The 72089-nt window shown below is 40.0% G+C and overlaps 2 protein-coding genes across 4 annotated transcripts; both read left to right on the top strand.

Annotated features, from left to right (window-relative positions):
* The first annotated feature begins 46043 nt into the window (after positions 1–46043).
* On the top strand, positions 46044–49591 carry LOC119629291 (uncharacterized). 3 transcript variants are annotated; one of them, XM_038014607.2, is made up of 2 exons: positions 46044–46186; positions 46684–49591. In XM_038014607.2, the coding sequence occupies exon 2, from the start codon at positions 46693–46695 to the stop codon at positions 47863–47865; it is 1173 nt and encodes a 390-aa protein (XP_037870535.1). In that variant the 5' UTR covers positions 46044–46186; positions 46684–46692; the 3' UTR covers positions 47866–49591. The 3 variants fall into 3 exon arrangements, with proteins under 3 accessions (XP_037870535.1, XP_062527314.1, XP_037870536.1); XM_062671330.1 differs by having other exon boundaries at positions 46048–46186; positions 46737–49591; XM_038014608.2 differs by having other exon boundaries at positions 46053–46186; positions 46690–49591.
* An 18612-nt stretch (positions 49592–68203) lies between these two features.
* Foxg1 (forkfead transcription factor G1) lies at positions 68204–69159 on the top strand. Its single transcript, NM_001177409.2, is given in 1 exon segment — positions 68204–69159. A coding segment is annotated over 1 exon segment (891 nt). The 5' UTR covers positions 68204–68268.
* The last annotated feature ends 2930 nt before the right edge of the window (positions 69160–72089 follow it).

Genomic DNA, 72089 nt, shown 5'->3' with positions numbered 1-72089 from the left:
ATGGTATTATTAGTAGCTGGTATTCGGGAGCTGGTTTCTAGGCTTCTGGATTCAGTTACGTCCTCCTTTATCTTTGTGGTAATACAGCGGAAATGGTTATGACCATCCTTGTTGACTATTTTTTTCTTTTTTTTCCGGCTGGAGTCTGAATCTCCTACGGGGTCCTTACGCCTAGGGGCTCGATGGGATGTCCGGGGTCAGAACTCGGTTAGAGTAGGGGGTTCCCGCGGTCAACACTACAACTAGACTTGCGGGGTCGTAGCAGCAGTAGTCCACGACCAACGACGCTGGTCTCCGCGGTACGGCGGCCTTACCAGGCTGCCCGGGCAATGCCGCTAGTGTTCCAGGATACCCCTTTGGTCAGAACCAGCCTGCCGAGTCGGAACGCGATACACTGCCGACCGGGTTGCTCTTCCACAGTATGTTCGGCGACGACAGTGACGACGACGACAATGCGGGCCGCATCGCAGGCCGCAACCGCCGACGCGTCGTCCCGTGCCAGCGCGTTAGAGTGACGGTAGCGTGCGACGCAGCCTCAACCCTCTCAGGTCGCCCCGTGACCATCGCCGGGAGACTGCCTCCTCACAGGGGCCAGAGCTGGATGAACGCCCTCCTCCGACCCCCAGCTCGGTGGCGGCGGCACGGCGCCGAAAGGGAAGAAGAGTTCTGTCTCTCCCGTTCCGCCGCCTCCTTCTGCGAGATGGTGGACTCGCAGAAGTCGAGCATCGCCTGCCAGGTCTCATCGCTGCCGAGCATCGTAGCCACGACGTTCGAAAGCTACGAAAGTAATACCTCATTTTCAGACTTCACCTCATTTTCAGACTTTCAGCAACTTCACCTCATTTTCAGACTTTAAAAAATACATATGTACAAGTTGTGCGACAGTCAAGCTCTTTACCACAGCTAAGAAGGAGTTTCAAACTATAATTTATGTTTCGCAAAGCTTGGGGAACATGACATGATTTGATTGGCGGTAGCCGAGATGATAAATCAGAAATATACATCTCTAGAAACGTTCTGTAAGCACGCAGAATCTATCAGCTACTGGGTAGGAAATAGATCCAAGCGGACAAGTTCGGTCCTATTTTTGCAACGAGGACGCGGCGCTGCTTTCCGAAAGCAAGGGAAAGTATACGAGCGCGTGCTCCGTCGTGTCCTCGTTGCAGCCACTGCAGTGGTGGCACTTCGGCGTCGGCTCCCTCCGGGCTACGAGGTGGAGGTAGCGACCGAAACATCCGTGTCCCGTGAGCACCTGCGTCGCGTCGCTCAGAAGGTGAGACGTCCTCGGACGAATCCTTGTTGACCATGTCTCAAGGTGGGTGGCGGCACTCAAGTCGTGATGTCTATAAGCCTCCGTATAAAACCAGGTGGGCCGTGAGCTCGTCTGATCATAATACCCATATATTTTTCTAAATTTAGAAGAAAAAGATAATTTACTAGAATCCCTAAACTACGTGTTAAATATGTTGAAAATGTCAAAACTAATATACACCACGTGTGGACACCGACGTAGACACCCAAACTATAGACCATATTTTAATCGTCCTTGACCACGAAAATTGTAATATATTATTTGAGGAATTATTCTTATATTAAATAATTAATACAACTTTGTATATTTATCTTATTTTAAGTCGCTCAAAGGATCATAATAAAAAATTTGTACTTAGTTTTTATTCCCAAAATATTTATTTGCTCTCCGAGCGGTTGCCTTTCCTCTGCTATCGTCTGTCTGCTGTAGCAGCATCCTCGTATGACTTTTCCACCTAACTCCTTATCTTATGTACCGCGTATTGAATACTTAAGCATGAAGAATACATTGATCCGACTTATTTCGCCAATCACGGTTCTAGTTTGAAGCTTAGATCAGTCGTTTTACGAAAACAATTGAGACTTTAATCTTATGTTTCAAAGTGGGCGGCGATTATTACAGGTGATGATGATGTTTATAGGCTCCGAGAAACACCAAATAGCAGGCGCTCGATTAATAAACATGATTACAATTTTTTTTATTGCCTATATGGGTGGACGATCTCACAGCCCACCTGATGTTAAGTGGTTACTGGAGCCCATGGACATCTACAACGTAAATGCACCACCCACCTTGAGACATAAGTTCTAAGGCCTCAGTATAGATACAACGGCTGCCTCACCCTTTAAAACGAAACGCATTACTGCAGAAATTGTTGCTTCACGGCAGAAATAAGCAGGGTGGTGGTACCTACCTGCGCGGACTCTCAAGAGGTCCTACCACCAGTAAATTAATTTATACGATAAATTTCTAATTCGAAACCTAAACTACACATTCGACTCCTGACGGATTCTCAAATCTCATGTGTTAACACTTGACGTTCGCTGAAGCGGAACAGTTTCAGTATAAAATATGGAAAATATTTGCTTTCCTAATTGACCTTCCTGATGTAAACGTAGCATAGAATGTGTCGATCCCAAGTCTTGTAAGGATATGTGATGCGAGCACGATCATGAATGTATTTTTACATGTCCTTCTTTAAAAGAGGCTTGTGGAGAGTATTAAGCGGTAGGCAGCGGCTTGGCTCTGCCCCTGGCATTGCTGAGGTCCATGGACGACGATAACCACTCACCACCCGGTGGGCAGTATGCTCGTCTGCCTACAAGGGCAATAAAAAAATACTCATAATCAGTAAAATAAGTGTGTGATGTCTTTATAATAACACTGACTGATTTCGTCCTGTAGGTGTCGTAATAGGCGAATAAAAGATTCGCCGGAGAATAGGCAGCAATGAACCACGAGTAAGTATGTAGCCATCCTTTTTGTTAACCCTGGAGATTCCTTTTGCGTATACACGGTCGAGGGGGGTAAATGTGTTAGTATCCTGCCTATCTCTACCGCGAAACAGTTATATCTTCCGCTTTGAAATGTAAAAAATTAAGAGCAAAGGAACAGTGCTTAGACATAGCAATTGAGATTACGACCTCATGTCTCAAAATGAGCTTAGCTTTCCGTTTATATTTTCTATGAGCTACAGTAACCACATAGCATCGGACGGGCCATGAGCGTTTCCACGGATCGACGTCTTAAGTAAACAAAAAGATATAAGAAAAAGCCAAAAAGATCCACACAAATATCTTTCCCTTGATTTTATAAGGTGTTTTTGCAGCACAGGACTGTATGTAGCCTTTTTAATAATATAATGACTTTGATGGGCGTCATCGATTTTGCAATAGCAGATTGCAGGCACAGATATTTCTTTAAGTATTATATTAATAGCAATTTAATCAAAAGGTATTAATAGCGATATAATAAAAAAATGTTAAATCCTTTTAAAAACTTATTAATCATGATAATCAATAATGATATGACATAAATCCGCTGACATAATATGTAAAATTATTCTACGTATGTATTCGTATATGCCTCTGTATGACGGACACCCATTTCCAAGCTTCTACTTCTTAATTCTATCGGGTAAAATGCGCGAATAAATCATTTACACATTTATGTAATTATTTAACCGTATTAATTAAGTTGCCTCGACACTCGTGCGTGAATTGTCTCTCGTAAGTCGTTATTAACCATGGGACGAGGCGCGACCTTTTCTTGTTCGAAATTGTAAATTTTCAAGATTAAGTTCGTTGATAGATTATTTTTTTTTACTTTTACCAACACATTTTTGTTTAAAAAGGCCGCTAAACTGAAGGCCCAATAAAATTTTTAGGTATCAATAACAATTTTCTTTATGCATATTTTAAAATTTTGTTAGCTAGGTTCTAAATTTTTGCAAAATTGTGTTATTCGTATTTTCGTGATTTTTGCTTGAATATGACTATATCAGAGGGAGTGTGAAAGTAGCCCTAGCAATCAACAAATTAAAGAGCGGTTAAGGAGGACGGTTAGCGTGGTGACAAGTGATGCGTAGAGAGAAGATGCATGTGACTAGAAGATGTATGGAAATGGTAGTGAAAGGTAGAGGGGGAAGCGGTCGACCAAAGAAGACATGGATGGAGTGTGTGAATGACGATATGAGAGAGAGAGAGGAATGAGTGTTGAGATGACCGCTGATGGAAGACAATGGAAGAAAAAAAATTGCTGTGCTGACCCCACCTAGTGGAATAAGGTGGAGAAAAAGAACCTTAGCGTCATTTTGTTTTTTTTTTTTATAAAATATAATATAATTGGGAGCTGCGAATAACGTCTATAAGAACCGTAAGAAAACGCAAATTATAAAGATACTAACTTTAGCGCCGCTTCTTCATTAACCTAGACTTTTGTTTGAGACTCTATTTGTTCCAGTGTGTGTCTATTTGTTCCAGTGTCGACCCTACTGTGCTCTTCCTCTTCCCGACTAAGTCTCGAATCGATCAGCGTGAGCGTTACGATAACAAGATTGCGACCACATATTCGATTTCTCGTCTACTGTTACCAAAAAATCCTTTGTTGGACGCGAAGTCGTCGTGATCTAAAGGATAAGACGTTCGGTGCATTCGTGTCGAGCGATGCACCGGTGTTCGAATCTCAGGCGGGTATCAATTTTTCTAATGAAATACGCACTCAACAAATGTTCACGATTAACTTCCACGGTGAAGGAATGACATCGTGTAATAAAAATGAAACCCGCAAAATTATAATTTGCGTAATTACTGGTGGTAGGACCTCTTGTGAGTCCGCGCGGGTGGGTACCACCGCCCTGCCTATTTCTGCCGTGAAACAGTAATGCGTTTCGTTTTAAAGGATGAGGCAGCCGTTGTAACTATACTGAGACCTTGGAACTTATATCTCAAGGTGAGTGGCGCATTTACGTTGTAGATACCCCTTAGCACCTGTGACCTGTGACCACGGTGGGCTGTGAGCTCGTCCACCCGTCTAAGCAATTAAAAAAAAAAAGCTCACAGGTGTGTTGTAACTGCTCTCCCGACTCGCTGACCGCAGCGGCGCTTGTGAAACTAAACCAACCTGTAATTATATTCAGCTATTACCCAATTATTTGCACCCGGGCTTATTACTACGGATGACGGTGTTACTTGCCATAGAATCGACGCAGAACAGATGGATTGCCTTCATTTACTGCGACCACGAAAATTGTTGAACATTAAACAGAAGAAAACGATAAACAGAATGAAAGCATTAGATAATCGTTTTAAAGCGTTGCGTTTAAATTCTAATTGTTCTTTGAAGTTTTTCTTGTTGTGAGTAATTGCTCTGAAGATCGACAATTAGATATAAATGCCATAGTTTGGCTGCGACGAATAAAACCATCAGGAAAATTATATCTAAACCAAAGAATCAATTTGACATTAGAGTTCAGTGATCAATGCCTAAGAATGAAAATTGTATGCTGATCTATAGCATTAATATTACCGTACACCGTACATTGAAGAATCTTAAAATGATTTTGAATCATGAACGGCGTTGACATTGACAATTGCAAAGGTACCTATCCGTAGGCCTGCGCAAATAGTGACGTAACTGATCCAATAATTTCAAAATCAATTTGGGTAAGCTTCTACATATACCTAAGCAATGCTCTTTTAATTTGTTCTAATTCCAATATAAATCAGTTACATTAGCTTCTAAGAAGTAACTACGCTTAGGCGTTAAGTAACACGATTCCAACTAAAATTGATTAAAACGGTACAACTTCGGAAGCCTACAATTATTCTTCGGAGCCGTAACCCGCCCCCGTTGGATGTTAAAACATATCAACTTCACACGAAACCAACAATAGAATCGAAAACAATGTAAAATACATAATGATATTGTAATAAATATGTTGCATTCATCTTTTACGATGACTTGTTGAATGTGTTTTGTAGTGTTCGTCTGCTTTTATTATTAACCGTAAACACTTGATGTAGATTAATTTGGGTCTCGAGAAAGTAATACGGAACAAATTCACCTCATTTTCAGGCTTTAAAAAATACATATGTACCTACAAGTTTTGCGACAGTCAAGCACTTTTCCGCAGCTAAGAAGGAGTTTCAAACTATAATTTATATTTCGCAAAGTTTGGGAAACATGACATGATTTGATTTGCGGTAGCCGAGATGATAGATCAAAAATATACATCTCTAGAAACGTTCTGTAGACACACAGAATCTATCAGCTACTAGGTAGGAAATAGATCCAAGCGTGGCATCTTTCCAATGGATTGATATCCAAAACTAATATTTAGTACTATTAGAGACATTAGTAGTGTTGTATCTTTAGACGATGAAATTATCTTGAGTTAGCTTGCTGCAGTTCTATGTTTGGCGAAATATGGGAGACGTAGTGAAATTATTAAAAATTTAAGCTCCTTTAAAAAGTTTTGATAGATCCTCTCAGATTATATACCTTCCTAGTAAAATATTGACATAAAACCCTCAAAAAACAACTTTAAAAAATCAAAAAAACACTCTAAATTCTTTCCGTTGTGATTCCTAATTTAAGCCTCTTACGAAAACAATAAATGAAAACCCGTTCTCTGTTTACGCACGCGCAAAGGATTACTTGCAGAAAGTGAAAATAGTGTTGACAATAGAACAATGGCCCTTATTATTGTTGTTAATAGAGAAATGTCGCAAGACCACAGGGAAGGGCCACCCGCGCGACTCATTATCACGAAGACACATGTTGCAAACTGAAATGTTTCAAGAAACAAAAAAAAAACGTCTCGAGAACATCAAAAATACACCGCCGACGGATTAAATGAGACGTATTAACTTTTAGGACCGCGTGACAAACTAATTTGAAGCTTACAACAAAATTCTTTAAAGTCGTTCTTACTTTAATAGTTGAAACAAGTCTTAATTTCTATTGAAATACGAAATTCAGCTATAACTCGCCGTAATAAGGTTGACAACGTGAAAAACGATGACAATAATATATTTGCCGCAGATATTGCCAAAAGACTGTCAATAGCACAATACGTCAAAGATGACAAAGCAGCTGATCTGCGTTATTTATTCATAGCGGATTATCCATGGAGATTATTTATTTTATTTAGTATGAAAGACGTCGGCAAACATCGGGCCTTCGGTTCGTAATCACTTTATTTTGGGTCCTTCAAGGACAGTTGGATGATCTGGTTTTGTGAATGTGCATTGTCGGAGAGCAAATTGCTTACGCTGCTTTCGTTCCAATGGTGCTTTCTGTTTTGTGTTCAAGACTTAGGACCACACAGTATCTGCCTTTTATCTGATTCTCTATTTAACGTTTGCTGTTATAGTATAAGATAAAATATAATATAATTTATAATATGAGTTAGAAAAGCTCGTAATTGCAGGTCGCATAGAAGGTAAGCACGCCGTGGGTAAAGCACCAACCAGATGGTCAGATCTAGGTAAGGTAAGCACTAGGTGGTAGTCTGTACCATACAATCCATGCCACCCATTACCGAACACTGTGGAAGAACGTCATATGCGGTCGCGATCCACAGCAGTGAGGGAACGATATAGATAGATAGTTACAGTCGAAAAATACATAATATATATATCACTATTAACTTACTCTCTTCATTTTAATAAACAAATACATCAGTAATTATATGGGCTCCAGGTAAGATACGAAATGTATCTCTCGAACCTGATATGGTAACAGTAAGTGTAGCGGCAATAGATATACCGCACTTGAAATTGTTATTAATATTTCTGGTCTTGAGATTTGAATGAAATTAAAAGTTGTTTATATTTGAAAAAAAGTTGTTTTTTTTTTTTGTTTTTTTCCTACCTAAGCTGAAAGCCCTGAGAGGCTATATCAGCGTAACCCTAACTTTTGTAGGTGAGCTCACGGGGCTCAAACCTGATGACGTTGCTAACACGAACCCTAGCAAGAGCCGTGCTTCGCAGAATCTACCACCGTATCGGACCCACTGAGAAGATCCGGCGAGAAACTCAGTGGGCTGTGCCTGAGAGTTAATTTACTCGTCGAGCCCTTCGTCGCAAGCGACGGGTTCGACGAGAACGGTGACCGGTGCTTGAAGTACCTAGAAGCACCGTTAGTGGATCGGGAGGATCCGAGATGACGTGTTTTGGGCGACGTCGACTGCTTTCCATTCTGTCCGCAGGATCGGGAATGTAGTTACCGGCGGCCACGATGAGAGGGTTCTCGTGTCGTGCCGCTTTATCGAAAGTTGGCGCGTGTATTCTTAATTAGTAATCGTACAGTTTTATAGGATAGTGGGGTCAGGGAACAATATTACTAACCAATCGCAACCGCACAAGTTTCTTGCGTCACACGCAGCTCGATTGTAATTGGTGGCGAAATTTTACACAGTAATACCAATATAATAATACCAATAACAACATACAGATACAATGATTTCAAGCATCGACATCCTCAGCATGGCAGATGTGTGAACAGTAAGCTGTTACAAGGGAAATCAAAAAGCATTATGGTTTCGCTGACCTTTTTTGACCCCGATCCCATAGCTCAAGATTGATAGCGGCATTCATTTTGTTATATCCTTGGAGTCTAATAACCACTGAACATCAGACGAGCCCGTCTACTGCAATAAAAATCACTAATTTAATTTTGGTCAGTCACAATTTTATAGAAGTGTGACAGCCCTAATTGAATATCCACCTTATCATATCACGAATGTTTACGATAAAATCATGTAGGTAAGGTAAAACATTTATTTTGATGCAACCAAAATTCGCACCGTCAGCGTTAGTCGACAATGCTGTTTTTTGCACGTCATAAACCGATATAACCCATTAAAGTATCACACACACTATCCATGCTTATTTAAAACGCAACCTAATGCTGTTTCCACTGATTACTGTGACAAGATAACGATTAACGATGTTTCCACAATGTCATACTGATAAAATTAATATTGTTGTTGTGTTTGTTTATAACAATATTTAATTATTAAAAAACAACACCCATTTACTAAAAGACAAATAAACGAACGATTTTGATTTTTAGATTCGATTTTCCTCCACCTCCTCGCATCGCTTTCATTACCAAGGGTCGTGACTTTTTATGTATTCATTGCTTAGATGGGTGGACGAGCTCACAGCCCACCTAGTGTTAAGTGGTTACTGGAGCCCATAGATATCTACAAAGTAAATGTGCCACCCACCTTGAGATATAAGTTCTAAGGTCTTAGTGTAGTTACAACGGCTGCCCCACCCTTCACACCGAAATGCATTACTGCTGCACAGTAGAAATAGGCAGGGTGGTGGTACCTACCGTACGGACTCGCAAGACGTCCTACCACCAGTAAAATCGATCGATCCTTGGCTTCGTAAAGGACATCGTGGAACTTGATGTTCAAAGAAAATCAAATTTGGTCCGTCCAATAATAGATATAGTAAACGTACTGTTATCAAATTTACTTCTTCTATAACTTACTCAAGTTTTTCGGTGGTTTCTCCCACTGTGAATCCTCGGTTTATACCTCGTTAGAACGAGAGTAGAGTCTCTACGCATTCAATACGTATGTTAAAAGCGCCTATGTGGTGTCAAGCGTGATGGGGATGGTTCTTTGAGCCGGCTGCTCCCGAATATTGTGGGGCGGGATCAGGTTGTGCGCTGCCTCTACGCGGGGGTGGTGCGATCGATGGCCCTGTACGGTGCGCCTGTATGGGCTGAGCCACGCAGCCGGGCCGATATGGCTCGATTCTCGCGCCGACCGCAACGCACCGTCGCCATCAGGGTCATCCGTGGATATCGCACCGTCACCTTTGAGGCGGCGTATGCGTTGGTGGGGACGTCACTATAGGAGCTCCACTGGAGGCGGAGTCGCTTGCTGCCGATTACAGTAGCGCAGTGAGCTTCGTGCTCAGGGCGTAGGGTGTCACCTCAAAAGTGAGCTGCGGGCGCGGAAGGCATATTCTCGGCGGTCCGTGCTCGAATCATGGTAGAGGCGATTGGCGAACCCTACGGGGGTCTACGGGCCATCGAAGCGGTTTGCCCAATCTTTGACGACTCATGGTGGAGGATGCCTCACCTTTCGTCTGGTGGAGGTGCTGACCGGGCACAGATGCTTCGAGTACCTGCACCAGATAGGAGCTGAGCCGACAACGAGGTGCCACCATTGTGGACACGACCTGGACACGGCCGCGGGACGGCGGGATGGATGTAATATACTCTGCGTCAACCCCTTCCCGCCGTTTCAACAGCCTCGACTGGGCTCCGGCTCGCACCGGCTGTGAACGGTAGGAGTTTTTAGTGAGGTTCAACTCTCACATAACAGATCTGGCTATTTACTGCCGCGGTAAAAAAAATTTGGGGTTAAAACATTCGGATGTTTTAAGACAAATTAAAGCAGTGGACGTTCACGACATATGAACTCAAACGAAAACTAAGAATGAGAGTGACAATAATCTGCGTTTCTCATCTCTTGCATAGTTCTGCCGCGAAGTAGTCTTGCGTTTCGGATCGAGTGGTGGAGCAGCTGTCGTATTCAGATTTCAAAGTAGTGTCTAGGAGGCTGATGGTAACCATGCTACCAGAGTTATTAGTAAGGACTTCATATGAAGCAACAAGATATGCCAAAAAACAAATACAGGTTTTCGTTTATTTTTCCACAAACAAAACTATCAATTCTGTTGCCCAATAATACTTATTCAGTTATAAACTTTCTCCGATGAGAATGATGTTATTGACATAGCTCCTACACTCCTCGGCTGCATATTGAGTTGAATTACAACCTGTTCTCGCCGGTTCCAGGTTAGTCAGTGTGTCGGACGTCGGACGGCCGCCGGTATCAGAATAATGGTCTATTAGCGAGGTCGGTGCATTAGCGACAATGGTTTTTTAAATTTTATATAAAACCTTTCGACTTAAACACGATCAGATGCGGTACGAGAAATATTCAAATACCTGTACCCGCAAACTGGGCATTTAAAATTAACATTATTTCACACCCCCACAAAGATTCTCATCATGAACGCCCCCGCATTTGGTGTAGGGAGTCCAACACTTATATAAATATTAGCCTATCCAATAAGAACGTGTATTTTCTAGATGGATACCAAGTTTCAAGTCAATCGGATGTATGGTTCAGTAGTTATAACGGAACATCCTTTAAAAACCACTGTAGTTTTATATATTAGTATACATTACATAATCATCCTTTTTTTCTACCTAAGCTGGTAGCCTTTAGCGGCTATGCCAGCGTAATCGGACAAGTAGGTGAGCTCACGAGGCTCTGACTTGAAGAACTTTTCGGTTTTCGGGAGTCCTACAGATATTTGAAAACACTGTTAGGGTTGCGTCAACAATTTCTATAAGGATTTTTAAATAATGCATACTGTACACCTGTTAGTTCTGTCTGGAAAATAAATGTCTATTTACATTTATCTATGAAATAAATGGAAAAATAGACAGTAGTTAGAACAATATTCCGATATTGATGAAACCAAACAAAACTAGTAAAAAGTGAGATTAAAGCCTTAAAATAGTTTTAATCATCTTGAAACTGTTAATTGTTTTTTTCTTATCCCTGGCAGGCGACACTTCAATTATAATAAATTGCTAAGAGACTGCTAAAATTGGTTAACACAATTAACACTCTTCTCGTGAATGTTTTTTGATAAGGACAATGGACCTTCTAAAACAATATGCCTGAAGTCGTCGTGGCCTAAAGGATAAGACACCCGGTGCAATCGTATCAAACGATGTATCAGTGTTAGAATCCCGCAGGCGGGTACCAATTTTTGTAATGAAATACTTACTTAACAAATATTCATGATTGACTTCTACGGTGAAGGAATAACATCGTGTAATACAAATCAAACCCGAAAAATTATAGTTTGCGTAATTACTGGTGGTAGGACGTCGTGTGAGTCCGCACGGGTAGCTCCCACCGCCCTGTCTATTTCAGCCGTGAAGCAGTAATTCGTTTCGGTTTGAAGGGTGGTGCTGTTAAAACTTGAGACCTTAGAACTCATATCTCAATGTGGTGGGTGGAATTTACGTTGTAGATGTCTAGGGGCTCCGGTAACCACTCAACACCAGGTGGGCCGTGAACTCGTCTAACCAACTAAGCAATATAAAAAAAAGAGTAGGGCATCCGTTGTACTGTTAAAACTTGAGACCTTAAACACATTTCTCTGAGTGCATGGCGGTATTTACGTTGTAGATGCCTATGGGCTCCGGCAACCACTTAACACCGGGTGGGCCGCGAGCTCGTCTACCCATGCAATAAAAAATGTATCATGCTACGGGACAGCAGTAGGCATTTTGTGTACACTAAAATAGTAACAAAAAAATGTAATTTAAAAAAAGGAAAATTAAAAACAATAAGTTGACCAACACGAGTATATTAGTATAGAAAGAATAAGAAAAAATCACGTTTTCATGTCATGATCATGGAAACATACGATATTTAGTGATAAAATCGAAATGGCTTGGAATCGTAACGATGATCGTGAACGTCTTCAAGATATTGAAAAGAAGGTATATGTATATGCTTTGGGGCAGAGCATTGAGTATGCTGATGACATAATTATAGCTACCGTTGAGAAGAACAGTCGATAGTGTCACGTGATATATCTGGCATTGTTAATAAGGGTCTGGTCTTTTATCCGATATTCTAATCATAACACAAAATAGTACTTAGAATTTTACCTCTTTGAAATGGATTGTCTAGAATTTGGGAATATATTTAGGGCACATATTGTGAGTTTGCATAGCTATCGCCATTCTACACGAGATCCTGGGTGCCTATAGGCATGTTTTGCTACTGGGTGCAGTCGTGAGGTCGCCTCAGCTTCCGTTGGGTTCCGGGTACAGGAGCGCCTGGTACTCGACCTCACGACCCGGTGGTGAGGCAACGATGGCAACGATGTGCCGTCCACAAAGATGAAGTGGAGTTGAAGGGAGAATTGTTCTGTTGTCCTGTTCGACAGTGACAGGTGATAGTCAAAGTGAAAGGTTAGGCACACATTTCATGGGATACCGTGTATTTCGCTCAGCCGGAACAGGAGGGGCTCGTTGGGGATTAGTCGGTAGACGTGTCACTGGGTGCCTTTCTTAGAGCGTGACCTCTTCGTACACGGCAGAGTCCGACATAACCCGGCTTGATCTCTCATCGGACGTAGCACCGTAGATTGATACTTCAATCTCATTTCCCAACGGTTGGCGGAATTAGCGTTGGGATATTGAAAGGCTCCAGCAACTGTGAGTTGTCAGTTCTTCTGGCCATCTAGATCTAATGAATGATCTATCCTGAATTACCATGAGCTGCTGACGTCAGGTAGAAAGGCCATGGTAAAGTATGTACAAACAAGAGTCCTTGTAATGAAATTAGAACAAAGAAATGGAATTGTTTTATTACATTGAGGCTTGTTTTTTATTAAAGTTTTGAACAAACGACCTCATGGGTAGTCCGGACCACAGGAACCACAACGTCAGCTTGGTGCTGGTTACCAATGTGGATAGGTTTGTCCAATAACGGTGAGATGTGAGTTGAAATCCCAAATTATATTGAACAACGGCTGCCTTCAAAACGGAATACTATTGCATAAACAGTGAAGCGCGCGCGTCTTTCCGCGATCCAATGGCTACCGTATTCTATAGAGAATGTCAATATTGAAGCCTCACTGTACTTTAGCTTGGAACTAAGGCTGTCTTATGCCCCAAGTCGTAATGCGTAATTAGCTCGCGGCAGAAACAGGCTGGGTGGTGGCAATCATATGTGCAAGCTTACGTGATACCTTACTTCTAGTATCTGAGCATTTTGTCCCAAGCTTTGGACCAACTGTTTAAGAGGAATCTACGCTATAGTGTACCAATACAGGTTGAATTGCTCAACAGCTGTTCGTTTTTCATTAAAAGACCGGTAATATAAGATTAATGCAAATGCATACACGTTTTGTTTCCAAATAGAAATGCGGAGATAAACAGCGTTGCTTGTGGCGCATGTTCGAAGTTTAAGAGTTTTAACTCTAGAAAATTCAGATATTTTCTAAATTTATCGACAAGGACGGACAAAATATAAAACTGTAGTCACAAATATTGTTTCTTTAAAACCACGTTACCCGCAGAGGTGTAGACAACTTGGAACGTCTGATGGTCACTGGAAAAGTAGAAGGAAAACGTCCTAGAGGCTGGAGCCCCAAACGTTGGTCCGACCAGATCTCCGAGCAAACCAGCGGACCACTTAGCGCTGCACTACACCAGGCAACTGACCGGAACCGATGGAGGCTGGCAGTCGACAAGCGGAAACGGAGTCACGATTCTCAGCAATGAGGGAGCGATGGAGAAAAAGAAGAAGAAGAAAAACATTTTAACATTAATAATCTTTGATCCGACTATTTGGACATTTGTTATTTGATGATAATGTTTCATACAATGATGTCGGAATGTATGTAGTCGTCGATATGAGTTTTGTTTGGAAGAGACTAGAATAAATGCAAATCGATTTTAAATTTTTAACACTTGGTTGTATACAATATGATATCCATAAAAATATAATAAAAAGTACAAACAACGGCTTTTTCTCTAACATCGGCCTCTAAAAGACCACTAACAAAGACAACGAGAAAAATAGAGAACGTATTGAGTATACAATCTTTAATAAAATTTATGAAGCATAGGTGTATATTACCGACATATTATGGAAATTTTGATTATAAACAATGCACTAATCCCTTCGACTTTTTACCACCATTGTTATTAAATCTAATATTTTTTACTCTTTCGATTCATGTTGAACTCCCACGATGCCCTCCATGAAGCCAAGGATCGAAGGAGATGGAGGGAACTCGTACGATAAGAAAGTCGCGACCCTGAGTAAAGAAGAAAGCGACACGAGGAGGACTGTTTCGATCTGAGAAGCTATCTTAATAAATATCTAAATGCTAAATACTCTACTTAAAGTACTGTTATGGAACTTACACCAATTGCGTTCTTCTTCCTTTTAATTGTTACACTCTTGACAGAGTATCCTTGGAGGGGGCAGATTGGACACGTCTTACGATGCCTGCTACTTCTGCTTGCTCGAGGCCAATCTGTTGTGCTCATTTAAGGGGTCTCCAATTATTGTCCTGATTTACCTCCACCCTCTTGCGTCATCATCATCAGCCTTTATCTGCCCACTGCTGGACATAGGCCTTCCCCAATGCCTTCCACATAATGCGGTCCTCCGCCTTCCGCATCCAACGACTTCCCGCCGTGCGCACTAAGTCGTCAGTCCTCTTGCGTCAACACCAATTAATTTGAAATTATACACCTACCACGTTTAGCACCAGCAAGTAAAATACATTAAATATAAATAAAACGGCGCATGTCTGCAAATGAGTTTGGTGAAAATTGGAAAAATTATAAATGAACAAATAATGAAAATTTTGTATACAAATATTATGTGTAGCTCTCTGATTAGGAGTTTCTTTTCCAATTATCTCGTCAGTAAGCTGCGTCCGGCAGTGCGAGTTCGGAAAATAAGACTAATACAACTATAGACATTCGCTTATGACTTTGCACTCGACTTTTTCAAATGAACGAACATTGTTAGAATATCATATCGATAATTAGCGTCGATTAAGATATCGAGAAAGAAACTAGTGATGTTTCTACACCAACGTTTGTATTTTGAAACGGAATACAGCCGCTTATCGGGTTCAGTGATAGCTGTACAGGGCCGTCGTGAGGCGCCGGGACTCATTTTGGGATATATTATTTTCTACTTGTTCATGTGTACCTTTTTTTATTTTACAATTACAATGATATAACTTGGAAATTATTCGTTTTTTAAAAGAGAACTTATTCTGCATAGTTGTAATTGAATTGTTCTAACAAAAAAGACATTCCAAAGAGCCAAACATATGCATGCGTTCACCACGTGCTCTTCTACTTTTAATACTATTAGAAGGCTAGTTTTAGTATTTTGAAGAAAAGCGTTAATTGCCCCGATACTTCGGATATATCAAATTAAATTTTTTATCGTACAGATTTATGTTCTCCGCAAACATATGACGTATGCATTGCATGCTGAGCAATACGGAGACTATTTTGAAATAGCAGCACAACACAATAATCCTTTGATTGTGGCCGCCGCTAATTATATATTTGAACCAAGCGACGGGGCAACACAAAGCCGCCGTCGCCCTAAGCATGTCTTGCCGGGTCTCCCGGACCCACTCGCGGTGCTTTCAAGTTCTTCAAGCACCGCTCACCGGTCTCGTCGAACTCGTTGACTTTGACGAGCGAACTAACCCATAGACAGCCCACTGAGTTTCCCTCCGGATTTTCTGAGTTGGTCACGATTCCGATCCGGTAGTAGATTCTGCGAAGCATTGCTCTTACTAGGGCTAGTGTTAGTAAATTTTCTCAGGTTGAGCCCAGTTACCCATCTGCGCGAAGCTGGAATAGCCCCTTAGGCCAGAATAGTTAGAAATAATAATAATAATAACATGTTGTTTTACGCATCAAGAAAGTAATTTAATTCACTGGTATATCTTTACAGTGAAGTCTACGTTAGAGGTAAGCCTTTTACACGACAACGAACAAGCATTAGAGGCTTCCGTGGGGGTTTAAGTTTTAGACCAAACGCCTTATTCTCTAGAACGGTTGCTAAAATATGCTTTCCATATTTTAGGTAGGGTTTCTGTTTCATCGGACTTACCTACTACTGGTGAGTGTCACCATCCTATCGATCCTTAACAGGAAGCAGTCATCCGTACAGACTGGAAGGGTTAGACAGATGTCATGCAAAAATCTGCTTTATGGCCCTAGTTGGGCGTCTGCATTCACGCCATTACGTCTATGGGTTCCAGTAAACACATAACCTCGCCTGTTCTTCCGAAACTGACATTTTTTTAGATTTTCAGAGAACCAAAGACGTCCCTGTCTTTATTATAATTACATCAAGTCGAGAGCCACTACGAGCCACCATACCGATAAAACATGATTTTTTTTTTTTTTTTTTTGGTCAGGAGGAAATCGCCGGACTTCCGCCCTCCCCTGGGGATGGAAGGCGGGGCATGTCGGAGTCGAACTGACTAAAACCTCCTGTCGCTCAACAACCCGCGTCCGAACCTCGCATGGGACAGAACCCATGCAAAGGCAAAGGGGGGAAAGTGAAGCGCTTAGTGCGGAGCACATCTCTCCCATCACCCTCCCCCTCGGGACGCCGGACCGGCGGTCGTCGGCGCCACGACCACCAGCCCTCTCGGTCGGCAGGCTATCCGGAGCCCGCCTAGATGGCGCCGGTTAGAATGGTCTATCCTACGGAATACCCCGCTGGGTCAGAACCAGCGTGGGTCGAGGATAGCCGGCCTTCCATCACCCGGATGCTCTTGCGTAAAACGCGTGCAGAGCAGCTTGCACGTCGTCTTCTTAGGCCCCCTTCGCCTGTCCCCAGACCGACATATGAAGGGGACCCGAAACACTTAGAGGGCCAGGGCTTGGGCGAGATCCGCCTCCCTGGCCCCCGCTCGACGGCGGCGGGCTTGCGTGTCTCTCACGCGCCCCGCCGCCTCCTTCTGCGAGATGGTGCACTCGCAGAAGTCGAGCATCGCCTTCCACGACTCGTCGTCGCCGAGCATCGATGCCACAACACTCGGCAACGACAAGTCGTTTCCTATTTTTGCGACGAGGACACGGCGCCACCCCTCCCATGCGGGGCAGGCGACAAGCGTGTGCTCCGCCGTGTCCAAGCCGCAACCACAATGGTGGCACTCTGCCGTCGGCTCGGCTCCGATCCGGTGCAGGAACTCACCGAAGCAACCATGCCCAGTGAGCACCTGCGTGAGCCGGAAAGTGAGGCGTCCTCTGTCACGATTCACCCAATTCACAAGAACCGGGCGAATCGCCTCGACGGTCCTACGACCAGCCGAAGGATCGGCCAGCCGTCTGGACCATGCCTCCAGCACGGGCCGCCGAGATTGGGCCCTCCGCGCTCTGACCACACTGGGGCTGGGACGTGCCACGCCCCGGATACGAAGGTCAGCCCGCCACTGATAGTCAGCAGCGAGCGCCTCCGCCTCCAGGACCCAAGGCGGCGTCCCAGCCAGTACACACGCCGCCTCGAAAGAGATGGTGCGATAACCACGGAGATAAAACATGATACCGATAAAATTAGTGGCGGAATTCGGTAACTCGATTTAAAAAAAAACCAACGTTACCGCATCGAATGTTAATAGACACTCGGTTATATCCGTTTCATTTTAATGATAATTATTTTATAGTTGAACCTTCTGTTAGGGCTTGAGTTGTGTTTGGTATTTTATTACGTTTATTCCGGCCGCGGTGGAGAAGGAGCAATTATAAATGGCCACTAAGATGAGAGACGGTATTTACGTTCTGTGGTCCATAGGCTCTGGTAACCATTTATTATTAGGTGCGCCGTGGGATAATTTATGGTGACGTAATGAATTAGGGCTATCAGCCCGACACCTACTCAGCCAAGAGTTGTGTCTCCAAAAGAATATACACACCAACATTGACGTGAGGTCTTTTTTTAAATTTCATTGGAATTGCTGCTATTAGCCTTTATCGTATGGAATGATATATTTAGTCAAAATCTTCTATTTGACTTTTTCTGTAATCAAATTCAATACAATGAAACTTAGACCTGAGATCTCAAGATGGGTAGAGGTTTTCTCCTTTTATTGATTAAAAGCTTCGGCTACAGGTTTATGATGAGCCCGTCTGCCTAACTACGCCATTAAAAGTAAAGAACCACCTAAATATCACTAGCAGTGACTTCGAGATATGAGCTCTTACATTGGCAGCTTTTAGTATAAGTTCAAGCGCACACGCCCCGCCATAAGTCATCAGAATTTTGGTTGGAATTCTGAAACTAAACATAACAAAAGAGAAAAACCGAGCAAGAAACATGAAATATTCAAGACAACTCAACCAATTTTTTTTGTCTGTCTGCTAGTACACTCGATGGGTTATTCTGGGTTCAGCCTGAATTGTGGGCGAGTTCATGAGGCTCAGCCTGAGAGAATTTTCCAAGATCTACATTAGCAAGAATACAGCTTCGCTGAATCTACCACCGGATCGGAATCACGACCTCCTGAGAAGAGCCAGCGAGAAACTCACTAAAAATGCATGGTCAAATTTCAATAATTTACTAAAAAAAAAATTATGTAACACAATTAAAAATGAACTGACAACGATGTCGAAGGAATGCGGAGGCGGCTACCTTCGCGTCTCTCAAGCGAGTGAAAAGACATTTATTAGTTTAGTTCAACAAACGATTATTGTTTTCCGTTTATTTTAGGCCAGTGGTTTAATCTTCCCGTTTCGGTTTCACCAACATTATTTTTACACCCTGTATTTGATAGTAAATAATCAAAGCCGAGGGTAAATTTTTGGTGTGATTTATTTAATAGTCTGTACACATTGTCTACAGACAATACGGCTAAATTGAAACGTCACATTCGCCACGCATCCCGCCGAAATCACCCGCCATTACTGTCGCTGTGGGACCGACAAAAACTATCACAATACATAAATAAAGACTAAAATCACTTCGAGCTCGCTTTCAATTAATTTTCGACCCTATGAAGAAGCATTTAAAAAGATTGTTTGAATTCATTTGGTATTTTAATAAATAAACAATACTTTCAACATTAAATATTTTATGTATGTATATACTACATTTTTGCGTGAATTTTTTTAACAGATTATAAATCACGTTTACCTACTTATTTATGGTCTCTGTAGGCAGAAGAGCATACAGCCACATGACAATGAGTGGTTACCGTTGCTTATGGACGTCAGTAATGCCAATGGCACAGCCAAGCCGCTATCCATCGTTGAGTAATCTTTACTACCTAGATAGCTAGGTAGTAAAGGCAGGTACCATTACAATCAGTAAAAATATACAAACGATTCAACATGATTATTTCATTGAACATTTCCTTTGTGCTATTTTCGATTGAGTAACAATGATGGTAGGAACAAACCGCTTCCTTAAAGAAGATCAGGAAAATTATTTATCAAAAAAGTTTTGACAATTAACTGTGGATTAACACCTAAATCTCAACAGTAATCTTGGCCTACCTACGTTTGCTTGTTTAACTTTGATATGTCCTCGAATATACCTATACAAACAAGCATTTCTTTTAGACGAACCTAATTGCTTCTAAAAATAGTTCAGTGTTGTTCCTTACGTCATTTTAAGGACCACTTCGAATCGTCTTCACAGTTCGAGTTCTGATTTTTGGTCAACACGACGATCCAATTAGTTAGGTTTTTTAATTAAACAACTGTCGACAGATAGAAGACATATCTAAAGTGTAAAACTTTTATTGGCGTTAGAGTGTATTGGAAGATCGCACTGATACCACTACCGTACTATTTCTACTGCAAAGCATACCTGTGTGAAAGATAGGCTAGTCATATCATAAAACTATTTCGATTTCTGTTCAGATATTTTTTTTAAGGGATTTTATGACCTGGTAACTGAGACCTTTAAGTTATGTCTTATTTTAATTTATATTCATATTTTTATGAAAAATGATATTATCATTTATTATGAAGTGAAATCATATGAAGATGATTAATTTGAGACATTAATCAACTGGGATGAAATTAAATGAAATGAAATGGGATGAAATATAATCTCAGTAAAATGGTGGTCATTTACTAAGATTTTTTGAGTGGACTTTTTGGAGGATCCCGAGAAGTTACGTCCAGCGGCTTTGTTTCATTTTCCCACATTTGTGCACTTTCACAGATATTAAACAGTTAATAAACCACCATTATTACGTATTTAAAGCCGAAGAAACACTAAATAGACAAAATAAAACAAATCACACAACTTCACTCCTCGCGTTCCCGCCAAAAAGTCCTGTTCAGGTCTGTAGGTGAGTGATAGCCTAAATTGTTGTACATGTTCTGCCTTTCTATCTTGTTCAAGACCGCGTGATGCACAATAACTAGTACATATTTCAATTGAAATTTTGATTTATTTCAAATTGAATAGAAAACGTAGCGACTATTCGACACTGAATCGAAAATTAAAATCCAAAAATAATAATTTTCATTTGTTTTATGGTAATTCTCGTTCGCAGAAAGTTTCTTTCGCATGCTAATTTTATAATTAAACTCGTTCTAAATGTGTAATGTGGATTATCTGAAACTATTGTTCGCTCGGGTAAATTTGCACAGGTTGGCACTACTGTCTTGCTTGAATTTGTGCTGCGATTCAAACATGTGCTTCTGTTTAAAGGATACACCGTCGGTTATTCGAATTCCAAGCTCCGAACACGCAAGCGGGACATATTTCAGTGTCTATGGTTCCACTATTTTTTTTATTTTTTTTATTGCCTTAGTAGGCAGACGAGCTTACGGCCCAACTAGCCAAGCCGCTGCCTACGTATACCTAGGCGGGTAATGGGCACATCTCTATTTGTTAACAAAGTTTTGCTATAATGTTCTTTTGATTAAAACGTACTTTAATACAACAAAATTAAGTACGCTTATGCGTAGATAAGGACTGATTTATATTATCTGATATTCATTTTTGTCAATTGGTAAAATAATTTGTTTTTGTTTTGAATCACAAAGTATGAGGCTAAGCCGTAAAAGTACCCAAATATCGGTTTAGCATGTACGTAATAATTTTAGTTCAGTTTATAACGACACGAAACTTGAGGACATAAATTCCGAATATTATTATTTATTAAATAAAGATGTAATAATAAGCTAGCTAACCCAACATTTAGTCACGCTGGTAATGTTATAAAACATGGCCACATTCCGCACAATAAAATATAAAATTAAAGGGTACAGTCACCCCATCAAGCTCCGGTTATATTATAAATTATATTCCTTTCATCTACAACAATACATTCGATACAGAAATATAAAAATTTTGGCCGCCATATTTTTTTCACACACATGTGCCCACGCTTTGTTACGCACACAAAGACAGTAATGTGCTACAGTACCGCAATACAGCCGTATCGAATTTAAAAAAAAACAACATCGCTTTTTTTAATTCGTTCGAAAAAAACATTGTAAGCGTAAATAATTATAAAGCTGGTTTCGCGTTTGTTTCTTTCGTCGTGTGACTTTGTTTGGACGTTTTTTATTTAGACATACGTTTTGTAGAGCTCTAAATAATTGTTTTCTTATTTATTGCTTTGTATTTTATTAGTTTATAACATTGATATTCCTATGCGTTCAATCTTATTGACGTCCCATATAAGTGCGTCCGTCGTGCATATTTGTCCGTCATCTTTCAGAGTAACTAAACTTTACTAAACTATTTTATAAATATATCGTTTTTTTGTAACATGTATACCTACAATCGTGAAAAGAAACAGTGGTAGGAAAATGTCATTTTGTATTAATAAACATATTTTTACAATGTTTGATAGTGTAATTTGCATATCTTTGATAAAGCCAATAAGATATTTAATTAAATATTAATTAAATTTACATTTCACGAACGAACGAAGAGATTGTTAAAGACTCTTTTTCACGATGTTTTCACAGTGCAAATTATGGAAATTGGTAGTATAATGCAAGCACTCGTGACACGGCAATGAGGTAACGAATAAATTTTCATATTTAAGACAAGATGTTGCTGGTATTAAATTTATTTTATTATTTTAATGAAGTTCCGGTTTAGGTGACCAGAAATCGATGTTTTAAAGGGATAAGATGTTAAGTTACGGTACGATTTTGTTAGAATAAAAAGTTCACCTTTTTTGTATTTACATTATAAATTTAAAACATTTAACATACAAACGATGCTCATGAACAAAAAATCAAATCCGAATGTTTGCCAAAGCGGCTTTTGCAGGTTTGTGTGCTTAAGCGCTACATGCAAAATTCAGAACATTCTCGACGGTTAGTTGGTCCATAAAACGTTAACAAAACGCTATATGAATGCAACACTAGAGGTGGAATGAAATAAATTTAGACATTGTAGTTGGATTCATTGTGCGCGCACGCATCCAGCCCTATGTTAAACTCGCTAACTGAGATGTTAAGTCGCACCCCTGCTACGAGCAACCCCGACAAATATTTATAAATGTTTTATTTGCTAAGCGAGGGATCGTTTGATGTGGTTCAGTCTAAAATATAAGCGATGGCGATTGTAGCCCTAGTGTTCGGGTACTAGTGATAAATATCCTTATTGAAGGGTGGGTTAGTTGTTATAAAATTGAGAGTACGTCTACATGTCTCAAGCCCAATGGACCCTAGTGAGGACTTAAGCAAGCCCACCGGGCAAGATCTCGCCCGACCTTTAAGTGCAATAGACAAAAAATACAGCACATCTTTATAATAATACTAATAAAGTTATTGAAACCGCGATTCTACGAAAATTATTGACGCAATCGTGTATCATTGTTTACGAATATCAACAGATGCATTGATACAGATAACGATAAACTGTGGGCCTTCAGTAGTACGCTTTAAATATTTTGCAGTTTCAATTATTGGAAAGTTTTGGACAGAGATTTCAAAGGAAATGTAGGACTGAGAAGCATTGGTATGATTTGAATTTAAGTATGTATGTAAGATTTGTGTGTACGGAAGACAATATTCTATGGAAAAGGGCATAACAGCGATGTGTTACTCTAAGTTGCTGGTACGAAACCAAGTTTAATGAAAGAAAGAAAGAAATCATTTATTCGCTAAGCATAGTAAAAATGAGTTATTACCTACGAATAAAAAAGTTATTACATAAGTTAAAAGCAGCGTGTATGTATGCTTTGTCATTATTTGACATGCGAATTTTAGCGCAGTGCAAGATATTATATAATTATATATAGGTAATTTTTATTCATCCATAATTCAACAAATAATTTAAAAAATCTATTTATTTTGAATGTTGTCCCTACGAAAATCATTTATGTGATAAAAAATTTCACTAATAATCTTTTAGTTTTTTCTTAAAATGAAAATCGTATAAGTCTCTTAATTTCTCTAAAGCAGCCATATTTGACGTGCCGTAGTTTATCACATATTGAAACTACGGTTGAATTATAAATTGTTTCTGTTCCATATATATGTCAGATCGCTAATCTAAATTGAAATCTCTCACTCGCTGGGCCCTGTGACTTGTGCCTGTACAATTAGTCGTATTGTGTCCCACAGCCGTTTCAATGCGAATGTAGATCGAATTATGTTTATACACATGTTTACGAATTATCACAACTCCGAGCGAAATATGGGAAAGTTGACCGATTTCAGATTAAGTTGGTTGCGGATACGAATTTAAACTGAATATTGTAGTAAATAGATATAAAATTTGCTTATATAGTTGCTTCATGTGACTTTTCAAAAACGAAGATTGTCTTTCACCAGCCAGCTACCGGCTCGGTGATGCCGAACTGTAAAAATCCATCGGTATTGTCGTAGTTCGATTATCCAATCAGAATTATCCACAGACACAGCCGACTGCATTTCTCGCCGGATCTTCTCAGTGGGTCGTGTCTCCGATCCGGTGGCAGATTCTGCAAAGCACTGCTCTTGTTAAGGCCAGTGTTAGCAACACTCCGGTTTGAGTCCCGTGAGCTCACCTACATGTTAGGGCTAAGCTGATATAGCCTCTCGAGGCTATCAGCTTAAGTAGGAATAAAAACTGCGGTGGCTTTCGTAGTGCTTGTGATGAGGTCAATCCAGTGTCAATCCAGACCTCGAGGTCTTTTGCATTCTACACGGCCCTGGACGACAAGTCTCTCCATTGAATCTTCCTTTCTGGAGATGATACAATAAAATATATTACCTATTTAGAATCCTTAAAAAATCTCATGACTTCATAATAGTGACAAAACAAACTATCGCTCCACATTTCCATGGCCCTCCATTTACACGTCACTTTGACGTTGACACACGCACTGACAGTCGCCCGACTGACAATAGGAAGACGTCAATGCAAGCTAATTTCTTACGGTCCTACGCTTTTATTGAATAACACGTAAAAAATCAAAATGACACCCCATAAATAAAATATGTAAGCAATAATGGTCATTGAATCTTCATGGCTTAGAGTTAAAATGGCTTGATTAAATTCTAAAGTACGGTGACAACAGATTTTGACTTCCGCACGGACTGATTTACCCGCACATTAGCGGTCTGAGTTCTCATCCAAAAATGATGTTATTATGTGAATAGTGCGAGAAGGGTGCACAAAAACATTTATAACATTTAAATTAATGTGGCAATATTTTATGTTACTTTTTATTTGCTACTTACATTTAAAATAAATCATAGGTTTTAAAAGCTGGCGGTCGTGGACGACGGAGGAAACGGACATATGTTACACAGATGTCCAAGGACATCAGCAAAGCTAGAGTCAAAACCAGAAACTTAGTTCGAAGCATAATAGTTCAACGAGTAGGTGACTTTGTGAATAAGTCGGTTTTGTAGAAGTGATATATATTATGTATATTTTTAGTCCGACAATAATAATTGTACACAAATGTACTCAAAACGCTTCGAACCGTCAGACCTGAAACCGCATTGCCTGGAGGGCGGTCCTCAGGAGTACGGGCGACCTAACGGGTACTTCTGCATATACATTGTCAACGCGATCACGACCACGCTGACAAGAATAATTAGATAAAATACTTGAAAAATTATAAAAAAGGCGCCAAAGTTTTAATTTTTTTTAAGAGATTTTATGACCTGGTAACTGAGACCTTTAAGTCATGTATTATTTTAATTTATATTAGTCATATTTTTATGAAAAATGATATGATGGAGTGAAATGATATGAAGATGATTAATTTGAGACATTAATCAACTGGGATGAAATTAAATGAAATGAAATGGGATGAAATATAATCTCAGTAAAATGGTGGTCATTTACTAAGATTTTTTGAGTGGACTTTTTGGAGGATCCCGAGAAGTTACGTCCAGCGGCTTTGTTTCATTTTCCCACATTTATGAACTTTAACAGATCTTAAACAGTTAATAAACCACCATTATTACACATTTAAACCCGAAGAAACACTAAATAGATAAAATAAAACAAATCACACAACTTCACTCCTCGCGTTCCCGCCAAAAAGTCCCCAAAGTTTTAATTGAATAAAAATGCACAGATTATATAAAATGCGTTTCTATTCACGCCGCGAAGGTCTTGATCATACCCACACCAAATCTGAGAACTATCTTACTTAGATGATGACTGATTCGATCATTCATCAATTTTCCTTGAAAGTAGTTTTCTGTTCCACGACCTCGAATTGATTCATACGGATGTAACGGTTTAAATGTCAAAGGTTACTTTATGACTTGAGAATGTAATGTTACCGGAAATAGTCTTAATTAAGATAAGAAATCTCCAATTCAAGTTCAAGGATTTAGATAAATGTTTGAAAACAAGTATGGAGTTTTCTAAACTAGTTTCCAAAGTCCCCTTTTCCGTAGCGGAACTTCCCTTCGCTTAGAGCTACTTAGATTTTTCTTCTTTTTGTGTTTTGTAATTTTTAAGCTACGGAACCATAAAGATAAATAAGTACATCAAAACTAAATTCCTATGAAACCTTTAATATGCGGTCAAATCAGTTCGAGAAAATAACGCTCTTCCAGATTACGGAATTAATTAACTCAATTAAAAATCGTAATTAATTGATGGATCGTTACAAATCCGTAATGTCACAATAAAGAAGTTTGAGATTACTTATTTTATAACTTAATTAACTGATTCAAATTTAATTACGTTTGTAATTTTATTCGAAAACATTAAAGTTGGTACAAAAATAATAATATACGTTAAATATAATGTGTTATTAAATTTCTCGTTTGTAACAGAGGCGTTATTGCTGGTTACTGGAATAGGGCTGTTACGAGTTTCTTTATAACAAATGCTTAGAGATGTGAAAGTTTCTATATATTCGAATAATTCCATCTAGTATTAAAATATAATCTATTCAAGTTTTTGACATACTTATAACCTTCCTTCTATTTTACTTGGAAAGAACATGTACTGAACTTATCATTTAGAAATGGACAATTTTAGATAGGATTTTTTTTTAAGTATTGCTTGAGGGCTAACACATTGTCTATACGAAATACTTAGAATATTTTACCTTTACAATATTAATTTATTGACTGTGTGACACCTTTAAAAAAAAATTAATAAAAGTATTCAGGTGGATTATTAAAAAAATATTAACCGATATGAATTGCAGAGACTGTTAATGCAATGTTTATATTTGATGGCAGAATAAATATGCAATTTTTATGTTTCTAGAAGTGGACTTAAGGCGTTGTGTAAGCTCCAGAAAAACCGCAAAATCCATAAAATAATAATATTTAGAAGTGAAACCTTTAGAAATGTGCTATCTCGTTTTCTCGCAGGTTAAATTGATATAATCTAATTTTCGTTTCATCGGCTTTAAAATAAAAAAACGTGCTAAAAATTTCTCAGTTAAAAAATCTATTTTTCTTTTGATATTGTAAATTTAATTCGAAAAACTCCGATATTAAGTCCGTTTAATACATGACGCCGACGACATCACTACGCCATACGTCATCGGCCGTATAATCCGTCGGCTCGTTGCGTATAATGTAACACATTAGAACATCTTAATTTCAATCTCGATAAAATGCATAAAGAAGAGTATTATAAAACCGTCGACGGATAAAGCGGCCGACTGATGCTGCGACTGGCCAACCACGAGTAAGGGAATGAATGAATGAATGAAACTGTAGAGTATTTAAAAAGACGAAAAACATATTTGTGAACGTGAAATTTAATCATCAAATTAGTAATGCTATTCCTATCAGCGATGTAATCAACATAATATGTAACATACGTTAGTATACGTTAGAACTATGTCCATCCTAGTTACATTGTTTATTGTCAGCGACAACATTCAATTTTGGCGGCATTAAAGAATAACCATATTTTCCCCCTAGCGATTCGCTGGTAGCCTAGGGGCCTATTACAGTTACGCGCGGACGTTAGGCGAGCTTACGGGCTCAGCTTGAGAGAGTTTACTAACACTAGCTCTAGCAAGAGCAGTGCTTCGCAGAGTCTACCACCGGACCAGAATCGCAACTCAATGAGAAGATCTGGCGAGGAACTCAGTGGGCTGAATAACCATATACCCAATTCATTAGGCCGCGAAGCTGTCATGTGTTACAGTTAAACTAGAGACAGTGTGGACAGTCGATGTACAGATTATCAGTTAATTTTTGTATCAAAGTTAGCGGTAACATTTACATTTAAGCTTCTAAGGGCTCTAATAATAGCCTTAAGTTAAAGAAAAAATTAAAGTTGTGCTTCCGGTTTAATTGTCGCAAGTCACATACAAATGAAAATTCCATCTCATCTGTGGAGATCGACGCATGGTGTCATATTATGTATGTTTGTTAAAATAGTCGCAAAGTGAATAGGCGAAGGTTGCATATACAATAAAGATACAAAGCCTCGACGACACGGCCGCCGCACGATTATTGTAAGCGCGTTGTCGCTGCTCCGCTCGTACCTTTGATCTGCCGACTAGGTTGCCCAAGCTTCGCGTCCTGTGCTGGATAGTTTTTCTTATTGCCCTAGTAGGCAGACGAGCATACGGCCTACCTGATGGTGAGTGGTTAACGTCGCCCATGGACTTCAGCAATGCCAGGGGCAGAGCCAAGCCGTTGCCTACCGCTTAATACTCTCCACAAGCCTCTTTTTAAAGAAGGACATGTCGTAGCGCTCGGGAAACACCGTGGAGGGAAGCTCATTTCTCAGTGAGGGAGGGGAGTTTCTTGACTATCATTTTCTTATTTAATTTTGAAAATCTTTTGAAAATCTTGGCCTGTCAATTTTGAGTTATTTTAGAGGGTGTTTAGTATTATCATAATTACGTTGAGACGCGAACTCTTAATGTCATTAGGTAACCGCCTGCCGAATCCTTCGACCTAAGTAAGATATCTTTGTGGCACAAATGGATCAGACTATTTATTACTAATTTACACTTAATTCATACAACATTCCATTAGAATAACAATGCAAATATCGGAATACTTTATTTAAAAAAAACAATAATAATATTAAAACGTGTATACGTGTTTGTTTGTTCGGGATGTAATATACATTTGAAGGTTGTGCAATTCCATTAGCTTGAAATACATTTAAGGCTAACATTTCAGAGGATTATTCTTATAGCAATTCTCGTAGTTTATATATAGTTTCCATCAGCGAGTATTTTAATAAACGGATGTTTAACAATAATTTATTAGCTGAATTTTTTTTAACAAATCCGAAGACGCCGCGTTCTCATTGTCACCCTACGGTCCACCCACTGCCCCCACTGCCCGCTGCGCTCAGATTAACCTGTCCCATTGCATACGACAAGAAAAATTAATATGTTATTGTGCTTATTATTAGCGTTTAAGTTATCTTTACGAGCGCTCCCATTTAATGGAACTTCTTATATCATAGAAATCTTATAATATGTTCACACCTTTGATCGCGATTGACGACCATTACAACAACACGTGATGAATTGTTAAGTCTTGTTAAGCCTTACGTTTTTCTTCTATATGCGTAAATAAATTCAAAATATTTGTAGCGTGTATTTTTGGTGTCATATCAGATAGACTGGTCTACTGTTTGTTATCCCTCAGAGACGTAGCAAAATATTAAAATGCTAACGCCTGGGGATGGCTGTGATTTAAATTGAATACTGTAGAATTTTTTTTTGATAAAGAATTATGTCGATTACGCGTTCTGAATCCACTTGGGAAACACCACTATGTTGTCCGTAGTAGTAAAGTTGCATGGTGGATGCACGGCTTACACATGCATGCACCCTTTTTTTAGGATTGAATGATTGCCACGACTGATGGCCTTTCCAGTTTCACCAGGACAGTTGGGCGAGCAAAGGCTCACCTAGGAGGGGCGGGATATGCTAACAGCTGCCCGAGCGCCTCCGAAGGAGACCTAACAACTCAAGAGCAGCTGCTTCGCGAATGAATCTACTACCGGATCAGCGAGCTGATTCATGGGTTAGGTTGCACGTCGAACTCTTTGTCTAGTTCGACGAGTACGGGTATCACATGTACCCATCATCTTTTCTAAGATACTACAATATCGGTCAGAATAACAAACTCTATTTCTTCTACTAAAACTTCCAACGTAGATAATTGATTAAGGTCTCCTATTCGGTTTGTCCTTTTTTCCCTACCTAACCTGATGGCCTTGAGAGGTAATTTCAGCATAACCCTAACAAGTAGGAGTGAGCTCAGGGGGTCAAAACTTACAATGTTGCTAAAACTAATCTTAGCAAGAGCAGTGCTTCCCAGAATCTACCACCGCATCGGAAACACAACCCACTGAGAAGATCCGGCGAGAAACTCAGTGGGCTGTGTCTGTGGGTTAATTTACTCGTCGAGCCCTTCGTCACAAGCCACAGGTTCGACGAGAACGATGACTGGAAGGTTTGACTATGCGTCAGGCATTGCCGTGGTCCATGAGCTTTAGCAGCCATCAGACAGGCCTTACCCTGGCACGTCAATTGGTGCCAGTAGCTAGAAATGAGTCAAATAACACATTATTAGCAAACGAAAGCTAAATAACCAGAAGCTTTAATTGTTTAGCTCGTCAGATACCAAACTGTAAATTACGCGTCGAAGCCGTCAAAGGCCGGAGGGAGCGGCCGACGCAAATCACAGAGTAGCAGACACACAATGATATTCGCGGCGTCACGGCGATTACACTTAACCACGCCCCAATTACGAGCACACAGGTGTGGGACGGCCGCCCTATTGTTCGGAGCTTTTAAAGTTGCCGGTACGACGATTTTTTGGTACAGCCGTTTCGGAGTTGCCATGAAGGACTGTCTTCGATTGATAGCGTAATGAGGTATTTACTGGCGTGGATGACCAGTCATGAGATGACGACCCTGCTGATCGAGATACGCGCGCATCAAGCAAGCAGCCAATGAAGGAGTTCACAGCCCGCCCGGTGCTAAGTGCTTACCGGAATCAACAGACATGAACAACATAAATTCCGCCACCCACCTTGCGACATGAGCTCCAAGTCTCGGTTCTATAGTATAACGGCTGGAACTGGAATGTTACTGCTTCGCTGCAGAAACAAGCAGAGTGTTAGTATCTACCCGTGAGGGCAAACAAGAGCTCTGACAAATTATATATTTTTTTATTTCTTAGATCAGTGCACGACCTCACAGCCCACCTGGAGTTAGTTAAATGGTTACTGAAGCCCATAGACATCTACAACGTAAATGCCGCCACCCACCTTGAGATGTAAGTTCTAAGGTCTCAGTATAGTTACAACGGCTACCCCATCCTTCAACCCGAAACGCATTACTGCTTCACGGCAGAAATATAATATATTAAAAACTGACGTCGTTATCCTCAGCATTGGTATTGGCCGTGAACATCAATAGCCACTCACCATCAGATTGGTCGTACTCAACTGTATTCTCACTTTGATTTGATTTAGTATCATTAGTTACTTATCTTATATCCATTTCTTAATTCCCATTTTAATTCCTTCTCGGTGCGGGTCATTTCATGTTCTGAAAGAATATTGACGTCACATGATTATTATTATAGTCATTAAGCTCCGCAGCGAGTTGACCCAATACCGTGAAACCCTAAATAATATAGCAGTAATCTTTTCCATGTAATGACGGATAATAAAAATTGCTCAACAACCGGAATCCTATAGCATTATTGTTCTTTAGTATTCGATAGTTGAATATTTGAATGTTAGTGATGGATAAATTTAAGTGAATAGAATCGAATTTTTGTTTACATTTTAGTTCCAATCTAATACCTCAACTGAAACTAGTTTTAAATTTAACACTAATCATACCAACACTTACTGATACCTATTTCACATAATATAGATAATGGTATACGACAAGTATTACTCAAAATAAATAAAAGAAAACAAACAAAAAAATAAGTATAAATAACTGTAGATTAATTCGTAAGAAAAAGTCATGAAGTCAAATGCGCAAAAGCAATAAGATACGTGCATTTTCAATGCGACTTTTCAAAATGGGTCATGTGACCCGTTATGGTATGTTTAGTGTTAATTTTATCGAAATTCCTGTTTATTCTTGCCTATTTCTGCCGTGAAGCAGTAGTGCGTTTCGGTTTGAAGGGTGGGGCAGCCGTTGTAGCTATACCTTAGAACTTATATCTCAAGGTGGGTGGCGCATTTACGTCATGGATGTCTATGGGCTCCAGTAACCACTTAACACCAGGTGGGCTGTGAGCTCGTCCACCCATCTTAGCAATAAAAATAAAAAAAACAAATGTCACCACGAACCTAGTCGTAATCATATCTGCAGTAGGTTCAAATGTCGGAAGAATAAAATTTAATAAACAGACAAGGCGAACGACAGAGATATAACAAGGGAAATAAGTATTGTTGGTTAATTCAAAACGAGTTTGTCCAACACAAGCGTGTTTAGCTCCGAGCGGTGCTGTAAAGTTTAATCCCACATTCATTTATTTTTATTTCAGTCTTTTGCGACTGCAAAATCTGTAAAGCGTCTAGACGTTGATAATTCGACTCGAGCTCAGAGTCTACAGGGTGAGTTTATTGGTTAAAAATACAACTGATATTCATTCATTATTTTTATTTCAGTCGTTTGCGACTGCAAATTCTGTAAAGCGTCTAGACGTTGGTAATTCGACTCGAGCTCAGTCTACAGGGTGAGTTTATTCGTTAAAAATATAGCTGATATTCTGTAATTCTTTAAAATAAACAAAAAAGTCAACGACGTTTCTTATATTGTAATCATTTATTTAGGTTCCTTAAATGAAAATGAAATTGTTTTAAAAGTTAATTTCTGAGTAAAAAACTATAATCGAAAATAAAAATATTACAGTTTGTTGGCAGCCCTTAACAATAATTTCCTGTTTGTGTTAGACGCCAGTCATGACGGCACTAGTGTGATTGTTTGTACAATATACTGGAGAATACATTATGAAAGTATTTTACTATAATTGTGTATGCCGCCGCCACACCTCCTCCACGAATTCATCGTTGTAGTAGTAATTTACTTCACAATTTGAACTAATAGGAAATAATTTTTTTTTTATTGCTTAAATGGGTGGACGAGCTCACAGCCCACCTGATGTTAAGTAGTTACTGGAGCCCATGGATATCTACGACGTAAATGCGCCACCCACCTTGAGATATAAGTTCTAAGGACTCAGTATAGTTACAACGGCTGCTCCACCCTTCAAACCGAAACGCATTACTGCTTCACGGCAGAAATAGGCAGGGCGGTGGTACCTACCCGCGCGGACTCACAAGAGGTCCTACCACCAGTAAACCAGTAAGTAGTTTGTCTTGCACTAACACAGCGCTCAAGTTAATTATAAAAAGGTCATCTACCGCCATAATTCAGTGTGCACTTTCACTGTACAAGAAAAATAGAGTAACACAACTGGTATCTAAAATCGCATTGTTTTTTTTGGAAAACGTAATATAATATCTATTAGGGACAACATAATGTGCGTTATCTGCTAATCTTGCCGACAGTTAAATAGCAGAATATCGTTATAAATAGAGTATTATGTTACAAAGATGTTATCTGGGCAGGGTGAACGAATAATTGGCGTTATTTTGTTTGGGAAATATGAATGTTGTTTGTGTGTTTTTTTTTTCGAATTTCTATGGTTCGCAAAAAACTTATTTGTTAAAATTTCTTTTATTTTTCTGTTGACTTATTTAATGTATATATTTTAAGACACAAAACGTTAGCCAACAGCTTAGTGGCTATTGTGGATAAAAACATAGACAATGACAGCCGATGTATACAGATATCTTATTATTATTACTTTTGGACGTAAAAGACGATTGAAGATCAAATCAACAAACAAAAAACCGGTGCTATTCCAAAATCCTATGCATTCAAGAAACTCTGTATACGTCTAATAATTGAACTGTTCGTATTTTCTCTGTTGACGGTACACAGTTCCTTCCTGACCGCAGTCACTCAATATTTCTATAACTAGTGTCGTTTTTCGCTGCGTCTCGTCGTGTTTCATAATGTAACAATGTGCGCGTTCTCTGCTCCTTGTTGGTGTCTATTGTGCAAATTTAATAGCATTTTTCAATATTATAATATACGAAATTCCTTCCGCTAATTTTGTGTGTCACATTCAAACTTTTTTGCTACAATAGTCTGCGTATTGTAAGAAGGAAAAAAAATATGCCAATGTTATTCCCGCGTGCAGGGACGTCTTTAACTAGGATGCGGCCCTTGGGCACACAAGAATTTGAGGCCCTTTTGGAAAGTAAAAAAAGCGAATTATAATAACATTTTTTTAACCGAGTATGACCATTTATTATAGGTAATCAAATACAGTATGATATAATATGTCATTAATGATATTAATGTTTTTTGGTTACGATTTCGATAACGGTTTTTTTCGGGATTTCTGTTGAGCAAAATCTTTTATTATAGGCATAGTATATTCCTTATACCTTCCGATTACTGATTTCTGAAAAAAGTGTAATGTGCCCGACAAAAATGTTTTGAGTAATGTTGAGTAATGAAAAATGTTTTGAGAATAAACGTGTGAGAGAAATTGTCGGTCTTTCTGAGCCCCCTGAGAATGGGGGCCCTGGGCGCGGGCCCCGTGTGCCCTTATGGTAAAGACGGTATTGCCCGCGTGTTACGTATCGACTCTAAACGATACGTAGTAGGTACACTTGTCATCTAAAAGGGTACAATGTTAATTTGTCGATAATCACGTATTATTTACAAGTCTGCGTCTGACACAAAATCGTTAACTTATCGCATCAAGTGTTTTTAATCCGCTTTTATTTACCTGTTTAACAGAATGTTCGTAATTTTCACCATAATTGAGGTCGTTAGCGCAAAAGTGGCCTAACCTATAATTTTTCATATACGTGTTTCATATGTATATTGCAATTTAATTAAACCATAATAAATTTTGATGCGAAACCGGCCTATCCCTAGTTTCACCCATAGATAGGACCTCTTGTGAGTCTGCACGGGTAGTTACCACCGCCCTGCCTATTTCTGTCGTGAAGCAGTAATGCGTTTCGGTTCGAAGGGCGGGGCAGCCGTTGTAACTATACTGTGGCCTTAGAACTTATATCTCAAGGTGGGTGGCGCATTTACGTTGTAGACGTCTATGGGCTCCGGTAACCACTTAACACCAGGTGGGCTGTGACTTCGTCCACCAATGTAAGCGATAAAATAAAAATGGCCTTGTAAATATTATTTTTGTGCGTATTGTTTTTACGTACGAAGCAGTTTAAAAGTAAATTCAAACGTCATGATCTCCTACTGTATCTCCGTATCTCGATACTAACTATGATAAACTTAGGCCACTTTTGCGCTGACGGCCTCAATTAATCACCAAGGTCCGATTAAGTTCAAAAACTTACACGTGTGTTCAGCACCAGTGATAATACAAATAAAAATATCACTTTGGTTGGAATTGACAAGTTAAAAAAAATACATTTAACAATATTTTTTAATATAAAATTTTGTTTTGAACTATATTTATATTAGTGTGTCTCGTGTAAAAGGGTCTGTATTCATAAGCGTTCACTTTTGGCATCGCATTACTAATATGTCAGCATTTTTAGGCTATGGAGACATTAGGTTCTTCTGGCTTCATTTACAACACGATTCTCGAACTGAGTCACAGTGGTCTGTTATATTTTCTGTAGCTAAGTAAATAAGCGCATGGGTCTCCTAGTTTTAAGTGGTGTAGGAATCACAATGTAAACGCAGCCACCCATAAAATGCACACAACATGTTGGCACCTACTCTAATATCAACGATGCCGTCATTACGTATTACCACCACTCATATTATGGTCAATCACCCAAGAGCTAAGTTACGTTAAGTTCTAAGTTCCGTTAATATTTGCAACTAGTAATGGAACACGCATAAAAAGCTCACATTCACACAATTATAAACGTCACACGGCAATAACATTATAACAAAGATAATATCAACGAATTTCAAGCTTAAAATTTAAAGTTTAGTCGACTGAAAGCTAATATGTTTATAGATTTCTATCTATATTGTGAAAGCTCAAAAGCGGTGTTCCGTTACATGTGCTTTCATATTGTTGAAAATATATGATAATGATCTGTTACATAGATAGCATGTGGGGAGCTTTTGGTAATATTACTGACGGTGATTAGAGCAGGATTCTATTTAAATACAGTTTTAGTTTTGGTTGAACTCATTCATTCCTGTCTAATGATTGTATTACATTATAATTATGGAGTACCATAAAGAATAATCATCTGTTAAAATACGTTAAAAATTAAGAAAATACCTACTAATGTTTATTATAACTATAATGTTTGTCTCTCGTCTGTGAAGAGCACATAAATGGTTTGTTTGAAGATGCAATTAATGTACTTATCGTACTGCTTCTTTCAGGGAAAGGAATCAGTAATAGCATATCACATATCAGTAAGTGGTGTGATGTGGCATCAAAATCAAAGCGGTTTTTAATAACATAGCTTGTGCCACAACTTCGTCATAATAAATAATGGTTTAAAAAAACTAACAAAATACGCTTTTATAGAAAATCCAACTAAAAAATAGATAATAAATTTTAATTAATTTGTATTAAAAATAGTGTAAGAAAAATTATTTTATTGAAAAAAAAGCGTCTGAAACTAATAAAAGCGTATTAATTAAATGATATATTCTTTCACGTTGTGTTTAAATACGTACAGGTGTTACGCTAACGCTTCATAATGTTTTCTGTTGTACTTATCTTGTTTACGAGCTACGTTCTGTAACTTCTGTCAATAATATCTGTAATCTTCGATTAGATTAGGCTTAATGCGACACTTTAACTCAATTTTTCCGCAAATGTCAATAATTATTCATTAATTATCCTCATTCTTTTGTAATTGTGAGAACTGCCGTTTGCAAAGTAGCTCTTATATGACATTACTAAGTAACTAATTACTGAATGTCTAGTCTGTAGGCTTTCCTTAAAAAAAGTGAATTATGAATATTCTTCTTCTTCTTCTTATCAGCCCACAGACGTCCACTGCTGGACATAGGCCTCCCCCAAGCCTCGCCACAAAAACCGGTCCTGCGCTGCCTGCATCCAGCGGAACCCTGCGAACCTCAATAGATCGTCGGTCCATCTTGTGGGAGGCCTACGCTACGTCTTCCGGTACGCGGTCGCCACTCAACAACTTTCTGGCCCCAACGGCCATCCGTTCTACGAGCAATGTGTCCTGCCCACTGCCACTTCAACGTCGCAATCCTGTCGGCTATGTCGGTTACCATGGTTTTCCTGCGAATCTTCTCATTTCTGATTTGATCTCGCAAGGAAACTCCGGGCATAGCCCTTTCCATTGCTCTTTCAGTGACCTTGAACCTTCTCGTAAGGCCCATTGTGAGCGACCAGGTCTCGGTGCCATATGTCATCACTGGCAACACACACTGGTCAAAGACTTTCGTCTTGAGACACTGTGGTATTTGTGATAAGAATGTATTACGTAGCTTTTCGAACGCTATTATTATTTATGTAATAATAATTTTTTTTTATTGCTTAGATGGGTGCACGAGCTCACAGCCCACCTGGTGTTAAGTGGTTACTGGAGCCCATAGACATCTAGAACGTAAATGCGCCACCCACCTTGAGATATTTCCTAAGATCTCAGTATAGTTACAGTATATTGCATGACATTACGAGTGTGTTACAAACAAACGCGGCAGATAGCTAGCTGTGATTGACATACGGTGCGCGGACGCTGCCAGCCCGAGCCGGTAGCGGGGCGTGAACTGTCAAAATTACACTGACATGACAGCTACGTCAGGCACTGTTGTAGCCCAAGATATCAGCTATATCGATCGCTGCATCAGTCCATATACGTGCTACTAATGTATGCGATGCTCGTCCCGGACAAGGATTCGTATTTGTTTGTCTTTTTATTTATTTATTTTTATTGCTCTGCTGGGTGGACGATCTTACAGCACACCCGGTTTTAAATGGTTACTGGAGCCCATAGACATCTACCGCGTAAATGCGCCACCCACCTTGAGATATAAGTTCTAAGGTCTCAGTATAGTTACAACGGCTGCCTTACACTTCAAACCGAAGTGCATTACTGCTTCACCGCAGAAATAGGCAGGGTGGTGGTACCTACCCGCGCGGACTCACAAGAGGTCCTACGACCAGTAATTACGCAAATTATAATTTTGCGGGTTTGATTTTTATTACACGACGTTATTCCTTCACCGTGGAAGTCAATCGTGAACATTTGTTTAGTACGTATTGCATTAGAAAAATTGGTACCCGCCTGGGATTCGAACACCGATGCATCGTTCAACACGAATGCACCGGATGCCTTATCCTATAGGCCACGACGACTTCAAAAAGTCTCTGGGGGAAAAGAAAAATGGTGCCCCCGCCACTTTACTGTCGTTTACATGCGGCGGTGACAACTTTCGCTCAAGAGAGCCTTATCTTCGTATTAATCGTGCAATAGAACAGCAATGACAACAGTGACTCGCAATCATGTGACTATAAAACACCTGTATTTTTATATAAAGTATTATAATAAATACCTTTATCGATTTTGATAAATTTAACGCAATCACTATACTATTATATACATATAAAGCCATAAGCTACAGTTATCTTCCTCGGTAACATTATTTTATTTTTATTTTTTTCTGCCTAAGCTGATAGCCTTGAGAGGCTATTTCAGCGTAACTTTAACTAGTAGGTGAGCTCACGGGGCTCAATCGGAGTGATGCTAACACTGACCCTAGCAAGAGCAGTGCTTCGCAGAATCTACCACCGGATCGGAACGCGACCCACTGAGAAGATCCGGCGAGAAACTCAGTGGGCTGTGTCTATAGGTTAATTGGCTCGTCGAGCCCTTCGTCGCAAGCGACGGATTCGACGAGGACGGTGACCGGTGCTTGTGGTACCTAAAAGCACCGTTAATGGATCGGGAGGATCCGTAATGACGTGGTTTGGGCAGCATTGTTGACAACCGAGCCATTCATTGCAATTGAGATTTTATTGTATTTCTGATGTTGACTTATCACTCTAAGTTTTTGACGCAAATTTTTATTAGCTAATTCACACTACATACCAATAATATTTTACATGTGTTTGTGTGTCCTTTTTTCATGTTGAAATTAATAAACAGATTGAAATTACCTTTTTAAAGTGATTGTATTATATTAGGTTAGGACAGTCACATAGACATTACTGGTGGCAGGACCTCTTGTGAATCCGCACGAGTAGCTACCACCACCCCACCCGTTTTTGCCGTGAAGCAGTAATTCGTTTCGGTTTGAAGGGTGGGGCAGACGTTGTAACTATACTGAGACCAAAGAACTTATATCTCAAGGAGGATGGCGCATTTATGTTGTAAATGTCTATGGGCTCCAGTAACCACTTAACACCAGATAGGCTGTGAGCTCGTGTGAGCACCCGTGTGAGCACCCATCAAAGCAATAAAAAAGGCAATACCTTGTATGCGGAAATATCACATTCCCACGGGAAACTACTTTTTCTTTCCCTTCATTTACTATACTTTCCCTTCATCACACAGGCGAAATGGTAGCTAGTAATAATATAAACCGACAAGTTCACATTGTGCCTGATACTTAGCAGTAGATTATATGATTTATTTACACCGTTCACGTTATATTGACATATTTTTATGGTTTGGTCGTCTAACATAACAAACCCTTCTATACTATACTTTTCAAAGCCTAAGCTACAACTACTTTTTTTTCGGATCGTGGCCTAAATTCCATCTGCAGATGTTGGGAGCAGCCCGCGGGCTCAAGAAGGATATTTTTAGGGCCCTATTGCACCTAACGACTCCCCTGCACTTTCACACCCGACGTCCGATCTCTGCCGGAGTCAGATCCCGGTCAGAGTAGTGGGGTTCCCGGGGTCCACATTACAACCAGACTCTTGGCACCAACCTGAGAATGTTCGAGCGACGAGTGGTCGAGGAGAACGTTAATGACCAATGCCGAATGATGCCGCTCATGTTCCGGGATACTCCGATGGGTCAAGACCAGCCTGCCGGGAAGGAACGCGATAAACTACCGACCCGCTTTTGCTAGTATGTTCGGCGACGACGGCGATAGCCGCAATGCGGACCGCAGCCGCCGACGCGTAGTCCCATCCTCCTGGTGCCAGCGCGCTAGAGTGATAGTAGCGTGCGGCGCAGCCTAGACCGTTTTAAGTCGCCCCGTGGTCATCATCGGGAGGAGACTGCCTCCTCACTAGGGTAACTGCAACTACTACCTTAACATTTGCCATAAAATTACACAGTAGTTTCAATAGTTTCAGTAATCTTGGGTAAAGTCCACGAGCAACGATAATCGTTCACCACAAAACTAAAGGTATTCATTCGCATCGATACAACACACATCCGTGCTACAATCTTGAGAATAGGAAAAATGCTGTACTACTTTTGATTGTGACTCGCACCTTACAGCTTTGGTAGAAATGTAACATTCTGTATCAGTTTGTTTGCGGTCAAACGACCAAACACTTTGTTTCGCCGCCAAGTCGAGCGGTAACAGTAGGAGGTCACCGGTACTGATCATATAATTTGATTTTAATTTAGGATTTTTGATCAAACTAATTAATAGTAAGATTGAAAATATTTTAAATGTTGTAGCTGGTAGGCAGCGGTTTGTCTTTGGCTCTGGCATGGCTGACGTCCATGAGCGACGATGACCACTTACCATCAGGTGGGCCGTATGCTCGTCTGCCTACAAAGGCAATAAAAAATAAATTAAAAAAAGCTGGTCTCATATGTCCACTCAGGACACCATAGGACCGATGTCTCAGTTCAACATGTATTAAAAGTTTCATTTTGACATTCGCCTGCACCAAGTAACTGGACTAAAATCATAGAAAGCTTTCTCTTTTTTTTATTGATGGCTTACTGGTGGTCGGCGAGCAAGGGCTCAGCCAGAAGGGGTGGGATTTGCTAACAGCTACCCGAGCGCCTCCAAGGGAGACCTAACAACTCAAGAGTAGCTGCTTTGCGAATGAATCTACTGCCGGATCGGGATCGCGACCCGCTGAGAAGATCCGGCTAGAAACTCAACGGGCTGATTCTTAGGTTAGCTTGTACATCGAAATCTTTGCCAAGTTCGACGGGTACGGTTACCGAGGCATAGAAAGCTATCAATTCACTAATTACTTGTGAATTGTGGAGCTTTTCATTTTAAGTCATGCAAATGATTATTTTTGTTAATTAAAAATATCTAAAATGTTTGGTCACTGTATATGGAACCGACAAACCACAGCCCGCGCGCTCCATGACGTGGACCTGACCTGTGGCGTCACAGACTGCCTCTCGTGTTATTCTTGCTTGAATACGCATACTATCTTCACGACTTGCCTTCGACGAGTAACGATATTGTTATCTATTTATAATATAGTTAATATTATAAAGCTGAAGAGTTTGTTTGAACGCGCTAATCTCAGGAACTCTGGTCCGATTTGAAAAATTCTTTCAGTGTTAGATAGCCCATTATCGAGGAAGGTTAAAGGCTATATAAAATCAGGCTAAGACCAATACAAGCGGAGCACCAACAAAGAATGCTTCAAAATCGGGGTTATTTTTACCTTTTGAGAGCTGAGGAATTGTTCGAGATGATACCGGCATCTCGTTTTTACCATCGCACCGCCCGCCACCGGAGTAGAGTTCATCCGTACTACCTGGAGCCACTGCGGTCATCCACAGTGCGTTTCCAGAGATCTTTTTTGCCACGTACCATCCGGCTATGGAATGAGCTCCACTCCACGGTGTTTCCCGAGCGCTATGACATGTCTTTCTTCAAACGAGGCTTGTGGAGAGTATTAAGCGGTAGGCAGCGGCTTGGTTCTGCCCCTGGCATTGCTGAAGTCCATGGGCAACGGTAACCACTCACCATCAGGTGGGCCGTATGCTCGTCTGCCTACAAAGGCAATAAAAAAAAAAAAAAAAGCTTCCGCTGCGTGCTCTGCAGAAACGGTTAAAGTTTCGTTAAAATAATGTATGACAGAATTGCTCCTCTTTAAAAGATTAAAAAAAATAATCCGTGACAGCATATGTCTGTCTGTATGTTAAGGTTGGTTCACTATAACGTATTTATACTAACCAAATTTGTTTTTTAAAATAAAGCATTATTTGTGAACTATTCCACGCGGACGAATTCGCGGGCAAAAGCTAGTTTACTTATACTTCTTTTAATCTTTATTGGTGGTAGGACGTCCTGTGAATCCGCACGGGTAAGTGCCAATTTCTGCCGTGGAGCGTTTCAGTTTGAAGAGCGGGGCAACCATTTTACTGTAAAAACCGAGACCTTAGAACTTATATCTCAAAGTGGGTGGCAGCATTTACGTTGTACATGTCTATGGGCTCCGGTAACAACTTAGACCCAGGTGGGCCGTGAGTTCGTCCACCCATCTAAGCTGTAAAAAACGAATAAATTCACAAACATGTTAAGAATTAGCTTAGAGATAAATCGACGAGGTTGCTACTACCACGGAAGGATGACGGCGAACAAGAAGAAAATTAAGCATAGGTATTTATTGCACTAGATGGGTGTACGGGTCCAACGACATCATAACGTGAATGCCGCCATCCACTTTGAGACACGAGATTAAATTCCAATTCTATTTTGTAAGGCCGTGAATGTATAATTGCTTTGTGGTAGAAATGGCTAGGTCGATGGTATCTAGACGTGCGAACCCACCCGTGTAGTATAGTATCCTAGATAGTCGATCAAAACCAGATGTTCCATAAGCTAGTATGTCCTAAAAAGCAAACGAATAAGGCTTTTATGTAACACTAGCGACCCGCCTTCGCTTCGCTTCGTGGACTGTAATTTATTATTGATCTTTCATATGCGTTGCTTATAGTCATAACTATTCAAATATTTGTCCAAGTAGTGTAGTGTAAAAGACAAAGTTTATCTACTATAAATACCAGATGCGATAAAAGTATTTCTTTTGATATAAGGATCAATTTGTCACAACTAAATGTTCGTTAGAAATAAATGCGAAATAAGTTCGCTAGAATAGATTTAGCGATAATTGCTTACACATAAAAGATAGATATATGCTGCCGCGGTTTTCTTTGTAGGACTATTTGAGGTAAACATTTCCATTTTAAATTATATACGTGTAACTCTAACGGTTTTTGCAGCGCACGCGAGAATAGCTCGCAGTTGGCAGATTTTTTCCTACTTACTTGACACTTATCGTTATATTTTAGGTAATTCACACTATATCTTTATAAATTATAGCCTATGTGTTATTCTGATGTGTAATCTATATTAGTGTAAAGGTTCATCAAAATCCGTACAGTACTTTTTACGTGAAAGGGTAACAAACATGCGTCCATACATTCTTACAAACTTTCACAATTATAATCAAATCAAATAAAAAAAAATATTCAACATAAATGAAAGTACGTACTTGTTAAACGTCAAAAGAACTACCGCCATATCTGTAGGACTATAGAAAATTTTAAAGAAATTTTTATGGAAGTATTTTTCTAGTAATACCCGTCTAACATACGTAGGTACAAAATAAATTGCTGCACAGTATTGTACGTTGTTATTAAATATCATTGGTTGGTCGACGGTCATTATGTCCTGAATTATTGAGCGCAAAGAGAATCGTTGGAAACGTATTTCCGTTATTACATAACTACATCAAAATATTTCTTGTACGCAGATCGATAGTTTGTTAAGGGGACGTTTTACTTACCTATTATTATTATTTGGTTAATTTATTGCTTCGATGGGTGGACAGCCTGAGACATGAGCTGTAAGGTCTCGCTTTTAACAGTACAACGGCTGCCCCGCCTTTCAAACCGAAATGCATTACTGCTTCATGGCAGAAATAGGCAGAGTAGTGGTACCTACCCGTGCGGAATCACAAGACGTCTACCACCAGTAAAGACGCGACTATAATTTTACGTGTTTGATTTTTATCACACGTTTAATTTTTATTACACCTAGGTATATCAATTTGAGACAATAAATTGGTAACTTAATTAAATTGGAATATCACCTTAAATATGAACTCATTGTAATAGGCTTAAATCACGGCGCATTGGTAGATTTCAACGGCAAGACTTTTGCGAAGTTCATAATTGTTAATTTAACAACTTCAAAACCCATATAATGAATATAAAAGTATATAGTTTTAATGGTGTCTCAGAAAATAGGTTTGCATTGATATTGTGATCGACTGCGGTGGAAATAGCCCCAAGCGATAACAACGCTAATTGTGGAATTCATTTTACAATTACTTTAATTAAAATATTCGGTTCTTAGTGATGCTTCAATAACGATAATTTCTTGTATACTACGTTACGCATATTCACGATTTTTAAGTCATTGAAATTGTTAAAGTCATCAAGTGTGTATGTGTTTCTCTTATTTATATTAATTAGTTAATGTAACTATACTTGAGACCTTAGAACTTATATCTCTAGGTGGGTGGCGCATTTACGTTGTAGATGTCTATGGGCTCCAGTAACCACTTAACACCAGGTGGGCTGGGAGCTCGTCCACCCACCTAGGCAATAAAAAAAATTAGCCCTAAAACGATATCTCTGCAAATATGTATCTCTATCTTCAAATAGAGTATCAAACACCCTTAATAAAAAGTTGAATAATGAATACCGATGAACGTACATAATATCCGGTCCACACGCTATTGTTGTCCAATTTAACCGGATGAATATTAAATGAACCGGTCGCGCGGGGGGCGGTTCGATCGCGAGCGACGCGGGTGAACGGACCTACCTCTTATTATACAACCGGATAATAACCGGTTAGCAACCTTGTGTAATTTTAGGTTTTTTTTTTTATTTTACGCTAAGACTTTGAAACTTGTTACTGCCGAGTTGGAAATGTTGTTGTTGGAAATTAAATATTTTTTTAGACCTGTGAACTAGTTTTCAGCGCGACTGTTGTTAAGTGAATGTCGCAATCGACCTTGAGACACAAGATGAGAGATGAAATGTTATTTGTTAAATTATTTTTAGATAAGACGATAGTCAACATTCACAAAACTTTTCGAAAGAATCGAATTCGATTTAAATCGAGCACAAGTAAAACGTTATGATGAGTTGTTAGCAAGAAAACAAAAGCCGGTCACCGTCTTCGTCGTAATCGACGAGTTGTACGAACAAACTAATCCATAGACACAGGCCACTGAGTTTCTCGCCGAATCTTCTCAGTAGGTCGCGAGTCAGTTCACTTCAGTTTCACTGGTGGTAGGACCTCTTGGGAGTCCGCACGGGTAGGTACCACCACCCCGCCTATTTCCGCTGTGAAGCAGTAATGCGTTTCGGTTCGAAGGGTGGGGTAGCCGTTGTAACTATACTGAGACCTTAGAACTTATATCTCGAGGTGGGTGGCGCATTTACGTTGTAGATGTCTATGGGCTCCAGTAACCACTTAACATCAGGTGGGCTGTGAGCTCGTCCATCCATATAAGCAATAAAAATAAAATAAAAAAAGATTCCGATCCGGTGGTAGATTCTTGCTAGGGCTAGTGTTAGCAAATTCTCTCAGGTTGAGCCCGTTAACTTACCTCCGGGCGTAGCTGGAATAGCCTCTTAGGCTCCTAGCGAAAAAGTAGGGGAAAAAAAATCCACCCATATTTTTAAAATCAAAACTACCCTAAGTCAAAATACGTAGGTACCCTATATTAGAAATAGGACTTGGTTTTAAATGGTAAAACGACCGAAACGTACAATTACAGTTAATTGACATCCGCGGTACCAGGCGTACATAACTGATGAGGATAATGAAATAAACTGTGACCACAACATTGAAACGGTTCGTTGTAGTAGCGTTGTACGTCGCGCACCTGACGATCTTCTCACGACTTATGGCGCCCTGGTACTTCACTAGCGCAACGACACTTTAAAAATGTTTAAAATTCATTTGACTTTTATGGCATTTTATTTGCATCCCAGTTGCGAGCGATCTTTCTACAAGTCTTTATTTAAATCATCTGAAAATTAATATAAAAAAATGTAGTGTAAGGTTTGTTGTAAAATAATTAAAATAAAATTGGTCATGTTAAAGTTAAGGCAATTTTTGTATTGCCAAATAGCAACACTGTTGGTGGTAGCAATGCCAGCGGTGGGGTTGTGAGATAATAAAAAAGGCGGTAGTCTGAGAAACGAGAGGAGAAATCAGTGTATTCGGTAGTGAGCAGATGCCTAAAGATTGTAAAAGTGGAGTTTCAAATAAAGCAATACAGAATTAAGTAAACTACTGCAATCTGTGTATTATTTCCTGACTGTTGGAAGTGGAGTCTTACATCTCAGAAGTGCGGTCGCCTCACGTAAGTACATTTTTGAGTTTCTTGTTAATTTGACGTAATTATTTGATTCGAAAAAAAAATGAATTAGAACCGCGCTGAGTACGGAGGTAGCTTCAAAGCTTAGCACGGGATAGCATCTTCTGCTGTATCTAGCCACTATTTTAATTCAGAATAACTGAGAACTAAAATGTATCTAATGTTATGGTTATGTCACGTGTTTCAATTTAACTTAACGTTCAAATGTTTGTTGAGCTTCAACCACGAATTTAATAACTGGTTACGAACTTTATATAGTTATCATTCCACTAATTTTTGCTCGCTGTTCCACTCGCATGGTGGATCCGTCGATAAAACGCTGCCTATGCTTTTCATTGATATTTTCGTTTGGGGTAGGTGAAATAATTTTGATATGGGTGCGATGACTAAGAATTTATAGACAAACAATTGATCTCTCATATTATATTATTATAGGTTCAATTCACGTTCAATTTAGAATAACATTTTGCAACGTCTGCAAGTTCCAGAACATGAATAGAGAAGGCACACATCATTTGATGACACCCTCGCGCAGCCGTAAAGGAAGCCGAGGCGAAGCGGGTCCCAACCGATCTCGTACTCGCAGCCGTAGCTCTCGCACGTGCAGCCGGGCCCGGGAGCTGGAACTGTACCAAGAACGTATCCAGCGACTAGAACAGGAACTGCAGCAAGAGCGGGAGATGGTACGGCGACGCGAGAGAAGTACACGGCGCCCTTCAGCCGAGAGGCCACTTGCGACCTCTCTTCGTGCAGCTACAGAGGTGCGCCGGAGTGACGATGCGCGGCATGCAAAAGTCAACCATGAACGTCGTGCCACACATATCAGGTCACGTAGTCCTTCCTTTTCTACTAATGATGTTGTCAAAATAATACAGTCTATTAAGCACGGTCCCGAATCTCAACCGTTACCGCAGAACACACCGATGATTAATAAAAATATAGATCACAAGAATATTCTTCCAAATTTTGACCCTTCTGTTAAAAATCAGCGAATAGACGTGTGGCTGAAAAAGGTTAATGAATGCGCGTCGGTTTATGGTTGGGACGATAGGACTACTATACACTTTTCACTACAAAAACTTCAAGGATTGGCCAAGTTGTGGTTCGAGAGTCTAGATACGATCTTGTATACGTGGCAAGAGTGGCAAGATAAATTAATAAACGCGTTTCCTCACGAACTAAATTATGGCCAGTGCTTAGAAGACATGTTGAGACGAAAAAGCAAGCTTAATGAACCTATAGAGCAATACTATTATGAAAAACTGTCTCTGTTAAACCTATGTGGTATTTCTGGTAAGCGCGCTGTCGACTGCATAATTCACGGAATTAGTGACAGGACTATGAAGTCTAGTGCCTTAGCTTTGCGCTGTTCTCTTCCAGAAAATCTTTTACAGTTTTTAATGAGTTGGGACACAGATCAATTGATTAATGATCAATCGCATTTGAGAAATAAAAATGCCTCTGACACTGAATCAAATTCTAAAAAGAATTCCGGTCAAGGTATTTATTGTTTTAACTGCAAACAGCAGGGGCATCCGTATTTACAGTGCCCAAAGCCGCTAGATAAATGTAACAAATGTGGTAAGATAGGACATAAAACGGAAACCTGTTTTAATCAGGAAGAGGGTTCCTCAATCGGTTTGGTGGTCTCTAAAAATAACTAGCTCTAGTGCAAAATTAACCGAAAACTTATCTTAACGACATTTTCTTCGAGTCGTATCACACATAAAATAGAGAACATTCAAGACAATATTCCCCATGAAAGGCTCTGGTTATAAGTTAATATAGTCCTCGGAGAGTATACCTTTTCATCTCGAAATTTGATGACGTACGTGCTAGTGTTCTGTAGGCTAGGTGACAATCTGATGTAATTCTTCGTTAATCAATCAAACATTACAGAACAATCGCATATCATTATTATGAAAAATTCAACTACTTAACGGTTTTTAAGCATGAATTCTGAACTGTCCCACTCAGATTTATATAAGGAATATGATAAATCCCTTGAGAGAAAATATGTAGCAAGTCTTGAGCAGCTGACATAGTTAAGATCTTAAGTAGATTATCTAAAGAATATTTTGAGTTATCTAATTATAAATCAGGTTCGTTCAGTCAGTCAGTCCGTCTCCCTGGGTTTGAGGGAATGGGAATGAAGCATAAAATGCTATATTCGATTTAATAAAGCCCTGGATACATGTCGCGTCACTTAAACTTGGTGGATCAGTGGGAAGTAAATCTTTACTACTGACCGTGAATAATTCTAAGTGTTTAATAATTTTTGTCAATTACATTATTTAATGTCAATTATGTAATATTATTGTCAATTAATTTGTCAATTTAATAACAATAAATGGATGATTAAATGATACACATATATAACTGAATTGATGAAGCACTTACGCTACCGAATTATTCTTTCTTTGTTTACAGGTCAGGAGCGAGAATTGATCGGTTCGCACCTCGACCAGAAAGTCCTTGAGAATTGATTGGTTCAAGGCAAGATAGAAAATACTATAGCTGAGAATTGATGTTCAGGGCGAGACAGGAAATACTACAGCTGAGAATTGATTGGTTCAGCTTGTGTATTTCATAAAGTCCTTGAGAATTGATTGGTTCAAGGCGAGACAGGAAATACTACAGCTGAGAATTGATTGGTTCAGCTTGTGTATTTCATAAAGTCCTTGAGAATTGATTGGTTCAAGGCACACATTAACTGAGAATTGACTTGTCATGGCAGTTTCATAACTGAGAATTGACTTGGCATGGCAGTTTCATAATTGAGAATTGACTTGTCATGGCATTTTCATAATTGAGAATTGACTTGTCATGGCAGTTTCATAATTGAGAATTGACTTGTCATGGCAGTTTCATAATTGAGAATTGACTTGTCATGGCAGTAACACAACTAAAAATTGGCTTGTTATGGCAGTTTACAACTGAGAATTTACTGTCTGTTTCGAAGAAATTTTGATATGTATAACTTTTAAGGAGTATTTTGTTTCACTTAAATGAAAAAATGTTAAGTGCCTCTTTTTTTTTTGTAATTTACTGTTAACGCTGTTACGCTGACGACTAATATTGGCCTAATGTAAGGTTACCACCTGGGTCATGTATGGGGACATACATGGTGTCAGGACGGTCGAATGTAAGGTTTGTTGTAAAATAATTAAAATAAAATTGGTCATGTTAAAGTTAAGGCAATTTTTGTATTGCCAAATAGCAACACTGTTGGTGGTAGCAATGCCAGCGGTGGGGTTGTGAGATAATAAAAAAGGCGGTAGTCTGAGAAACGAGAGGAGAAATCAGTGTATTCGGTAGTGAGCAGATGTCTAAAGATTGTAAAAGTGGAGTTTCAAATAAAGCAATACAGAATTAAGTAAACTACTGCAATCTGTGTATTATTTCCTGACTGTTGGAAGTGGAGTCTTACAGTAGGTACATAATATATATTGATAATAATTCAATACTTCCTCTATTGCACAGACAATAGCGTTGTCGTGCATGAAACGCAACGTATATTGAATTAAAAAGTAACTTGAAAAAATCGTTGTATCGAGTATGCAAGCGGCTAAACGAGCCTAAATTTCATTTTATTCCGTTATTTAATGGAAACTTCACAAAACTGTCATTCTCCACTAGCCGGGCTATCGTCTGTCATTAGGCCTGTAATTGGAGTGTTGCCAGTTATCAATGATTAAGTGATACTTTTTTAATTTTAAGTCAGTTCCGTGTTTTAAATATTTTTTTTAAAAGTGATAAATTATTACTGTTATTTTTTTACCAGTTTTGATATACTTAGTATGAGAGTTTGGGTAAGCCGAAAATGCCATCCACACGCATGCCATTTACTTAACACATGTGTTTCAACTTCTGATTGTTAGTGAATATCCCATTGAGTGACCTTGAAATAAATGCCGGCAGGATGGTGGTACTAGCTAGCTCCCACCCCTGCGAGCTCACAGCTTATTACAACCAATCAGTTAATTGAGAAACTATAAAACTACTAGCTACCTTGTCTCGAGTTTGCGAACCCTAATAACTACTATATTCTCACGAAAATAAAACACTTGAGGAATCGTTCAGAAGAATTTACTTGTAACGTCATCTTAGTGAAATTAATTTGGCACTTGTTAATGTGTCCATGCAATGTTAAGTGTCGCGGGATCCGGTACAAGACCTCAGCGTCCTCGACAGTTTGGTCACTTCATTGAGCACTAAATCGAATGGAAATAATAAAGAAGATTCAATGACGACGAAAAATATTTTTTGTCTTAATTTACTAAGATGATAAAGTCTTCAGTCGTTTTCATGCAGATGCAAATGTTAGGCCATGTTATTGATACATTATCCAGGTGTTATGTAGATGGCAAGGAAACCATTCTTTACATGCAATGCCACTGCTGCGCCTTAGGCAGTAAAAGATGTTCACTCCTCGGAGAATACATTCAGTACTCAAGGATCTGTCCAAGGATAATAGTGGTCACAATTTTTTCAAGAGAATTACTTTTTCAATACAAAGCTATTCTATTCCAATCCTACATTTGACATAGGACCGTTTGAAGATCATAAATTATTTCATTTCTATGCTCTTATGATTTAAAACTTAAAAAAACATTTCAATTTTATAAAATTTGAGGTATTTTATGACACTACTACATTTTTTATTTACCTTAACTAATCGCGCTGACGACAATTATCAGGAAAATCTTGATATTGAACTTGACATTGACTGAATACAAAGTCTCAAGAACAAAGAACGTTGGTTTCCTATTAAAGCTCACCCACTTCAAAAAAAGCGTTTTCCCCCTAGAAAAGATGTAACTAACTATCCAGGCCCAGAGCGCAACCTCTTTGTGGAGTGGACTCAATCCATCCCTGGATGTCAGGTGTGAACACTCCCACAACGCGTTGTTGGTCGTCGCACAAGTCGGCGGGCGCCCCTCAATTATTCAAACCACGATCAAACGACAGCGACGTGTCTTACCTAAACCCCACTGTTTACTATAAAACATCACGTTTATTTTCAGTCTTAAACATGATTTAAAAGCGAAGTCACTTCTACGATTTCATTTGGCTTTCTTATTTTTACAGTTTAGATTATTTCCGAATTGGATACACGAGATGAGATGTTTTTATTGCATAGTGATTAAAAAATGGTGTTGGACTGTTGACATCGCAACGGAAATATTGTCGCCCACATTAAGACATAAGGATTTACTTTCTTTATGCGCATCATTGTGTAGTTGTATGATCGCGACTCTTAGACTTTTTATTGCTTAGATGGGTAGACGAACTCACAGCCCACCTGGTGTTAAGTGTTTACTGGAGGCCATAGACATCTACGACGTAAATGCGCCACCCACCTTGAGATATAAGTTCTAAGGTCTCAGTATAGTTACAACGGCTATCCCACCCTTCAAACCGAAACGCATTACTGCTTCACGGCAGATATAGGCGGGGTGGTGGTACCTATCAGTGCGGACTCACAAGAGGTCCTACTACGTCCTACTGAGTCCTAATTACGCAAATTATAATTTTGCCGGTTTCATTTTTATTACACAATGTTATTCCTTCACCGTGGAAGTCAATCGTGAACACTTGTTCTGTAACTGTAAATAGATAAATGTTTTTGAAATATTGAAGATCTTATGGCCCAAATTAATTAAACGACAAATGCTGATAAAGATTCTCTTAAAATATCATGATCACAACATCAGAGTACAGAATTGACAAGACAACCAACGGTCACAAGTTCAAATTCTGATCCAGATAAGGCGGCACACTTTGATCTAATTCCCCAGTGGTCCGATCTACTTCACATGACTCAAAAAATTAAGATGGACATTTCAAACAATCACCGTTGACCATCACGTGACTTACATGTCCCTGTCCACTCTAACGCCTAGCTTCAATCAAAAACCAAACAAATCTATAGTTCTTTTTAGGAGACCGCTAAGGAAGAAAATCGGCTGGCAAAGTTGCATACAGATAAAATAGTGTCCGTAGCTGATGTGTCAGATAATAGGTAACTTTTACGGGTTTTATTTTATATTTGGACTTGGAATAGTTTTGATATTGTGGATAGCGAGACGAACTGTGACTGATCAATCAAAGTGGCGTATGTATAGGGATCGCTCGCCTTCTTAAAATTGTTTTTAGACATTTCCATTACTTTCATGGGAAAATAGTAGCCGTGGCTTCCCGTTGCCTTCTGCCCCAGCACTTTTAGAGGTTACTTGGACCTCAAGGCTGCTGTAGCCTTTACTCTAGGTAGGTGTGTAGTTACACCGCTACTTGCTCGGTCGCCAGAGCCTCGTTGGTTATCTAGCAGGAAGTACCACGGAAGCCAATCGTCTTCCGCCGCCGTCCACAAATAGAGAGAGATGGAGAAGTCTCTCAAAAGCCGCAACCAAGCATTAAGACATACGTAACCACAACTACTCCGGTAGGAGTGTACGATTGAGAAGAAGAAGAAGAAGGACGTATCGGGTCCGTGGAGACTCTTTCCGAATACAAAGACAGGCTTGAGCGCTGGTGGTTCTTAAGGAGTCAGAGTAAACGCGCGATGCGGGGCAGTTTCGATCGCTTCACATAGCGAATTCACGAAATACGAAATCGCAATAGCAAGTCCAGGCTCTGCCTTTCTAAAAGCGCACTTAAGACGAGGCAAAGACTGCGTCAGGACTGCATTCACTCTGAGGTGAGTTACGACGAAGCAGACGAATTAATTACGGAATTAATAACGTCTAAAGGTCACGCATATATTTTGCGAATTTGATTCGTGTGTTTTTTCGTAATTTATGCATCCGCTGTGTAAAAATTTATCTTAAAAATGATCTCATTTAAACATTTAAAGAATATATTATACGCAATAATGTCAAATTAGACAACCTGATATCATGGTTTCTCTAAAGACAATAATCTCTATACTATATTGTAGACTCCGATATTATGAACTTCATCATACAAAAAAGCATACATTGCATTCCTAGTATGAAATAACAATGAACAGATAAAAATATAAACAACAAAAGCAACAATGCGACCAGTTATAACTCCAATGATTTTACATTTGCAATAAACATCGAACGTGAAATCTTTATTTTAATTGTCTAAATTTTACTTACACCTTTTCAAGAATATAAATAGTTATTAAAACCTTCAAAACATAAATAAAACAGAATTTGCATTGAAAATAAAGTTTGAAAATTATCGTTTTGAAATAAAACAATAAACACGTGACAGTTCGGATTAAGATTCTTTGAACATTATTTTTGTTTAAAAAATTGAACTGTCAAATGCACGAGATATCAAACAGTTTAGTGCTGTATGCTGGGGTTATTGCAACTATCACAATCTTCTGTAGGATTCTTTGAAAAGAAATAATAACCCATGATAATTTGTAAATTGGAAAAATGTTCGGTGATTATTTTCGTAACAATAGCATTTATATTATACCAAATCAAACCCGGAATGTGTTTGTAATTTGGAAAAAATGTTCGGTGATTATTTTTGTGAATATTGTATATTATACCAAATCAAATCTGAAATGTATTTTAATTTTCAAAGAACCTATTTTGTTTAAATTCAATTCCAAATCACATCAAATACCACGAATATATCTATTAAAACATCATTCAACAAAACTATGGTACTTTTTGGAAAAAAAAGCTAGTGAAATCACTGATTTTATGTCCCACTGTTGCAGTATCAAAATATAAAAAAGTCCGATCCATTGTGAAATTCTACACTAAAATACTTACGCACAAAGTACATTCCAGTCGATAAATATACCTTAAAATAATGTTATCGCATCAAACTTCACACCTCGCTCATGGCGTGAAGTGAATAACGCATTTGAAATATAATGTGTTGTTTTGTGACAATCCAATGCATAAAATTATGGCGTGTGGTCATTACATTAATGTTTATCGAGAATCTGTATACGTCAGATATTATTGAGAAATGTTTTTATTAATTAATAAACAGGCGTGTTCCTTAGTCACCAAACGATTCACAACGTGTATGCCACCTTACTGAGGCCAAAATTTCGATTGAAATTTACTACGAGTGCCTAGAAGTTTTAGCCAAAAACGTAGGAAAACTATCCGGTAGTCAAAAGCGTGACGGTGATGACGTCTTGATCGGGGTCACACGCATTTGACGACCACGAAGAAATTAATCACGTTTTTTACTGGTGGTAGGACCTCTTGTGAGTCTGCACGGATAGGTACCACCACCCCAACTATTTCTGCCGTGAAGCAGCGTTTCGGTTTGAAGAGTGGGGCAGCCGTTGTAACTATACTGAGACCTTAGAACTTATATCTCAAGGTGGGTGGGGCATATACGTTGTAGATGTCTATGGGCTCCAGTAACCACTTAACACCAGGTGGCCTGTGAGCTCGTCCACCCATCTAAGCAATAAAAAAATTTAAACTGAATCACATGTTTCGTTGTAGAAACTGATATAGACCTGAATACTTTTTTAGGGTAGCTGATGTCGCGGATGCCGTTCCAGTTTCGCAGCCAGCAGTGATGGGATTCCTTAGCAGTCGCCCAAGCGTCTCCGAGGAGACCTGACAACTCATGGACAGGAATTCATCTAGAATACATGCGGCTGAATACATACATGAAGTAACCATGCGATGTTAACAACAGCGTTAAAGATATTTTGCTGATCTAGAGAAACAAAGCTCCTGGTGAAACTGGAAACGCCTCCGGGCCACCAGTAAGTAATCCTTTAATCCTAAAAAAAAGAAACAAAGTGAATCGCCAAACAACATAAAGCTGTTTAAAAATATTCGTCAAGCATTACTGTTTCGCATTATTGGCAACAGTAATCAACTTGTAGAGGGCAAGTTGCCGTGAAACAGCGGGGCGCCTCCGCGTGAGCAGGCAATCGAATGCGCGAATGAATAAATCGCATGACTCCACATACAAGCTCCATGCATATCCTAATTTAATGTAAGCGTGTCTTAATTTGTTCTACTGAGGTGTATACGACTACATTAAAAGCGCTTTCAGCGTGTCTTGCAGCAAATTTGATTCAAATTAACCCTAGTTAAGTTTGATATAACAACTACATTGTAGTGAATTCAATAAATAAATATAAATTTTATTCTGCGTTAATCATATTTTAACATATGAAAAATTGTTTAAAAAGTACTCAAATTTGTAAAATTATTGTAGTTTTATCTTCCTGTCTTCATCATACGTATTTAAGTCATTCCGACGTCTTGGAGTTGGTGTAAATTATGTTGAAAGATTCTGTCACAGCACTGCTCTTGCTAGGAAAGATTGTTGGATGAAGCTAGTACACATAACCCTCAATCCTCGAACTTGGTACTTCGAATATCGCAGTTTTATTTCAGTAAATGCCCATGGTTTCCCGGACCATCTTGAATTGATCGACTACCGGAACCTACAGCTAGTACAAATACGTCACCCGCCCGGGATACATGAATACACAACAGATGGAGCTCCGATAACAAACTCTACTCTAGCGCGCCGCCCAGGAGTGGAATCATCATAACAGCGACCGGTTGGCGTTGTATCGTGTCCCGACCCGGCAGGCTAGTTCTGACCCATTGGTGTATCCCGGAATACCAGCGACACGGCCTGGGCGGTCTGACGGGCTCCCGTACCGGGACGGCCGATGGGGTGAACCGCGCGTCTGGTTGTTGTGTTGACCGCGGTAACACTCTTACCCCACCCGGATTTCGACTTGAGGGATATACTACGCTTGGACGAGAGTGCAGAGGATTTTTTTAGTGAGTAGAGCCCTAAATTGGGCCCGTGGTACGCTTGTTATATCTGAGGGCCGTCCAGTCCTACATATTATTATCCTGCACAGCCCCTAGGCGCGAGGACTTCGTAGGAGATTAGCGGAAACCAGCAGACCCGCTCAAGGACCTCCTGTTAAAGCGATTACTAGGCACTGCAAACACGCCGCCCATATTAACACACGAAATCCGAAGCATTAAATAATTCTCGTTAGCTTCAAGCACAATATCAAAGACAAAGCATGGACAATATTATGATTATATTCCGTCAATTAGCGTTCAAACGAGGAAGTGAGCAATACGCAACTATAAGATGCACCACTTAACCTTTGTGGGGCTCTCATCTAATTAACTCAATAAAGACTGCCTTACTAATGGAACTCGATTTCGAACAAATGCGAACGGAATATTGGAGGTTCGGGTGAAAAACACCTTTTTATTTTTTAAATCTTAACGGTCCTCTAAATGGTAATAAAATTCAAGTATTATTCTAGAGTAATTTGACTGTAATAAATTCTTAATAAAAATATTAATTAGTATTGCTAAGAGTTGAGAGCCATCGGAAATCTTATTCTGCAGCTTAAAATATGTCTTAATGATCTTTAAAAATACAGTGGGCAGCTGCAACGACCACTCGTAAGGTCAAAAGCCAAAAGCAACGAAAACGGTAAAATTTTAAAATGAATGGAATTCTTCATCTTTGTGGTCGCCTAAAAATCTATTTCCATCGATTGTAAATGTGAAACACAACGGGTGAACGAGTGAGCATCCACTATGGTTAGTTTGTACAAATATTATAACGGTATTTGACCTATTTTAACTCGATTACAAAGTCGGTGTAGACATTCGTATGAGCTATTCATGGTAGGGGACAATGATTTGTTCTCGATCTGTAGATATGAGAGCGACATCGCCCACGCTAGTCCCCTCTACTTATAAATTAATTTCATACACACCACATACGTTCTTCGTTTTGTTCATGCGTAGGGCCGTGTGTTATTATCGATTATTATATCGATATTTTGATTTTTGAGCTGAAAGGTATCGCAGCGAATTAAGATGCTAAAATGAGTATACAGAGTTACTTACCAGAGCTCAGCTGTGGTATAAATAACGTATAGAATGTATAATATTATGTTACGACGTTGTGACGACTATATAAAATTAATCTTTAAAACTTTGTCGTTTTTGTATCGTGAATCTCAATTTCGATTTTGTAATCTATGGTATGTTCAAATTCAGCTAGATATTTTCTAAAAAAAAACTATTTGTTGTTTGATTAAATCTGTTTTCGAATGATCTATAAGTGAATTTACGAAAAAAAAAAACGAATCATAGAGTTTTTTTTTTTTTTTTTATTGCCTTTGTAGGCAGACGGGCATACGGCCCACCTGATGGTGAGTGGTTACCGTCGCCCATGGACTTCAGCAATGCCAGGGGCAGAGCCAAGCCGCTGCCTACCGCTTAATACTCTCCATAAGCCTCATTTGAAGAAGGACATGTCATAGCGCTCGGGAAACACCGTGGAGCTCATTCCATAGCCGGATGGTACGTGGCAAAAAAGATCTCTGGAAACGCACTGTGGATGACCGCAGTGGCTCCAGGTAGTATGGATGAACTCTACTCCGGTGGCGGGCGGTGCGATGGTAAAAACATTGATATAGAAAATGCGTGCATATTATAATTTATTTCCAAAATCCAAGATGTAAATTTTTATTATCAAAATCATTTGAAGACAACCCGAAGCCAACCGGTTTCGTTTGTTGATTATTTATCAGCAAATTTTAATCAAACCAAATCCATTCAAAGAAAGTAATCAATAAACGAACGCAAAAACCAGCTTCTTTAATTAATATGAAATAAGGCGTTTAGTAATAAAAAACCGGGCTCTTAATTATTCATAAATGCATACATAGAGCGTTTCTGATAAAATTTATCAATACTATTTTAGTTCCTATTTCATATAAAATTCATTGTGACATGAGAACAAAAACGGCCGTCTGGTGTAGTGGTAAGTGACATGGTCACTACACAAGGGGGTCGCGGGTTCGAATCCCGCCAAGGGAAGATATTTGTATGATAAATATAAATGTCTTTTCCAGGGTTATGGATGTATATTAAATATATTATGTATGTGTATAATAAAAAATCTTACATTTATTTCCGTTATCTGGTACCTGTAACACAAGTTCTTTACGAACTTATCACGGGACCAGTTAACGTGGCGTGATAAAAAAAAAATCGAACATAGTTAAATAAAAAATACAAGCTAGTTGAATGAGTGTTTCTCTTTGAGTATTAGAACTAGTTGTATGTTAATAATCGGTATGTAGTAACAAAATACAGTATCGATATAATGACGAAATCAAACAGCATCTCTATGCGTCGTGGTCAGAGTGTCGGCATTAATTATTTAACCTTACTTAAGGTGCGGGTACAATCAGCGCTCAACTCAATTGAGCGACTCGTGACCGTCTCTTGAGGGACCTCGGAGACAAATTATAAGTCATATTATTATCAATTGCCTATTGAAGTATCAATTGTATTGTAATTACGAAATAGTCGTTTAGTATAAAGGAAGTTATTTTTTTTTGCATCTGCATGCATCTTTGCCGACACAGTGGTAGTTTTTCAATGCCCTTCTTGAAGTCGTCAGATGCGCGGATGCCAACAAACTCTTCAAAGGAATTTTATACTGCCTCTCGAGTACTGATTTTATTACCTTTTTTTTATTGCGTAGTTGGGTGGACGAGCTCACAGCCCACCTCGTGTTAAGTGGTTACCGGAACTCATAGACATCTACAATGTGAATGCACCACCAACCTTGAGATATAAGTTCTAAGGTCTCAAGTAGGGTAAAACCTGGATAGATGCCGCAGCGGGATAGATGCCTCATGTTCTAAAAACCTAACTTCCCGCACTCATAACAAAAAATTTATTGAATAAGTAGGAACCACAGTCACCCTATACCTTATGTACCATTTGAGAATCGCGTGGTGACGAAGTGTTTTCCTCGTGCATGTAATTTTCTCCAAGCGGAATTTCACGAACACGTCAAAGATTTAAAGGTTAATATTTAGCGTGGTATAACTTTATAATTAGTGTAAAATTCCATTATATTTTTTACTACGTGAATATATTGGTTCATTGAGTCTGCATCTAGGTGTAAATAAATGCTATTATGTTTATAATTTATTTACAAAAAATTTGGGTATCTATCCTTATCACAAAGGATAGTTGCCCTGATTTTTTGGGGTATAGGTGCCTTTAGGGGCATCTATCCCTCTATACTCTGCCATTTCAAAATATAGCTGAAATATGGCACGAAAACATAAAACACAAATAAATGATTTACAGTTCAAGCAGTGAATATGAAGACAATCCACTTAACTATAAAATGAAAGGAAATAAAACAATAGATTTGCCCCTAAAGAAATCTAAGGGATAAACCTAAAACGCATGTAAATATATCTGCATTGAATGTTTTGAAAACTATAAAAATACGAAGTCGCAATCCGACTGGATTCAATGTTTAATGTTTCAGAACTAGCTACATGAAACGTGTTTTTCAGAAATGATGTAGAAGATGTGGAAAATTGAAAGCACTATCCAGTTAAACTTCAATTTGACAAAATAATAAAGATATCTTTATTGTGTTAATTTAATATAAAAAAAATATAATTTTGCAATGTACACATTGACACTTAATGTGAATATTTTATAAACAATTAAGAATTTATATTTTTGTTGAACAAATATTTGTAAAATTTAATTTAATAAAAAAAAAGAATAATGCATGTTGAAACAAAAAAAATTGTAGTTTAGCGTACGCTTACTTAACGCTTTAAAAATTTAATTATGATCATTTGTGTGATATGAGAATTATCTTTTAATTATAAACATTCAAAGACTTAAAAAATACAAAATATTTTTTATTATTATGATGACCCATGTTTCTTGGAGACAATTGCTCTGTTAGGAATAGAAATTCTTAATATTTGGATTGGTTTTTTCGTTTACACGGTACAAAGGGCATCTATCCTGCACTGCAGGCATCTATCCTTCTCAGTATTTTCTTGGTGGGGCAACTATCCATACAGGTAGGCATCTATCCTCCAAAAAAAGGTTCTACGAAAAACGAGTTTCTGCAAAATCTGTATTTGATAGGTTTAAAAAAATTAATACTAATTAAACATAAAGGATTGAGCTAACTACATTAATAGAAATTATTCGTATAAAATTAATATTTTCTAAATTACATGACTATTTCAAAAAGTGGGGCATCTATCTCGGCTTTACCCTATAGTTACAGCAGCTGCCTCACCCTTCAAACCGAAACGCATTACTGCTTCACGGCAGAAATAGGCAGGGTGGTGGTACCTACCCTCGCGGACTAACTAGAAGTCCTACCACCAGTAATTATGCAAATTATAATTTTGTGGGTTTGATTTTAATTACACGATGTCATTTCTTCACCGTGGAAGTCGATCGTGAACATTTGTTGAGTACGTATTTCATTAGAAAAATTGGTAACCGCCTGGGATTCGAGCACCAGTGCATCGCTAAACACGAATGCACCGGACGTCTTATCCTTTAGGGCACGACGACTTTTGTAAATCCTAGTATTTCAGAATGTTAATTATTATTACTATTCAATTGTTTCTAATGGTTTCGTTTGAACGCTTTTTTTTATTGTCTTTTAAATATTAAGTTCTATATCCCGTTGTTCAATAGTCAAGCTCACTTCTCGTAACACCAAGCGGTCGCTCTCGTGACGATGAATATAATAATAGGTCTTTGAACCTATGAAATTGCCGTTTTACAATACTGACTATCTGAAACGTATTCTATGTATTTTGTATGTATTTTATTTTCAAAATATGGAACTATTTATATTCAAATTCAGTCATTTGTTTACAGATTAGTGTTTTGTTTTTTGCTAAATCTTTGTGTGGTGTGGGCTGTGGGCTCGTCGACCCATCTTACCAATAAAAAAAAAAAACTCACGTTAAAGAAAAAAAAAGATCTCGAGGGAATAGTACCTTTTATCCTTTTCGTTTAAAACCATTTGGTAGACCTAAAAAGTGTATGAAAAAACTTAAAATGATCGGTGAGTAGTTATATGAAAGTAGTTATATGAAAGCGCGACAAACAAACAAAGTGACTTGCACATTTTTTAAAATAAAAAGTATCCATATATGTGTATATATATTTTTATAGAAATCTGACTTCTATGAAAAAACAACGTCTTTTAATAGTAACAATGTTCATCATATTACATATAACACACCTATACACAATATTTTGAACAAAATATTTACTTGGAACGCTGCGTAGATCACAAGACATTTGTACAAATATTAAATTGGTTTGCTTTTGCAAAATAAACATCAATGTTGCCATACACTCGTGTTTCTTTTATTCGACACTTACACGTGTATGTATATAATGTGTTTCGCGATATTTATTAATTACTTTATATAATCTTAATATGTATTTTTGAAATGTGGTGTAGCCACACAGACTAACAAGGACATAGTCTTTTTTTTTTTAAATCTGTCATGGTCATTATTTGAAACAGTGCGCAAATGTATTTTGTTTAGTACAATGAAAGGTTTGATGATAATCAGAGTGAATGTATTTATACTCTGTAATAAGATACAGCTTATTAACTATCACGCTAACTTTACATGCGGTAGGCAGCGGCTTGGCTCTGCCCCTGGCATTGCTGAAGTCCATGGGCGACGGTAACCACTCACCATCAGGTGGGCCGTATGCCCGTCTGCCTACAAAGGCAATAAAAAAAAAAAAAAAAAAAAACCCTTTTTTTTTTCCGGGCCGGGGCCGAACCTCCTACGAGGTCTAGGGGGCGCGCGGGGTATGTGAGACTCAACGATCTGCAGGTGTTGAGAGCAGACCGCGGGCCCAAGGATTTTAGGGCCCACCCACTAAACGACTCCCCTGCACTCTTACACCCGACGTCCGATCTCCGTCCGGGGTCAAAACCCGGTCAGAGTACGGGGGTTCCCGCGGTCAACACTACAACCAGACACAGCTTAACACAACGATTAACCACGTATGACATGTCACGCTGTGATTGGTTAAGTTTTACGATGAATAAATATTATAATTATTAGATTTTATTGAATGATTGAAAACTTATATGCTTCTGCCCCGTAGCAGTCATGCTTTCAGTCAAGGCTGAAGGGTTTGTCAGTCGTATTGCACAATTCGATCTCAAAGTAGGTAGCAGCAAGCCACGCGAACATTCATTCATTTACGCATTTTTTTAATTGAATAATCGTTTTCATTTAATTACAATCCTTAACCTACCTTAGGCTACCTCTAGATCGATTTATAAGTAGTATTATTTATAGTTATTCAGAGTATAAAGAGCAAGATCAGTGTTTATTGGTCATTACCATACACCGATCTTGTTCGAATAAATTTTCGGTTGTAATTTCTTTTCAAACCTTAATTGTTTTTAAATTTTTCCACTTGAATTTAAAAAAATATGGAGGGGAGCCATTTTAACGACTCTACAATCATGTGTCATAAAGTATTGTTTTCAATCTAAAACTAATTAGAGCAATGTATTTTTAACACTGTGTTTTTTTCCTTATTATATTCCTCAGTTGGGTGAACGAGCTAATGGGCTACATGATGTTAAATGGTCATCAGGGCCTATGGACATCACAACGTGCTGCCGCCTTAAGACATGAGTAAGTCCACCTCTTCGAGTTGTCGTACTTAACGAATGTTCCCGAATAACTCCCTTAATAAAGAACAACATCGTGTAATAAAAAAATCAAACCCGCAAAATTATAATTTGCGTAATTATTATATGAAAGACGTCATTCCTTCATCGTGGAAGTAAATCGTTAGCATGTGTTGAGCACGTATTTCATTTAAAAAATTGATACTTGCCCGCGTGATTTTAATACTGATATAATTGCATCGCGCGATACGAGTGCACCCGGCGTCACTTATCCTTTAGGCCGCGACGACTTACGATTGGCATTGCAGTCTAGGTTGATGTGAGACATTTGTTTATCGACGTCGCACTTTTGTCGCATTAATTTGAAACCCCTTCAATTCAGTTAATCCCGCTTTTGCAGGATAGCCGTCGGAACACCGTGGTTCTTAAGGATTGTGAATCTCCATGATAATCTGAAGCTGGACTCAATAAGTATTTACAGACGGCATCAGTGCGCCACTTTGAGAAGGCGGCACGACATAAAAACCCTCTTGTCGTGGCTGCCGGAAATTACATACCCGATCCTGTGGACCGAATGATATACAGTATACGTCGCCCTACGCACGTCATTATGGATCCTCCCGATCCATTAACGCTGCTTTAGGGTACCACAAGCACCGGTCAACGTTCTTGTCGAGCCCGGCGCTTGCGACGAAGGGCTGGACGAGTAAATTAACCCATAGACACAGCCCACTGAGTTTCTCGCCGGATCTTCTCAGTGGGTCGCGTTTCCGATCCGGTGGTAGATTCTGCGAAGCACGGCTCTTGCTAGGGCCAGTGTTAGCAACAATTCCGGTTTGAGCCCCGTGAGCTCACCTACATGTTAGGGTGAACCTGAAATGGCCTCTCAAGGCTATCAGCATAGCATATTTTTTTATTGCCCTTGTTGGCAGACGAGCATGCGGCCCACCTGATGGTGAGTAGTTACCGTCCAATGGACTTCAGCAATGCTAGGGGCAGAGCCAAGCCGCTATCTACCAAAACTTACAACACTTACACTTGGAAAACTTAATGACGCGCTTGCGCGAACTCGAATTTTTTCAAATATTTTCAGCTTGGTAAAAACGAAATACCATCATCGCATCGGACCGCCCGCCAGCGGAGTAGAGTTCGTCCATACTACCTGGAGCTACTGCGGTCATCCACAGTGCGTTTTCAGAGATCTTTTTTGCCGCGTACCATCCGGCTATGGAATGAGCTTCCCTCCACGGTGTTTCCCGAACGTTATGACATGTCCTTCTTTAAACGAAGCTTGTGGAGACTATTAAGCGGTAGGCAGTGGCTTGGCTCTGCCCCTGGCATTTGTGAAGTCCATGGGCAACGATAACCACTCACCATCAGGTGGGCCGTATGCTCGTCTGCCTACAAGGGCAAAAAAAGCTTTAGAATCAACAGTGGCAGTCAACGATGCAGTCCAATTAACTGTTAATGGCGAAGAACGCCATCGGTAATTCTAGATAGATCTAGTAAAATCGTGCTATGAAAAGTTGAATGAAAATGTCCTTTTAAAACAATGTATTAGACCTTGCTTCGCTGGTCGGTTAGTAGCTATTACTACTGTACCACGGGATCCGAGATCGATACTCGGTCCGAGAATAAGATAAAGATCCACGTTTGTAATCCTTCTTCAAACGAGGCTTGTGGAGAGTATTAAACGGTAGGCAGCGGCTTGGCTCTGCCCCCGGCATTGCTGAAGTCCATGGGCGACGGTAACCACTCACCATCAGGTAGGCCGTATGCTCGTCTGCCTCCAAGGGCAATAAAAAAAAAAACGTTTGTAATAAATTTGTTCGTCAATTGGGTCTGAATGCACTGGCCTCTTGACTCTCGTATTTCTGGCAAAAACACACACAGGAGCGTGGTGAGGCCATCTAATTTCAATGAAACTTATTATTTACTGCCTCGTGAAGTCTAGATTGTTCCTGCATACAAAACAATTCGATACACGTGTGTACTGCTCTTATCTCGCACATTAAAAAGTTCAAACGAGAATGGTCAGAGAAGAAATGATAAACAATTTGATTCTATAACATTTTTAGTTATCATTTTCCTGTTTGTACATATTTTCATCTTATATTTATCGATAATGGTTTTGTGTGTTTACGAGTATTTTTATAAAACACGTTTTATTTAACGATAACGTCGTAATGATTATTTATATCCATCGGTTGACAATTTATCAGTAACTACTGACTCGGCGAACTTTATTCCGCCTTAGAGGCAACAAACGAGCAGAATTTTGATTTTATCAAGGTCAATTTTTTATTTGGATAATTTTAATGTATATTAAAAAAGCAATACTTTAATGATTCTTTATTGGCCATGTATTTGAGTTGTTATTATTATTATTATGTTTTCTTGTTCTTCTTCAGTCCTTTCACTCGCAAAGTTTCAAATCCTAGTTGCATTACGGCTTCGTCGGGAAAGATTTGATCGTGTTGGTCGTGGCATGGCCTTCTTAATGATTGCCTATCTTGGCCCAATAACTCGAAACAAACACATCAGCCGGTCAACTGCAAAATTCTACTTTAATTAACCATAGACTACATTACGTTTAGCTGTCAGTTGCGTTTTGTTATTTCATATCAGTTGCGTTTTGTTATACCACGTTTTATGTCACGTCCCGCGGGAACGTGATAAAAATCTTATGTCCTTCTCCTGGTTCTAAGCTACCTCCTCACAAATTTTCAGCCAAATCAGTTCAGCCGTTCTTGAGTTATAAATACTTTCTTATATAATATATATAAAGACTTTCTTTTTATATATAGATGAGACGATTACTGGTAAAAGTGCAAATGTAATAAAATAGCTCTATGACTACCGCAGTTACTGGTGGTAGGACCTCTTGTGAGTCCGTACGGGTAGGTACCACCACCCTGCCTATTTCTGCCGTGAAGCAGTAAAGTGTTTCGGTTTGAATGGTGGGGCAGCCGTTGTAACTATACTAAGACCTTAGAACTTATATCGCAAGGCGGGTGGCGCATTTACGTTGTAGATGTCTATGGGCTCCAGTAACCACTTAACAGCAGGTGGGCTGTAAGCCCGTCCACCCACATCTATACTAATACTAATACTAATAATATTATAAAGAGGAAAGATTTGTTTTTTTGTTTGTTTGTATTGAATAGGCTCCGAAACTACTGAACCGATTTGAAAAATTCTTTCACTGTTTGGAAGCTTCACTATTTATGATAGAATAAAATAATGTACTACAACTTTCTAGAACACGTTATTAATTACAAAAAGTGTCGCGATAGCATGTGTCTAACTATTATAGTTATGCCGCAATAAGTGTTTTTTTATTTAAAAAAATAAAACAATGTCAAATATCGTTGAAATTTTTGTTATAGACCCGAGCGAAGCCGGAGCGGGCCGCTTGTAAGCAATAAAAAAATTATAATACATATCAACCGCAAGTTTAAAGGATAGCAAAATTTACGTCGCAATCTCACTCTTGTGTTGAGAAGATGGGATGCTATTACTCCACACATAGGTACGTATTATTATATTATATTTGCTCGTCGGAAAATTATCCTAGAGATTTTATACTTTAACATTCACGTCTACAATGTGCATCAATTGATCAAAATATCTGATGATGAGCGGTTACCGTCTCTCATGGATGTCGACAAGGCGAGGAGCACAGCCAAGCCACTGCCTACAAGCTGACTACAATTTCCATCGTCGTCAAACTTCCAGCAAAAAAAATTATTAACCGAAAGAAAAGCTAAAAATATTGTTTACATTCGATTGTTATTCAATTGCAATACTTCAGCGGGGCTGGCGGGACTCATGTATGTACATGTCTCAACTCTGTAATAATTCGTCACCAATGCTGATGATAGTCCTTCTATTCATCATTGTTCTTACTGCCCAACTAGATTTTGTCCTAGCGTCATAGCTGTTTGCCCATTTTCCGTTTCAATATCAAGAACAGCATCATTTGAGAACGTGGTCTCGACCCCATGACACCGGCTCGCACGTGTACACGAACAAAAAGTAAAAACACTCAAATTACATACATAATAATATGTAAAAATGTTTATTGCAAGTTAATTCTAACCTCTGTAATCTTAACAGTGATAAGAATATTTTTGTTTTATCTAATAATTTTATCTATGTTTATTTATTTTTCGGTAGCTATACTTTACTTTCAAGTTAATTAGTTTCAACCCATAGACACAGCCCATTGGGTTTCTCGCCGGATCTTCTCAATGGGTCGCGTTTCCGATCCGGCAGTAGATTCTACGAAGCACGGCTCTTTCCAGGGCCAGTGTTAGCAACACTCCGGATTGAGCCCCGTGAGCTCACCTACACGTTAGGGCGAAGCTGAAATATCCTCTCAAGGCAAGCGTAGGTAGGACAAAAAAAAAACTTTGGTTGGGCGTTGCGATGGATCTAGAAGAAACTGAGGCAGTTGCTGGACAACTAAACGAATGAGCGTGTACGGGCGCGTTCTCGTTTTCATCGCGAGACTTCCCGAGACCTAGACTCTAGCTCAAAAACCGACGCGCTTCCGAGAGCGAATGACAGCCACGAGACGAAACGACTCGTCCTCGGCCCGTCACATGGTGTCTCGACTCGACGAGCATGTACAGCCGGCGATAATCATATTTTTGCCACATGTCATCTGACTCCAGAATTTTCTCCATAATTCGTTCTAAGACAAGGACAAGACATGTCCTTTTTTATACGAGGTTCAAAAGAAAACCTTAGTGAACACCGGTAACCATTTACAGTCAGCTGGATTATTAATTTGTCAGCCTTCATAAGCAAAAAATACATATGAGTATTCATGTTTTCACTTATTTTTGCACCTAGGTATATGTGTGTATTGCGAAAGTTGATTTACATCAGTAAATAATTTCGGGAGACGATTAAAATTTGTACAAGTTAAAAATAATTCGTTAATTATGCCCGAATAACCATTAATAATTTAATACGTAATTTGGTAATTATATTGCTAATTGTGACGTAATTATGTCAAACATATTGTCTGAGGAATGATAAAAAACTACACTTTTTTTTGTTATTTGAGTAGCACACGATGAGAAACGAAACCATTTAAATTGAAGACAACATTATTCAAACTCACAAGACATTCGTTACAATTTTAAATAGCTTTATAACGCTATTAATCACATTACCAACCGCAATCGATTTATAATCGTTCCTACAGATACCAATAAAAGATATACAGATAATAAATAAACTGACCGAGGCGTCCGCGCGACATCACAATAAAACTACAGACCCGACGCGCAAGCTCGCGAGGTGGGGAGCTTACCGTGCGGGGCGGGCTCTATGTACGGAAAGCTCGCACGCCGGTTGGAGGCCTCGCGGCCCCAAAGCTCGAGAGGCGTCGCCCGCCAGCCTCCGTATATAATGCGACGCCCGCCTTCGCGCCCGCCAGTCCGCACCTCGCTCGCAGTGTTTACGCACGCGCAGCGCGTTCCCAACGATACTCAGTGCTACAGTGATACAAAATGGTGAAGTTCGAAGGAGATTTCAGTATAAACTCTATACTGATGAATCATGCAGCCTCCAAGGCCCCGCTCTCTCCGGCGCCTTCCACTGAGGCCTCGCCCTCCGAGACGGACCTCAGCGATTCCGAGCTCGACGTCACCGGAACCGAACCCGTCGACTGCTCCAAGCCCAAGGACGACGACAACGGCGAAAAGAAACACGAGAAGCCAGCGTACAGCTACAACGCTCTCATCATGATGGCGATAAGGAACAGTCCCGAGAAACGACTCACGCTGAACGGCATATATGAATACATCATGACCAACTTCCCGTACTACAGGGAAAACAGACAAGGCTGGCAGAACTCGATCCGACACAACCTGAGCCTCAACAAGTGCTTCGTGAAGGTGCCGCGACACTACGACGACCCCGGCAAGGGCAACTACTGGATGCTGGACGCGTCGGCCGACGACGTGTTTATCGGCGGCACGACCGGGAAGCTGCGGCGGCGGTCCGCGCTGACGGGCCGCGCTCGGCTCGCGTGCTTCAAGCGGCCGCTGTTCCCGGGAGCCGCGCCCTACCCACCCGCCGCCTACTCGCAGCTCGTCGGCCTCTACTCGCAGCTTCTCTACCAGAGGTACGCGCCGATGCAAATGAAGACCATGCCGGTGGCTCCCAGCGCTGTCCATCCCGCATTCCGTGACGCTGTCGGGTACAGCGCGTTGCAGTACTCACCCTCTTTGTATGATCGGATGCCGACGGCGCCATTCCTGGGCCAGGCGTCCCTTCTGGCAAATACCCCACTGGCGCAGCCCCAGCTGCTGACTCCATCGCCACCATCGCTACACTCTCCGCCGACCTCTGGCTCCTCCAGTCCGGAACTGCCCTCGCCGTCTCATCATCCTCTCTCGCCACACATCTACAAGCCGGTGACGGTTCTCACGAGGCAGTGATCGCTTTGAATCTCAAGGAGGCTAAACCAAATACTCAGGAGGAGGATCGGAACTATTGTTTTATCTGTGATTTAGTTAGTAGTGTTGCACGGACCAGTGGGTGAAGCGCGACATTCCGTTGTATTGTAAAGTTGTGTATAGTTCCAAAGCTATGTATGTATATTTATTAAATTAATTAGGATTAAGCTAAAACAAATATAATAAAACTACTATTGTTCTCATTTATAAACTTTCTTTCATTTATTAACCTTAACTTGAGCTCTTGGAAGTCATTTAACCCCGCCATAACGGTTAAAAGGTAATGCTCAAAAGAGATTTAAAAACGCATTGAATATTTCAAAATAGCATTCAATAAATCGAAAATAGTTTATCACTTGCAGCAATCGCTAGCTTGTTTTTTACGTAACTAAAATAGTGTGTGTAGAGCTATATTTTGTACAGCTCGTTAACTTTATAATCCGATAAAAATATTAGTAAACATAACAGCAAAACAATAGTGGAAGGAGATAAAACGTATTAAATGAGTTGTACAATTTTATCGTGAGATAAAGAGCGAATGTTTGATGATATCGTATGTGCGTCCAAAATATTATCTAATCACTGAAATATAAGTACGTAGTACGCGATTTATTTTATTTTACAACATCGTATAACATTTTCTGAAACTTTGTGAGATAAAATCATATTTAAGAGAACTCCGGGCAAACTTCACTGCTTTTTAGCGACGGAAATGAATTGAAATTTTTTGTTAAAAGTAATCAATCATGAGGCACTGTTCTTTCCTCAATAGGACGAAGGCAGATTCACGCACAAAGCTTAAATAAACAAAGAAATCGAGAAAATATTACTCTTAAACATTAGATGTTCTGTGTTTGCCCTCAACATTTTAATTTTTGTTTAGTGTAAAGATTGAAAAAATTAAAACAAACACCACATTTTACTGACGCCACACTAATCCGAGAATTTACATCTTTGAGAATGTTTATGCTGATAAATTAAATTATTTTTAAGTAAAATGGAACATTATAAACATAACCTCGCCTTTTTTTTTTTTTTTTTTTTTTTTCTCGGGGGGAAATCCTCATGGACTACCTTCGCCTAGGGAAAAGCGAAGGGGCGTGCCGGACTCCTACCGGCTAAAACCACCCCGGTGTCCACCCACACGTGCGCGCAGGGCCGCGGGAATCCAAAATTCTTCCGCAGCCCCACACCAGTGCTGGCCCGGTCTATCCAGGCCTCGTCTCCTGCACGGAGTAGTGAGGCGTTCAGCTACTCCGTGCATCGCCTCAGAGGCACGCGCCGACACCCGCATGCGCCTCCGTCTCAGGTCCATCGAATAGGGGGCGAGGGCTTTCCCAAGTCCCTCGCCCCTGGACCCATTCATGGGGGGCGGAAAAGGGCATTGTCCGCCCTTGTCCTGCGCCCGGTGCGCCTTCTGCGGCCGGGAAAGGGAGTCGAGATCTCCCTCTCCCGTTCCGCAGTTTCCTTCTGCGACATCACGTCCTCGCAGAAGGACACCACCGCGTCCCACGACTCTGCGCTGCCGACCATCCTCCGCACTACGGCCGGCAGCGACAGATCGCTTCCTACTTCATTTGTGAGGACACGGCGCTGCTCTTCCCAAGCTACACACTCGGCGAGCGTGTGTTGCGCCGTGTCCTCCCCGCAGTGGACGCAGTGGTGGCACCGAGCGTCCGGCTCCCTGTCTATGCGGCACAGGTACTTGCCGAAGCAACCGTGCCCCGACAGCACCTGTGTCACCCTAAACGACAGGGATCCGTGCCTTCTCCCGAGCCAGTCGTCGAGTACTGGCCGGATCGCCTCGACGGTTGCGAGGCCGGCGGTAGGGCGCAGAAGCCTTTGCCGCCATTCCGCCACCAAGGCCAGACGGAGCTCCTCTCGGCGCAGCGCGATCTGCCGCTGCACCAGCCTCGAGCCCCGTGCCCGCTCTTCCTCGCGCCATCGATATAATGACGCGAGTACTTTCGCCTCTAGGTCCCAGGGCGGGGATCCGGCCAGGACGCAAGCCGCCTCGTAGGAAATCGTGCGGTACCCGCGGATGACTCTGACGGCCATCACCCTCTGCGGCTTACGCAGAATGGCGAGTGTGCTGGCCGTCATGTCCATCGCCCACACAGGGGCCCCATACAGGGCCATGGACCGCACGATTCCCACGTACAACCGCCTACAGGCGGCGCTCGGGCCCCCCAAATTGGGAAGCAACGTTGAAAGCGCGCCCGCTGCACCCATCAGCTTGGGCACCAGCCGCCGGAAGTGGGGCCCGAATTCCCATCGGCTGTCGAGCACCAATCCCAGATACTTCATGGTGGACTCGACAGCTATCCGGGTCCCACTTACCACGATGTGTGATCCCGGCGCCGGCGCACGTCGGGGGCCATGAAACACCATAGCCTCCGACTTGTTTAGGGCCACCTCCAGGCCCAGGCGCCGGATGCGGTTCACCACCAGTGACACCGCAGCCGCGGCTATCAACGTCGCTTCCCTGTGCGAGCTCCCCCGGGCAGTGACAAGCGTGTCGTCCGCATAACACGTCAAGTTGGCGCCCGACGGGAGCTCGCCTCTCAGCACCCAGTCGTAGCCGATGTTCCACAGGAGCGGTCCCAAGACCGATCCCTGTGGAACACCGCACGACATGAGGTGCCGACCGGCACCGTCACGTCCCCGATAAGTGACGCATCTACCCTCCAGATAAGCCCCTACCGTGCGGCGGAGGTAGGGAGGCACGCGATGGTATTTCAGAGCCTCCCGAATACAACTCCAGGGTAGGGTGTTGAAAGCGTTGGAGATGTCTAAAGACACCGCCAGTACCACCCCACCCCGGGACACCGTCTCCTCCGCCAGGGCCCTCACGCGCATGATGGCGTCTATGGTGGAGCGCCCCCGACGAAAACCAAATTGGTTGTCATCCA

This window comes from Bombyx mori, chromosome 12, assembly GCF_030269925.1.
Source record: "Bombyx mori chromosome 12, ASM3026992v2".
Taxonomy (NCBI): Eukaryota; Metazoa; Arthropoda; class Insecta; order Lepidoptera; family Bombycidae; genus Bombyx; species Bombyx mori.
This window is presented reverse-complemented; position numbering and strand designations above follow the sequence as displayed.

Bases quoted from the DNA above. Each gene is read 5' to 3' on its own strand.
- LOC119629291 (XM_038014607.2), top strand. From the start codon at position 46,693: ATGAATAGAGAAGGCACACATCATTTGATGACACCCTCGCGCAGCCGT.